General features: G+C 39.8%; 1 non-coding gene and 1 pseudogene across 1 annotated transcript; one reads left to right on the forward strand and one right to left on the reverse strand.

Annotated features, from left to right (window-relative positions):
• Positions 1-40,853: 40,853 nt before the first annotated feature.
• On the reverse strand, positions 40,854-40,925 carry TRNAY-AUA (transfer RNA tyrosine (anticodon AUA)). Its single transcript has one exon. It is a non-coding gene; the product is annotated as a tRNA-Tyr (tRNA).
• Positions 40,926-71,677: 30,752 nt separating this feature from the next.
• LOC129623844 (40S ribosomal protein S2-like) overlaps positions 71,678-72,089 on the forward strand; it is a 961-nt pseudogene continuing 549 nt past the window's right edge.

Here is a 72,089-nt window from a genome sequence, read left to right on the forward strand (position 1 = left end):
TCTCTGAGGAGAAAGAACAAGAAGAAAAGCGTATGCTTGGATGGTATGTGCTGAAAAGGCATGAAGTTTGGTTAGATTTGGGATCCCACAAATGTGAAATAAGATGGACAGAGGAGAAGACAAGTCAGGCACTCTATATGAGGTTGGACTGTATAACATCTTCATGGGATGGGTTCTAAGACAAGGCTTTAAGGAAGAAGTTGAAATGATCAGATTCGCATAGTGATGATGGTTTAATCACTAAGTCGTGTTTGACTCTTTTGTGACCCCATGGACTGTAGCCTGCCAGGTTCCCCTGTCCATGGGATTTCTCAGGCAATAATACTGGAGTGGATAGCCATTCCCTTCTCAAGGGGATCTTCCCAACCCAGGGGTCAAACCTGGATCTCCTACATTGCAGGCGGATTCTTTACCAACTGAGCCACAAGGGAAGCTATTTCTCTGTGAATGTGAATGACTTGAAAAAGGCTAGCTGGTTCCATGGTGTTCAATGACACTACTGAAACAGTCCAAATAGGAGATGTTGACACTTCAAGGATGTTAGCAAGATGGTGCAGCAGTTAAGTATGTGAGCTCTGCTCTGCCACTGGGTCTTAATTCTGATTCTGCCATTCACAGATGCCAAGAAACACATGACTGCCAATGCCCTGCCTTCCCAGTCAAACATTTAACACTGAAAATGCCTGACACATAGTCAGATTTTTGTCCAGGTGATCAACTCTTTAATATAAAGAAACAAAGAATCAAAAATCTGCACAATAGTTGGCCATCGAATTCCACAGATAAAGAACATGAGGGCTACATATTTATCTATTGCTTGATTAATTCAAAGCACGTGTACTGAAAGCCTACTGTGTCCCAGGGACTGGGTGAGTTGGGCATGTCAGAGAGAAAGAAAGACCAAGTTCTCACGCTCTTGGAGTCCACATAAGTAGCACATAAGGAAGACATGCATGCAAATTATTGTATCAAGTGTACAAGTTATAAAAATATAGAGTAAGTTAAGAGGATAGAGTTTGGTCAGAGTGGCAGATTTTTACAGGATGGAGAGGGAAGTCCACTATAAGAAAAAACAAAAAAATATGATCTTGACTGAAATGAGATAGCCAGGCAAATGTTGGGATAAGAGTGTTCCCAGATGGTGGAGCAGCAGGAATAAAGGGCCTGAAGCAGGAGTGTATATGGTCCTTTAGGGATCAGCAAGGACACTAACATTGCTGGAGCAGAAAGGGTGGGGTAGAGGGTGCCAGGAGATGCATCTGTGAGATAGGAGCCAGATCATGAAGGACCTTATTGATCAGTAGCTTGAAATTTATTTATTTTTTTAGTGTGATGAGAAAAAACTGGGTAAAGATGGTGGTGTTCTGAGAGGGAAGTTTAAAAAGGAGTTTAATTTGGGGCATGATAAATTTGAGATTCCTGGCAGGTACCTGAATGACAGTGATGAGTAGGCAGATAAACATATGAATTTGAAGCTCAGTTGGAGAAGTTAGGAAGACAAATGCAAATTTGGGAGTCATCAGCAAATATCAAGTCTTAGGACTGGAGGTGAGCACAGGAGGAGAAGATCTGAGGATTGAATCCTGTAGTATACCAACAGTTATGATTGAAAAAAAAAAAAAAAGAGAGAGGAAAATCTAGCAAGGGTGACCAAGAAGAAGTAACCAGGAACAGAGGTGGATACAGAGGAGAGAGTTCCAAGAAGGGGGTAGGTTTAAAACATCTTAGTGTGAAAACAGCCTTTCCCTCACCTCTCATAAATCATGCAAAACCAACAAGGAGAATGGAATGAATGCTGTAGACCACATCTTTAAGGGAGCCAGAGGACAGCTGTAACCACAAAGCAAGTAAGAGTTGTCCAAAGCAGTGGAGTATTGAATAGAGTTGTGGGAGAATGCAGAGATGCGGAACCCATGGCTGGGTGTCTCAGAAACAGCAATGGAAATGACCTTCTTGGGGAGGGGGCACGCTGAGGTGCATAGCAGGTCCCTGGGTGTACGTCCAATGCCAGGCTCCTCCCTGGAGGCTGTTCATTCAAGAAGCATGCGGCAGGGCACTGAATGAGAAATCCCACAAGGAGCACAGGGAAGAAGGAGAATTTCCAATTTGAACAATCCTGCAGATGCCTATAGATGCCTGTCTCTAGTGTGTGGAAAGAAATCAAGGCTAAATGAACTCACAGACACAACACTGCAAGATAGGAAAATTCCTACTAATCTTTAGTTCTTCTCTGTTCTTTCACCACAAGCACATCATCCAAACACCTGGTCCAGGAAAAAGATAAGATAAATAATCAAAAAGGAACCAGAATAAGCATTATATAGATCCCAGAAGAATCAAACAACAAGAAAAGAATGAAAGAAATGGAAAGTTGTTGTTCAGTATTAGAGCCAGGTCATCTCTGACTCTTTGCAACCCCATGGACTGTAGTCCGTCAGGTTCCTCTGTCCATGGGATTTCCCAGGCAAGAATACTGAAGTGGGTTGCATTTTCCTCCTCCAGGGAGGAAAATGTCATTTCTCTCCTCCCTTCCTGACCCAGGGACCAAACTCATGTTTCCTGCATTGAAGGTCAATTCTTTACTGCCAAGCCACCAGGGAAGCCCTGTACTTTCATCAGAAAAATACAGCCAGGGAGAAAATGAAAACTGTGATGAAATATTTCTTTATAATGTAATAGATACTACAGATTGGCTAATTCAATATCCACTCTAACTCTTTTCCAGCATTTTGAGTTTGTCCTCTGCAACCTTACTGAATACACTGATTAGTTCCAGAAGCTTTTGAGTGGATCCTTAGGATTTCCTACATATAAGAAAGTATCATCTGAAAACAGAGACAGTTTTACTGCTTCTTTTCTCATTTGAATGTCTTTTATTTATTTTTCCTGCTTGATTTCTCTGGCTCAAGCTTTCAGTACTATGTTGAATAGGAACGGTGAGACTGGGTATCTTTGCCTAATTCCTCATACTTGAAAAAAAGTTTTAAACTTTCACCACTGAGTAGATGTTAGCTGTGGGCTTATCATATGTGGCCTTTATTGAATTGAGATTTGTTCCTTCTATGCACAGTTTGTTGAGACTTTTTTTATCATGAAAGCATATTATTATTTAGTCAAATGTCCATTTTAAATTATCTTAAGCAATACAAAATTTATTAGTTTGTGTAATCAAGCATCAGTTCAACACTAGAAGCTTTTTTCAAGATCTGGAGACTTAAATACTCTTCACATACATAGGAGTTGTAATAGACAATGTAGGCCTTGGCTTTAGAATATAGAGGAAAGATTAAGTCAGTGTTCATGGAGAGCCTGGTAGCAGTGGAAAATTTACAGTTTTTTAAAGTGATGTTTATTCTTTTTGTCTTCTGATTTGGTACATCAGTAGTTTAACATCTGATCTTTGATTTATAGACCAACAACATATCCTTGGCTTAAGGGCAGTAATCACTGCAGTTGTAAAAATAAAAATCACCGTTTAGACTGCCTGGCAGGGTCTATATTGTAAAACAAGCCCCAGTTTTGTTTATATTGAGTTTGGATTGATGGACAATTTGGTGTTCCTCTACCAGGGTCATTCCAGGTTACCTCAGCAAGAGACCATATAATTTCTCAAAAAACCATGCATTTAGCTGGTAGCTGTTTGATAGTCAGGATTGAATACCAGAAAGTAAGGAGTGTTTAATTAGAAGCTTACAATTCTGCAGGCACAATGACAAAGGAAAAGGCGTGGGCTGTGGAATCATCAGACCTGGGACAAAATTTTAATTCACTCACTTATCACTATGCATCCCTGAACATATAACCCAACTCCAAATCTCAATTTCCTCATCTGTAAGATTGATATAATTATATCTAGCTCATAATGTTGCCATGAGTTTGAAATAAGGTAACTTGTAGAGGACCTAGTACACAGAGGAAGCCAGATAAATGGCAGTTATTTTTCAGACTCAATAATCCAAAATTTGTGTGGCCTATGTTAACATATCTTTATTAGATTGTGTATAGTTCAACACAACCAGTGTCCTTAAAGAGCAGTGGTATTCATGTTGATGACTCAGAGACTAGCTTTTTAAAACCCTAACAGGATTCTTAATCCACAAATAATAAATGGTGATCCAAAGGGCTTTAGTGCTAATTTAATTCATTAGTTTTTATTAGAGTAACGTTGATAAATTCAATGGGAACTTTTTCATCACGTTTTACTTGCTTGCTCTGCAGCTTTTGAGACTGTCTGGAACTCTTCCTTGAATGTTGCTGGTTCTTGAGTTCCATAACTCTTTCCCCTAACCTCCCTGACTGGTCTCTCTGCATTTCCTTTTCTAACCACGTAAATGTTGAATTTCCTTGGTCATTATTTAGCCCACACCTTCTCATTATAACTACTCTTTTTAGTCAATCCCTTTCATTCCCAAGGTTTCACTTGTTATTTAACCCATGGCCTAAGGTAAGCGTGTGCAGGTTGCACACTGCACTAATGTGCTAAGGTGACAAAGACAGTGAAGGCAGAAATCTAGTCTTTGCTCTGCTTGCCAGGCTGTGCACCCCAGGGATAGTGTTTACATGGGGGAGCACTTTCTTTATATCTGAAACCTAGATGAATCTCAAGAAAGAAGCTAAATAATTGCAGACTATAAGCCATGTTGACCATGATGGCTACTCTATTTCTTCTAAGGGATTCCTGCCCGCAGTAGTAGATATAATGGTCATCTGAGTTAAATTCACCCATTCCAGTCCCCTTTAATTTGCTGATTCCTAGAATGTCAACATTCACTCTTGCCATGTCCTATTTGACCACTTCCAATTTGCCTTGATTCATGGACCTGACATCCCAGGTTCCTATGCAATATTGCTCTTTACAGCATCAGATCTTGCTTCTATCACCAGTCACATCCACAACTGGGTATTGTTTTTGCTTTGGCTCCATCCCTTCATTCTTTCTGGAGTTATTTCTCCACTGATCTCCAGTAGCATATTGGGTACCTACTGACCTGGGGAGTTCCTCTTTCAGTATCCTATCATTTTGCCTTTTCATACTTTTCATGGGGTTCTCAAGGAAAGAATACTGAAGTGTTTTGCCATTCCCTTCTCCAGTGGACCACATTCAGTCAGACCTCTCCAGCATGACCTGCCCGTCTTGGGTGGCCCCACAGGGCATGGCTTATTTTCACTGAGTTAGACCAGGCTGTGGTCCGTGTCATTAGATTGACTAGTTCAATATCACAGTAATCCAAGTCTATGCCCCAACCAGTAATGCTGAAGAAGCTGAAGTTGAACAGTTCTATGAAGACCTACAAGACCTTTTAGAACTAACACCCAAAAAAGATGTCCTTTTCATTATAGGGGGCTGGAATGCAAAAGTAGGAAGTCAAGAAACACCTGGAGTAACAGGCAAATTTGGCCTTGGAGTACAGAATGAAGCAGGGCAAAGGCTAATAGAGTTTTGCCAAGAAAACGCACTGGTCATAGCAAATACCCTCTTCCAACAACACAAGAGAAGACTCTATACATGGACATCACCAGATGGTCAACACTGAAATCAGATTGATTATATTCTTTGCAGCCAAAGATGGAGAAGCTCTATACAGTCAGCAAAAACAAGACTAGGAGCTGACTGTGGCTCAGATCATGAACTCCTTATTGCCAAATTCAGACTTAAATTGAAGAAAGTAGGGAAAACCACTAGACCATTCAGGGATGACCTAAATCAAATCCCTTATGATTATACAGTGGAAGTGAGAAATAGATTTAAGGGACTAGATCTGATAGATAGAGTGCCTGATGAACTATGGACAGAGGTTCGTGACATTGTACAGGAGACAGGGATCAAGACCATCCCCATGGAAAAGAAATGCAAAAAAGCAAAATGGCTGTCTGGGGAGGCCTTACAAATAGCTGTGAAAAGAAGAGAAGCAAAAAGCAAAGGAGAAAAGGAAAGATATAAACATCTGAATGCAGAGTTCCAAAGAATAGCAAGAAGAGAGAAGAAAGCCTTTCTCAGCAATCAATGCAAAGAAATAGAGGAAAACAACAGAATGGGAAAGACTACAGATCTCTTCAAGAAAATTAGAGATACCAAGGCAATATTTCATGCAAAGATGGGCTAAATAAAGGACAGAAATGGTAGGTACTTAACAGAAGCAGAAGATATTAAGAAGAGGTGGCAAGAATACACAGAAGAACTGTACAAAAAAGATCTTCACGACCAAGATAATCACGAAGGTGTGATCACTCACCTAGAGCCAGACATCCTGGAATGTGAAGTCAAGAGGGCCTTAGAAAGCATCACTACGAACACAGCTAGTGGAGGTGATGGAATTCCAGTTGAGCTCTTTCAAATCCTGAAAGATGATGCTGTGAAAGTGCTGCACTCAATATGCCAGCAAATTTGGAAAACTCAGCAGTGACCACAGGACTGGAAAAGGTCAGTTTTCATTCCAATCCCAAAGAAAGGCAATCCCAAAGAATGATCAAACTACTGCACAATTGCACTCATCCCACACCTAGTAAAGTAATGCTGAAAATTCTCCAAGCCAGGTTTCAGCAATACGTGAACCGTGAACTTCCTGATGTTCAAGCTGGTTTTAGAAAAGGCAGAGGAACCAGAGATCAAATTGCCAACATCCATTGGATCATCGAAAAAGCAAGAGAATTCCAGAAAAACATCTATTTCTGCTTTATTGACTATGCCAAAGCCTTTGACTGTGTGGATCACAATAAACTGTGGAAAACTCTGAAAGAGATGGGAATACCAGACCACCTGACCAGCCTCTTGAGAAACCTATATGCAGGTCAGGAAGCAACAGTTAGAACTGGACATGGAACAACAGACTGGTTCCAAATAGGAAAAGGAGTATGGCAAGGCTGTATATTGTCACCCTGCTTATTTAACTTCTATGCAGAGTACATCATGGGAAATGCTGGGCTGGAGGAAGCACAAGCTGGAATCAAGATTGCCAGGAGAAATAATAACCTCAGATATGCAGATGACACCACCCTTATGGCAGAAAATGAAGAGGAACTAAAGAGCCTCTTGATGAAAGTGAAAGAGGAGAGTGAAAAAGTTGGCTTAAAGCTCAACATTCAGAAAAGTAAGATCATGGCATCTGGTCCCATCACTTCATGGAAAATGGAGAAACAGTGGAAACAGTGTCAGAGTTAATTTTGGGGGGCTCCAAAATCACTGCAGATGGTGATTGCAGCCATGAAATTAAAAGACGCTTACTCCTTGGATGGAAAGTTATGATCAACCTAGATAGCATATTCAAAAGCAGAGACATTATTTAGCCAACAAAGGTCCGTCTAGTCAAGGCTATGGCTCTTCCATTAGTCATGTATGGATGTGAGAGTTGGACTGTGAAGAAGGCTGAGTGCCGAAGAATTGATGCTTTTGAACGGTGGTGTTGGAGAAGACTCTTGAGAGTCCCTTGGACTGCAAGGAGATCCAACCAGTCCATTCTGAAGGAGATCAGTCCTGGGTGTTCTTTGGAAGGAATGATGCTAAAGCTGAAACTCCAGTACTTTGGCCACCTCATGCCAAGAGTTGACTCATTGGAAAAGACTCTGATGCTGGGAGGGATTGGGGGCAGGAGGAAAAGGGGATGATAGAGGATGAAATGGCTGGATGGCATCACCGACTTGATGGACGTGAGTTTGAGTGAACTCTGGGAGTTGGTGATGGACAGGGAGGCCTGGCGTGCTGCAATTCTTGGGGTCGCAAAGAGTCGGACACGACTGAGCAACTGAACTGAACTGAACTGATAAGACATGTGGTCCATTTATTCATACTACTAAAATAAGTTGAATTATTCAAAGAAGCGAGCATAATTTTCTATAGTCATAATTGACTATGAACTTTTTGGTGCTTAAAAAGAAGAATCATATGTGTCAATGAAATCTCAGAAAACCGAATCCCTTCAACAATATGATAGACCCAGGATCATGGAAGGGGCTATGTAACAGTAGAATATTGAGGAATCTCTCATGGTCCAATGGTTAGGACTCTGAACCTTCACTGCCAAGGTTCCATCCTTGGTTGGAGAACTAAGATCCCACAAGCCACATGGTGAAAGTGAAAGTCGCTCAGTCCTGACTCTTTACGATCCCATCTACTGTATAGTCCCTGGAATTCTCCAGGCCAGAATACTGGAGTGGGTAGCCTTTCCTTTCTTCAGGGGATCCTCCCAACCCAGGAATCAAACTGGGGTCTCCCACATTGCAGGCGGATTCTTTACCAACTGAACTATTTGGGAATCCCCACAAGCCATGTAGCATGGCCCAAAAAAACCATCAAGAGCATTGAGTCAAGTTTTCCTTCAAAACAGAATCCAAAGTTTTAGTTAATTAGTCAGACTCAAATTTAAAACAATTCTTTTTAATGGAAGAAAACGGATATATACAAACTCTGCTTCAGTAATTGTAACCAGAATGAATTACCATAAAAACATAGGAAAAGCTTTGTTCTCATTTTGACTGAAACTTATGTCTATATCAATATATCAGTAAAATTCTATAAGAGGTTTAAACTTAAAACATCTACCAACTTTTTAAAAGAATTTTATCACTACTTTCAGAAAACTAAATTAAACTGCTACTGTAGACCATGCTCATTTTCCTCCATAATACCACTTTTTTCAAAACTACAATAAAGATGCAGTCCTGAGGCTTTTTCATTACTTTGTGGGTTGTATAGAAAGCCTGCATTTTTATTTTATGCTTTAGATAATTCAATATGAGTCATGCAAAAAATAGTCTTTTTCTCTATAATACAGCTATGAGAGCTTTATTTGTAAATATTTATATTGCTTCTGTCTCTAATAAAATCTGTAAACACTTTGGCAAGCTATTAAAGAGATCTCTCAGTTTCTTTCCACACATTGTCTAAGGATGCAGAGAAATGCCAGAGGAACTTGCAGAGCTTTTCTCTTAAAGGAAAATAAAGTTTTAAAGTTCCTATTACAAAAATAATACATGCTTATTACAAAAAAAAAAAAAAATCAAATAGAGAATGGTGTGGAATTAATACAGTTTTTTCGTCCTGTTCCTACTTTGAGATAATTCGTGTAAAGAGTATAGGAAAAGTGCCTGGCACATACCTAGAATTTAATACATTATTGCTACTATCAATGTAATTAGCATATAAGTGAAAGGGGATCCTCAAAGGACTTTGGATAAGGGATGATATGATCAAAGATGGGCATGGCCAGCACAATCAGTATGCATTCTAGATAAGGTGTGACAAAGCTTCTATTTAAAAGCAGATTCCTTGTGTTCTGTAACTCAGGGGGCGGGAGTGCTATTTGCACAGAATACAAAGTGAATGTTGCTTCTTGCGGTTGAGCAATGCAGCAGCCTTGACAGGAGACTCCAGCTGTAGTTCAAATTAGAATATGAAAATAAATGGACAAACAGAACGTGTTACGTGGGCTTCCCAAGTGGTACTAGTGATAAAGAATCTGCCTGCCAACGCGGGAGACTCAAGAGATATGAGTTTGATCTCTGGATTGGGAAAATCCCCTGAAGTAGGAAACGACACCCCAGTTAAGTATTCTTCTCTGGAAAATTCCATCAGCAGAAGAGCCTGGTGGGCTGCAGTCTATGGCACTTCAAAGAGTCGGACACTACTGAGCAAATTACATGCATACAATTCAATCATAAAAAGGAATGAATCTCTGACACATGATACAACGTGGTCGAAACTTGAAAACATCATGCTAAGTGAAAGAAGTCAGGCACAACAGGTCACACATTGTATGAATCCATTTACATGAAACATTCAGAATAAAGAAATCCACAGAAACAGATGGCAGATTAATAGTTACCTGGAGCTGAGGGGAGAAAGGACTGGGGACTGACTGCTTAACGGGATATGAGGTTTATACCCAGGACCATGCCCTGATGCTTTAGTTATTTAAACAAATAAATTAATTCTTTGCCCCCTCTTAGTTTTGCTAAGTTTTATTTTTATCTCAAGAACTGAAGCTCTGGCTAGGTCTTTGAGGCAGGGACTCAGCAAAGGCTAAAGAAGAGACAGCTTCTCTTCCTGGACCGAAGTCTACAACTAAGCAAATGCTTTTCACCTATTCCTACTCTTCCTACTATTTCTCATTTCTAATACTCTAACTATTACTGCCCAAGCACTATTGTTATCCCTACAGCCATTACAACTGAGTTTACACAACTGCTGTTACTATACTATATACACTATATTATACTACTACCATAACTACTCCTTGATTAAAAAGGTAAAACATTGTTCTATTCACTTTGCCGACAAAGGTCCACATAGTCAAAGCTATGGTTTTTCTAGTAGTCATGTACAGATTTGAGAGTTGGACCATAAAAAAGGGTTGAGCGCCAAATGCTTTTGAATTGTGATACTGGAGAAGACTCTTGAGAGTCCCTTGGACAGCAAGGAGATCAAACCAGTCAATCCTAAAGGAAATCTACCCTGAATATTCACTGGAAGGACTAATGCTGAAGCTGGAGCTCCAATACTTTGGCCGTCTGATGCGAAGGGCTGATTCATTAGAAAAGACCCTGATGCTGGGAAAGATTGAGGACAAGAGGAGAAGGTGGTGACATAGGATGAGATAGTTGGATGGCATCTCCAATTCAATGGATATGGGTCTAAAAAAACTCCAGGAGATAATGAAGGACAGGGGAGCCTGGCTAGTCCATGGGGTCGCAAAGAGTCAGACACAACTTAGTGACTGAACAATAACAAGTCACTTAAATGTGTAATCCTTAAAGGAGCCATGAACTATTATGACTACCCTACCTACAGATGAGGAAATACTTAAGAGGCCAGATTCACAACAATAAAGATGTCAAGCCTGCGTCGAATGGCTCATTGTGCTTCATGTTGCTGACAGCGTACTGGTCCTTCTATGAGAACTGGTCACCCACAATCCTGACAATGGAGAGAGAGGAACTGAATCACCACGGAGAGTACTAGTACTGTAGACCTTTTTCTACCACCCAACCATGACTGACTGAATAAAGGACAGGCACCTAACTCAAGAATGATAATTCACCAACTAAGAAACTTGGGCCCTGATGCAAAAAGTATAAGTGAGATCATTATCAGAAATGTATACAATGAAATTGTTGAAGAGTAACTAGTAGTGAAATCAGAAGCAGAAAGGATGCCAAGAGGAAAGAAAAAGGCAAGCCATTTTCAGGGAGAAGTTATAAGGAAGCAAAAAATATGAGTAAATGGAGGCCACCAATGAGTAAGAAGAAGAGAACTAACAGATTCAAAAAGAGAAGCAGAGATGCTGTTAGGAAGAGAAAGCTGTGTGGTGAGGAGGTGAGGAGGGTATCAGGACTCTGAAGTTGCCATGGATTCTGATGAGGACTGTTTTTGGATAACTCAGTTTTATTTTACATAATTCACACTTGTTTTTTACAATTTAGGGTGTTTGGATGAGATCATTGTTCTTTCCAACCAAGCAAACTTGATTACATCTCTGGGCTACAAGATGGAACATGGCACATAGGGAAACAAAACTACAGTGAAACTAATACAGATTTTGCCTGTAAGTTGACTGGAAAAACCTTTCCCTGCCCCCAACCCCTAGCTAGAATACCTATCACAGAGAATAGTGTTGATAGCAGAATCTGCTCTAGGCCAAGTATATAGATATAAACAGTGGGGCTTCGCTTTAGAAGCAGACAGGAAAGTGCCAAACAAGTAATTTGTGAATTGCAGCAACCTTCCAAACACTGCCTTCAGTGGTCCTGTGTGATGAGAATGAATGTCCATAGCAATGTTCTAGTACACTGTAATTTGAGAAATGTATACCAGATTCTATAAATTTTTTTTTCAATAAACAGGGCTTGGAAGGTATTATTCCATCAGTAAATCAGAAACACCCAACATCCTGAATGTCCACACACCCCCAAACCCTGCTTTTCACTGGAGTTGTACTTGACACACATTAAGTGTGAAGCTGTGCTAGAAGAACAAGCTGAAATCACTCCGAGGGTGATACTGTGGAAGGGTGGGAACAGACTGATCCCAAAGTGACTCCAGTTCGGAAAGATATCAGAGCCTCAGGTTACTTCGGCTGAATCAACTATATAGCACAATCCCTATTCTAAGTTCGATATGTCTTTTACTTCTTTCTCCTTTCCATTTACAGATACTCACTCCAGGGAAGAGTTAGTTGAAAATGTCCTTACTCTCCAGGTGTACGCTAGTGAAAGAGGTGGGAGAGTGTTTGCTGAGTGTTCTGCTGTAATAGAGACTGCCTGGGTGAAACATGGATTGGTTTTCCTGAGACGAGGCCAGTCCCTAAACAGAATTTCACTGTATTAAAAGAGCAATGCATTCTCCTGTGAGAGTCTGGGCTAGAGAATGACACTCTGTTGCCATGGTATCAAAAAACTACTGCAAGAAAGGAATAAACACTTTGTGATGGATAGAACCTACATGGCAAATAAATTTCCCCAAATCCTTAGTGTAACTTGAGCACCAAGTTATTATAAACTGAGGAAAAGTAATAGAAGAAAAAGTATTCTCTTTCTGTAATTTCCATATTTTTTTTATTTCTCTGTGTATATTTTACCAACAAAATGATCTGTTTGCAGGTCTGTTTTTATCTCTCTCCTATTGAGGTTCATCTCATTTAAATAGTTTCTTCAAAAGGCTTGAATATGTAGATTTTAAAATAAAACAAGGTCACAAAATTCCCTTGCCACATTCTCTAGTAGAGTTGAGATAAATTTTAATTAGGACTTTCCTGATGGCTCAGTGGTAAAGAATCCGCCCGCCAATGCAGGAGACGCAGGTTCCATCCCTGAGTTGGGAAGATCCCTTGGAGTAGGAAACGGCAACCCACTGGAGTATTCTTGCCTGGGAAATTCCATGGACAGAAGAGCCTCACAGGCTGTAGTCCATGGTGTCCCAAAATAGGTGGACACAACAGATCAACTAAACAACAATAACAAAGTTTAATGAAAGTGAGTTACAAGAATGCTGATACTAAATATGTTGCTTTTCAAGGCAAAGTTCTTTAGGTACATACTTACATTTCAAATATATGAAGATAAGACAATCCAGTAAGCTTAGACTCCAGGGACCATCTCCTGGTCAGAAGATAATAATTTCAGTCTCATTTTGCATGCATGTACGGTTTGAGTACAATGAGGGAGTGGCAATTACCCTTCTGTTTTAATAGAAACTTCATTCACTAGAAAACATCCTCCTTGTCAAAAAATAATGTAGGAAGGCCCAAATATTTCAGCAATTCAAATCAGAAAGGAAAAACTTCCTTTGGGAGGAAGCAAACAGAGGGCTGTTAATTTCTAAATTTATTTAAAGCTGAGACAGCACTGGGGCTTAAAGTACTTGGGAGTAGAGCAAATCTGAGCACATCATTACTGTAGATAATGCTCAGTGATTACCCTCATTTTATGCTTAATTTCTGCTCTGCCATTAAGATCTTTAAGAAGGGGTCAAACTTTCAATATGTAGTTAGCACACTGCTGCTGCTAAGTCGCTTCAGTCGTGTCCAACTCTGTGCGACTCCATAGACGGCAGCCCACCAGGCTCCCCCGTCCCTGGGATTCTCCAGGCAAGAACACTGGAGTGGGTTGCTATTTCCTTCTCCAATGCATGAAAGTGAAAAGTCAAAGTGAAGTCGCTCAGTCGTGTCCGACTCTTAGCGACCTCATGGACTGCAGCCTACCAGGCTCCTCTGTCCATGGGATTTTCCAGGCAAGAGTACTGGAGTGGGGTGCCATTGCCTTCTCAGGTTAGCACACTAATAATTGCAATAATAATAATAACAACAGTATTTATTCACTGAACTGCCAGGCACTGGGCTCACTGTTAAACATTTCAGGCCCTTCAAAACCTCAGAAAAATTCTACAGTCTGGGAGAGATTATACCCATTTTAACGTGTTTTTAGTTTCATTATGACCCCACTAAAAGTCTGAGGAATATATAAAATTGTTAATCTCAAAGAACATACCGTATAATAAGGAAAATTTTATGTCTTCATATAGGGCGAAGGCCTTCTCTGGTGGCCAAGTGGTAAAGAATCTTGCAATACAGGATATGCAGGTTCAATCCCTGGGTCAAGAAGATCACCTGGAAAAGGACATGGCAACTCACCCCAGTATTCTTGCCCGGGAAATCCCATGGACAGAAGAGCCTGGCGGGCTATAGTCCATGGTGTCTCAAAAGAGTCAGATGCAACTTAGCTACTAAACAACAATAACAACCTATCGGGACATTATGGAGCACAATTAAAGATAAAATCTTGGAGCACAAAGCATAATTGGAGGACAATAATTATGAAAATATGATAGATTAATTCTTGACTCACCAAAACCCCAGTTCAGAACTGTCTGTCGGCAAGCACGGTCTGTACTGTGTTCAGCGGTGTGACCAAGGAACTCATTCTCTCCACATCATTAGAGAGGGTTAATGAATCTGAACACCCCTCTTCAGCATTTTGGATCATTGCTTTCAGCAACATATATTATCCATATTCCACTATCCATCCATCAGATGGTAGGTTTTTATATTAATGTAGTTGATGACCTCAAATTCACTCTTGAAAAGTCATCATATTTCCCTTGCTATTGAATAAATTAATCAAAGGAAAGAGAATTGCTTTTATGAATTATAAGAACCTTACAAATTTTCTAGCCCCTAATTTTTCTTTTATACATTTAAAATTGATGTCAGCTTCATAAAATCCTGGGTTATAAACCTAGATCGCTTAAATTACTGCTTTATCCTCAACTAAATGTAACTGATATTTGCTCAGTACTCCCCATAGGCTGGGTATTGTGCTAAGGACTGAGAATATAGTGGCAGACAAAACACAGTGCTATGGGAAATGGGAAATTTTGGACAGTATTTGAATATTAAGTTCAGTCGCTCAGTAGTGCCCAACTCTTTGTGACCCCATGAACCACAGCATGCCAGGCCTCCCTGTCCATCACGAACTCCCGGAGTCCACACAAACCCATGTCCATTGAGCCGGTGATGCCATCCAACCATTTCATCCTCTGTCATCCCCTTTTCCTCCTGCCCTCAATCTTTCCCAACATCAGGATCTTTTCAAATGAGTCAGCTCTTTGCATCAGGTGGCCAAAGTATTGGAGTTGCAGCTTCAACATCAGTCCTTCCAATGAACACTCAGGATTGATCTCCTTTAGGATGGATTGGTTGGATCTCCTTGCAGTCCAAGGGACTCTCAAGAGTCTTCTCCAACACCACAGTTCAAAACCATCAATTCTTTGGTGCTCAGCTTTCTTTATAGTCCAACTTTCAAATCCATACATGACTACTAGAAAAACCATAGCCTTGCCTAGACAGACCTTTGTTGACAAAGTAATGTCTCTGCTTTTTAATATGCTGTCTAGGTTGGTCATAATCTTTCTTCCAAGGAGTAAGCGTCTTTTAATTTCATGGCTGCAATCACCATCTGCAGTGATTTGGGAGCCCCAGAAAATTAAATCTGCCACTGTTTCCACTGTTTCCCCATCTATTTGCCATGAAGTGATGGGACCAGATGCCATGATCTTCGTTTTCTGAATGTTGAGCTTTAAGCCAACTTTTTCACTCTGCTCTTTCACTTTCATCAAGAGGCTCTTTAGTTCTTCTTCACTTTCTGCCATAAGGGTGGTGTCATCTGCATACCTGGGGTTATTGATATTTCTACTGGTAATCTTAATTCCAGCTTGTGCTTCCTCCAGCCCAGCATTTCTCATGATGTACTCTGCATATAAGTTAAATAAGCAGAGTGACAATATAGCCTTGACATACTTCTTTTCCTATTTGGAAACAGTCTGTTGCTCCATGTCCAGTTCTAACTGTTGTTTCCTAACCTGCATACAGATTTCTCAAGAGGCAGGTCAGGTGGTCTGGTATTCCAATCTCCTTCAGAATTTTCCACAGTTTATTGTGATCCACATAGTCAAAGGCTTTGGCATAGCCAATAAAGCAGAAATAGATGTCTTTCTGAAACTCTCTTGCTTTTTCCATGATCCAGCAGATGTTGGCAATTTGTTGGCAATTTATCTCTCATTGAATCCATTCCAGTACTCTTGCCTGGAAAATCCCATGGGTGGAGGAATCTGGTAGGCTGCAGTCCATGGGGTCGCTAAGAGTCGAACACGACTGAGCGACTTCACTTTGACTTTTCACTTTCATGCATTGGAGAAGGAAATGGCAACCCATTCCAGTGTTCTTGCCTGGAGAATCCCAGGGACGGGGGAGCCTGGTGGGCTGCTATCTATGGGGTCACACAGAGTTGGACACGACTGAAGAGACTTAGCAGCAGCAGCAGCAGCTATTCTTTGGAACTCTGCATTGAAATGGGTATATCTTTCCTTTTCTCCTTTGCTTTTTGCTTCTCTTCTTTCCACAGCTATTTGTAAGTCCTCCCCAGACAGCCATTTTGCTTTTTTGCTTTCTTTTCCTTGGGGATTGTCTTGATTCCTGTCTCCTGTACAATGTCATGAACCTCTGTCCATAGTTCATCAGGCACTCTGTCTATCAGATCTAGTGCCTTAAATCTATTTCTCACTCCCACTGTATAGTCATAAGGGATTTGATTTAGGTCATACCTTAATGGTCTAGCGGTTTTCCCCACTTTCTTCAATTTAAGTCTGAATTTGGCAATAAGGAGCTCATGATCTGAGCCACAGTCAGCTCCTGGTCTTGTTTTTGCTGACTGTATAGAACTTCTCCTAAAAGTAATTTGAGTATTACTTATCTATAAAGGTCACACATGTTTAAGCTACTGTATCAGTAACAGGATGTGAATGGCCTTAATAAGATTTGTCATTTAATGCATGTCTCAATGTGTCAGCTTCTATGACATTACACTTCATGCCTTGACTAATTCTTTTAATAACCATGTGAGATATTTGCCACTGTCTCCATTTTGTATATGAAGAACTTGAGACTTAGATGGATCAAGCACCCTGATTATGGTCAAACGGCTAAAGATTGGATTGGATGCATATCTACTCTCAAGTCTTAACTCTTGGCCCTGCATTATGCTTCTGAGATCTCTTTCTTAATGCTATGTTTCCAACCTTTTCATAGATATCAATAAATTTAAAAAATATGACCTGGATATACAGTAAAATCAGTTACTCCAATGCTTTTTCTTAAAAAGCATACAACAAGTAAAGATTTTATTTTGAGATATTTTGGTCACTTAGCCAGTTTTCAAAAGTGCAAATCATTATATCGTTAGATCAGAGGAGCAAACATGCAGAGAATCTCATATTTTCCTCAAAGCAAATAGCATCACTATGTCAGGTAAAGAACATGGGCTTTGAAGTCTCACACACTTGGCTTTAAACCACAGCTTTTTCTTTCTCTCCTTGTATAGTGTTGGCTATGTTTCTCAAAACCTCACAGTGAACCTTAGAGTGAACATTTTTTCATGTATAAAAAAGTAGCTCCAAGAGGATTGTGGTAGGGAATAAATAACATCAAATATGTAATGTACTTAGTGCATTGTACTTAGTACACCTGTCAAGGTGTACTGGTGTTTAATAAATGTTCATTTGGAGAATGGAGTAAAATTACAAAATAAGAATCTATATAAGATGATCTGCACCAGAAGGAATGAGGCCAAAGGTGGTGAAAGAAATGCCTTCTAAGTAACAATTTAGGTCCCTAGAAGAGCAAAGGGAATAAAAGGAACAAGATGTGATGGGGCTAAATTCTCTACTGGCTGGAAACATTTGCATCCCTCTAACCATGAAAGGTTTGACCACTTCCAATTTACCTTGATTCATGGACCTAACATTCCAGGTTCCTATACAATATTGCTCATGTAAGTGAGAAACAGATTTAAGGGATTAGATCTGATAGACAGAGTGCTTGATGAACTATGGACAGAGATTTGTTACATTGCACAGGAGACAGGGATCAGGGTCATCCCCATGGAAAAGAAATGCAAAAAAGCAAAATGGCTGTCTGAGGAAGCCTTACAAATAGCTGTGAAAAGAAGAAAAGCAAAAAGCAAAGGAGAAAAAGAAAGAGATACCCATCTGAATGCAGAGTTCCAAAGAATAGCAAGAAGAGATAAGAAAGCCTTCCTCGGTGATCAGTGCAAAGAAATAGAGGAAAACAATAGAATGGGAAAGACTAGAAATCTCTTCAAGAAAACTAGAGATACTAGGGGAACATTTCATGCAAAGATGGGCTCAATAAAGGACCAAAATGGTATGGACCTAACATAAGCAGAAGATATTAAGAAGAGGTGGCAAGAATACACGGAAGAACTATACAAAAAATATCTTCATGACCCAGATCATCACGATGGTGTGATCACTCATTAGAGCCAGACATCCTGGAATGTGAAGTTAAGTGGGCCTTAGAAAGCATCACTACAACAAAGCTAGTGGAGGTGATAGAATTCCAGTTGAGCTATTTCAAATCCTACAAGATGATGCTGTGAAAGTGCTGCACTCTATATGTCAGCAAATTTGGAAAGCTCAGCAGTGGCCACAGGACTGGAAAAGGTCAGTTTTCATTCCAATCCCAAAGAAAGACAATGCCAAAGAATGCTCAAACTACCGCACAATTGCACTCATCTCACACGCTAGTAAAGTAATGCTCAAAATTCTCCAAGTCAGGCTTCAGCAATATGCGAACCATGAACTTCCAGATGTTCAAGCTGGTTTTAGAAAAGGCAGAGAAACCAGAGATCAAATTGCAAACATCCGTTGGATCATCAAAAAAGCAAGAGAGTTCCAGAAAAACACCTATTTCTGCTTTATTGATTATGCCAAAGCCTTTGACTGTGTGAATCAAAACAAACTGTGGAAAATTCTGAAAGAGATGGGAATACCAGATCACCTGACCTGTCTCTTGAGAAGCCTGTACACAGATCAGGAAGCAACAGTTAGAACTGGATATGGAATTACAGACTGGTTCCAAATAGGAAAAGGAGTACGTCAAGGCTATATATTGTCACCCTGCTTATTTAACTTCTATGCAGAGTACATCATGAGAAATGCTGGGCTGGAAGAAGCACAAGCTGGAATCAAGATTGCCAGTAGAAATATGAATAACCTCAGATATGCAGAAGACACTACCCTTATGGCAGAAAGTGAAGAAGAACTAAAGAAAGGAAAGAGGAGAGTGAAAAAGTTGGCTTAAAACTCAGCATTCAGAAAAGTAAGATCATGGCATCAGGTCCCATCACTTCATGGCAAATAGATGGGGAAACAGTGGCTGACTTTATTTTAGGGGGCTCTAAAATCACTGAAGATGCTGACTGCAGCCATGTAATTAAAAGATGCTTACCCCTTGGAAGGAAAGTTATAACCAACCTAGACAGCATATTAAAAAGCAGAGACATTACTTTGTCAACAAAGGTCTCTAGTCAAGGCTATGGTTTTTCCAGTAGTCATGTGTGGATGTGAGAGTTGGACTATAAAGAAAGCTGAGCACCAAATAATTGATGGTTTTGAACTGTGGTGTTGGAGAAGACTCTTGAGAGTCCCTTGGACTGCAAGGAGATCGAACCAGTCAATCCTAAAGGAGATCAGTCCTGAGTGTTCATTGGAAAGACTGATGCTGAAGCTGAAACTCCAATACTTTGGCCACCTGATGCAAAGAGCTGACTCATTTGAAAAGACCCTGATGCTGGGAAAGATTGAGGGCAGGAGGAGAAGGGGATGATAAAAGATGAGATGATTGGATGGCATCACTGAGTCAATGGAGATGAGTTTGAGTAAACTCCAGGAGTTGGTGATGTTCAGGGATGCCTGGCCTGTTGTGTTCCCTGGGATCTCGAAGAGTTGGACACAACTGAGTGACTGAACTGAACTGAACTGATCTGAACTATGGAAGGTTAAAGGGATGATGAAGCTGAAGCTCCAATACTTTGGCCACCTGATAAGAAGAGTTAACACAAGGAAAAAGACTCTGATGCTGGGAAAGACTGAAGACAGGAGAAGCAGGGAGCAGCAGAGGGTGAGATGGTTGGATGGCATCGTCGACTCAACGAACATAAGTTTGAGCAAACTCCAGGAGATAGTGAAGGACAGGATATCCCTGGCATGCTGCACTCCATGGGGTCGCAAGGAGTCTGACATGACTGAGCGACTGAATGACAACAGTCATGAAAGGAAAGGCACAATTTCCCTTTTGAAAGTAATGGAAGAGAATATAGAGTAGTTTCAATGTGACAATGAAGAACATTTCACAGCACCCTTGAGGTCACCATCTGCCTCTATGTCTCACCTCCACCTCACCCCCAAAAAGAAGGCTGATCAGGCTGTAGAAATGGTACAGGCTGTATCTATTCTATCTGGCGGCCAGAAAGAAGCCATAGCAACATCCATAGCCCAGGATGCATGTTTGCACAGGATCCTCTTTGTTGGAAGCAAACTGGTAGAACAGAGTGTGACTATCTTACTGATCACAGGTAAGTCAGCATCCTTTGCTATCAGAATCCCAATGTATCTGGGTTTTAGGCACTCAGGTGATTACGGAGTTGTTCCCTTAGGTACCAGATAAGCATTTATACTTGAAAACAAGAAAAGGAGATAGATAAAGGATAAATTGAGGTTCCTCTGGCTGTCCACAGGACAGTAAAGCAATAAAGGAAAGTAAAGCAGCTTTTTACTTCAGCGTTCTCATTCTCACAGGAAATTGACATTTTCAAGAGTGACCATTTACCTAGGACTTTTTACAAGCCAGAAACATATTATCTCTGCTCTGCACATCGATCCTGCAAAATAAACATTATTTTAGATGAGGAAATTGAATCAGAAAAAGTAAATTGCTCAAATCACAAAATTAATAACTGAAAGAGATGAATGTGAAAACCAAGTCTGGACAAAGTCCATGCCAAGCCAACTTAGACTCAACAGGATAGAAGTGAAGCTTCTTGATAGATTCCACTGCTAGACCCTCAGGGCCCTACAGATGCATAGTTAATTCTTGCACGTTAATTTAGTCACTTGTTAGAGTGGTGAGTGCCAGACAGTGGAGATAGGTTGAGCAAAAGCAAGCATCATACATAGAAGCCCTGCTGATATTACAGAATCCTAAATATCAAGTCACTTTTGAATCATTATCTACAATAGTGATAACCAGGATCCCTCATGCATATATTAACACAAGACTCCCTTACACCCTTGATGGAATTCAAAAGCAAAACAAGAAGCTAGAAAATCTACTTTCCAGGTTTAAAATGTACTTGTTTTTGAATAGCCTGTTAATAAAAATACCAATTGTCTCAAACTCCCTATGTAGACATACTCAAGATGATAAAAAGAAGTTTAGAGAACAAAGGCAGCAGCTTTAAATATTTAAATGATTCAAATGAAAATTAAAAATAGATTCCCTTTCAATGAAATGTTTTAAATTGAATCCATAAACCATGTTTGATTTCTAAAGCTAGAAGAGATGCATGTTAAGTGTTAAAGATGTCTAACATGACAATGTGTACTCAATAAAAAATATATGATTCATTTTTCTATGCAATTTCCAATTTATTTTGTCAGGTCCAATCTCCCACTGGAAATGTAGGCAAACATCCTTAAGTTTGCAAGATTAAGGACTAATAGTATGTTCTATCAATTTTGGAAGAGAAAGAAACCTGGTTCAATATATTATTTGCCTGGTATAATAGTCTTGAGAATCAGCCAATAAGTAATTCCTATCAGCTGCTCCGAATTTGTTTTCGTGTCAGAATTTGTGACTACTGCAGAAGATGGATGAGAGGCTTTACTTCCTTCAGGAGGCTGTGCTTTAGATGACAAGAGAAGATACAAATAAAGTATGAGCCTTGTGCTAAAGTAAGCATGACTCTACTGCTGCTGCTGCTGCTAAGTCGCTTCAGTCGTGCCCGACCCTGTGCGACCCCACAGACGGCAGCCCACCAAGCTCCGCTGTCCCTGGGATTCTCCAGGCAAGAACACTGGAGTGGGTTGCCATTTCCTTCTCCAATGCATGAAAGTGAAAAGTGAAAGTGAAGTCACTTCAACATGAAATGATCTTTTTGGAGAAGATGCTGTGATATAAGAGGATCTTGGCTAGAGAAGTCACATGGAGATAGGTAAAGACTTCAGAAGGGGCATTTGAGTCCCATGGTCTCCCTGGGCAGGGGCAGCTAACATGGAGATTGATGTTTAATTATCTATAAATCCCAAAAGGCAGAGTGACAGCATCTCCAGAGACATGTGAGTGTCCATCTTACAAATAGGTCTTAGTAGCATGGTATCCCCACTTTGATGTAGTCAGGGTATGACATTACTTCACCTCAGAAAAATGTGCACACACTTCAGCAATCTTGCCTGAGAATCCCATGGACAGAGGAGGCTGATGCGTTACAGCCCATGGGGTTGCTAAGCGTTGGACACCACAGAGGGACTAATACTTCCACTTTCTACTGTGTGAGAATACAAAGGAAGCATGTTTAAAGTTCAGGATAAAATATTGTTTTTCTTTGGAAAATTTAGAAGAAAATTTGGATTTGTTTTATTTCATGACTCACTCACATTGTGTGCACACAGAGAGTCACAAATACACACCCAAAGTGTAAGAATGTCTTCAAATAGTGATTTATAGCACTGTTCCATGAACTGGTGCTAATCAGGCAATATAAATATCACCAGGAAAAATGATTGCAAAAGTGCATCCTTGAAGGTCCACGGTCCAGTAGCTATAGAGCAGTGCTTTGGGAATTTGTACATTTTACTCAATATCCTGAAGTAGTTTCGAAGAGGGAAAGGAAAGATTTACTGTTCTACCTCCTCTGTGCTGGACCGTCATCCTTCCTTGTGTAGATAACTCTATTAGTAGAGAGTTCAGTCTCTCATGAGATAGTTTTGTTGGACTACTTTGAATTCATCCTAGAGGATGAAAAAAGCCAGTCACAGAAGACTACTCCTGCATGACTCCACTTGTTCGAGGTATCTATAATAGCAAACTCATAGAGGCAGAAGCTCAGGTGGTACCTGAGGTGAGATTCAGGAAGTGTAAGCCTGGCTCACACCCTGGTCTTGTCAAAGACTCCACATTTGAACTATTGTTATAAAACCTCTCATTAAATCCTCCAGGGTGGGGCACATAGTTTACTGAGGCAGAAATCCAGGCTGTCTCCCTTTGCTAGCAAAATAATAAAACTATTTTTTCTATTTCACCATCCCCCTCTCTCCCCATCAACACCCCCCACAAAAAAAATCGGACAATGGTGACTTCCAGGGGCCAGGGGATAGAGGAAATGGAAGTTATTGGTTACTAGGTATAAGGCTCCAGTTATGCTAGATAAATTAGTTCTAGAGACCTGGTGTGTGATGTACTGCCAATAGTTAAATGCATAGTACTGTATATTTCAAAATTTGTTGAAAGAATAAATTTGCTAATAGAATAGATAAAAGAAATATTCAGTATTGTTACAGTAAGAACAAAAGCAAAGGAAACAAGGGAACTTTGGGAGATATTATATCTCCTACCTTAATTTTGTGTAAATATCACAAGTAGTTGCATGCACTCAAACTCACCAAATTGTTTACATAAATATGTGTAGCTCTTTGTGTATCAATTATACCTCAACAAAGCTGTTAAAATGTGTTTCCAAATATAGGACCAAATTTTGCAATTTTTTTCTCAGAAGCCTAATTTCAGATCCTCCATGAAGAAAGCCTCTATTCTGTGAAAGCATTCAGTTGTTTTTATAATTATTTAGATATTTTTATAATCGTCCTGATTCTTATTTTCTTAAATGGAACAACCCCACTCCACTTATTCTAAAATCTCCTTGTGTCAAACAGTTTCCAGGGCACTCATCATCCTTGACACTCGACTGTCAACCTCCCAGGCTTGTCAGCATCTTTCTCCACTCCCTCTTCTCTCTTTCAATGCGTGACTTCCTGCTTACTCATCACTTGCACTTCAATGACTCTCCAATAGTGGTCTCCACCCCCAGGTCTCTCAAACCCTAAATGCCTACCAGATACCACCTCATATATCATCTCTCAAAATTCAGCATGTCTAAAAGTGAACTCATTCTTTTCCCCCAAACTCCTGCCTCCTCCTCCTCTCCCTTCATTTCCTCTGCGTCTTGCCCTCCCCCTTCTCTTTTTCTGTATTTCCCATTTAGAAACTAGGACCATCATCCACCCTGCTGCTTATCAGGTCCCTGAAGGCTTCCCTGTCTTTTTCCTCTCGCTCACTCTCTTTACAAAATAGATAATCAAGTCCCAATGATTCTATCAGCTAAATACCTTTGAATGATTATACTTCCTTTATCTCCATTGTTCTGCTTATGTTCAGGACCCAAAACTATAATAATTATATCCACAATATTCTTCCTACCACAATATTCTATAATCAATTCCCCACTGTGATACCAGGAAACTCAAAAATGTAAAACTCAAAAATACCATGATCATGGTATTTCTCTGTTCACCATTAACTGGAGGATCTCCATTACCTTCTAGACAAAACTCAAACTCCATAACCTAGAAAACAAGGTGCTCGTGCTTTGACTTCTTCCTTCCGCACATGGCACATGGTCTTCCCTGGTGTATCAATTATACCTGGAAGGTAAAGAACAGCTCAGTTGGGAAAGACTCCGCCTGCAGTGCAGGAGACCCACGTTCAGTCCCTGAGTAAGGAAGATCCTCTGCAGAAGGAAATAGCAACTCACTCGAACATTCCTGCCTAGGAAATCCCATGGACAGAGGAGCCTGCTGGACTTGAGTCCATGGGATCACAAGAGTTAGATATGACTTAGTGACTAAACTACCATCACCACACAGCATATACTCTGGGCTTCAGAAATGTTGAACAGCTTTTCTGACTTTTCTGTTATCATTCTATTTTTCTCTGTCTCTTTTAGACTCTGCCTCCTCATCCTTGGTTTGTCAAGGAAACTCGTCCTCACTACCCACTTGCTCCCCATCCACTGTGAGGTAGGCATTCCACCCCAGGCTCCCATGGGACCACGGGATCCATCACTGCTTTTGTCTTTATCGCTACTTATACGCCTGTTGTTGTGAACTTCATGAGGTCAAGGGACTACTTCACGTTGAGCTATGTATCTCTATGTACAAAAGTTGACTGGAGCATCTTATGTGTCCGATAAATGTTTATTAAAGTATCTCATTAATCAAAGATGGAAATTAAGGCTTATCTCTTCACTTCCAGTGCTTTTCCCCCCTCTACCGTGTGGTTCCTCCGCCTCCACCAGACTGGAAAGATTTCTGAGATAAACACAGAAATCCATTTGAAAGATTAGCATCTCGACAAAACAGAAACTGGAGGAGTTTTTAAAAGCTTAAACCATGTAAACAACAGGGAGTTTGTATGCAGAGAGGCATACACACTTCAGAAGCCTGAATTTTATTACCCTAAGCCAGAGCTGCACCATGCTGCATTCTGCTCTAGGAGGAGGCCAGTTCTCAGTATAGATGCGGTTCAGACCCAAGAGAGAGCTGTTGGCACAGATAGACTGCTGACAAAGGAAGTACTAGGAGTCAGTCACCAGGCAGCCCTGTTGCCCCTGCCCAGGTATAGCACAGTTACATCTCACCCCACAGAAGGGGATGCCAACTGCAGGAACAAAGGTCCCCGAACAGAACATGATCATTTTCAAGTTGGCAGATGGTTCAACAGAAGCAGCACAAAAAGCTTACTCCAGGGTCTTAAATATAACAAAATTAATTAAAATACACTTTTGGCGAGTTCCAAATCAAGAAGCTTGACAATCCATTTAATTTTTTAATTCACCTATCTGGAATAACAGATGGTGATTTTTTAAAAAAACAAATTCATTTTTTGAAAAACTTTCACAAAATCTACAGATCAAAGACTCCTGTATTTTGTTTTTTCTTTACTCTGTATTCTTCTTCTGGATAAGCGGAAGGAAATCTCACAAAGTAAAAACAAGTGTATCATGGGAATCAGTTGGCAGACTTTCCACAGAGCCTCAATTTATTCTGTTATATGAAATAAATCACTTCCCTTTTCTATGCCTCGATTTCCTTATCTATGAAATGGGAGACCTAAGCTACAGGGCTCTCACACCCACACAATTTAAGATTATATTTATGTAATAGCTAGCATTTGTTGAGAGCATCCTATGTTCCAGAAACTAAGTATTTAAACGCATTATCTCAGTTAATTCATAGAACAGCTATTATCATCATCATTTCAAAGATAAGTAAACTGAGGCTGAGGGAAAACTCACTTATCTGTATTTTCCTGACTGGTGAGTGACTGAACTTTGATCCCAGGGTGTTTAACTGGCAAGTGTGTACGCTTAGCCAACTCTTTCTCTCCACTTAATAGCTGATAACTTTAAAGACCAGAACAAGCTGGGCATGTGGTTAGCTATTACTGACCACTTTGCTGCTCGACGTGTCTGCTGGCATATTGGTTTACGTAAGAACTGTAACACAAAACACAGTGGTTTGGTCTGTTTTGAGGGGATTTTGTTGGCCTCTTCTTCCACAACTTGTGTTCACCCTGTGAAACTGATGGGGCAAGTAGCTCGCTGATCTCACTGGCTGTGTAGCTCAGATGTCGGGAGAAAAATTATTACTTTTTAATGATGACATTTTAGAGCCTAACATCTATTTCCTTTAAGAGGTTATTGGTTTCTTAGGAGCATTACTAATTTATAAATTCTAACCAAACTAGCCAGAATTGAGAAAAAATGAAATTATTTTATGGTTTCTGGGAGAATCCATGAAATACTTCCAGACATTAGAATGCAAATTCAAATTTAATCACTTGACTCTTGACAAGTTCATACCTTTAAGGGAAACATTATAAATGTGAGAAAATTAACATTTCCTGATGAGTCAAAACAAATATGTTTTCTTCATCTTTGTTGCCAAAAAGGCAGTTTCTATGTTTTTAAACAAATTAACCAAGAAAGTTCTGAATATCAATTGTGCTTGACAATGGGAGAGACACAAAAGTGGTGTTTCTACCCTTCATTGGGCCAGAGGTGCAGATGGCCCTGTGTGATAGTTTGTAGATTAAGGCAAAAGCATACTACTGCTTCTACTGTCGCTTCAGTCGTGTCCGACTCTGTGCAACCCCATGGACTGCAGGCAAAAGCATATTATGATGGAAAGGACAGAGACTAGGAGTTTTAAGACTAAGAGTCTAGACTATTTCTATAGAGACCCTTATAAACATGCAGACATTGCAGCTTTGATTTACATTAGCTTGCTAATCCTGGGGGCAGGTTTGCAATGTAGCTCACTCATCTTCTTATTTTTCATTGAACAATTATGTTAGCCTCAGCCTTCATCCAACTATCAAGATCATAATGTCAAATGTGGCTTTATGGAAGGCCAAGCAGAAAACTTGAAAACTTCAAAGACATTAAGGGCAAGAATAAGTCACTGTTTCTAAAATGCTATAGTCCTTTGGCCAACAATAAGTTTTATTCTGTTCTTTGCACTGTAAGACTTTGGAAATTATATACACATATACATATCTGCCTGAGGTTTTACATGAAACAGTAAAACATGATCACATACAGGTATCACGTGAAGGAGAATAAGTCAAACATTGGGGTCTTCATGTACATAGTTATCAGTGCCCACCTGATGAAGTCTGTTTGATTCTCATATAAGACACATGGGACACTTGAGAACCAGTGAGAATGTAATGAGGAGAGGGAGAGTCTAGCCTGGCTCAGTCTCTGACTGGGCACCATGCGATGTCATTGGAGTCTGTCTCTTCATTTGTGAAAGGGGATAACGACCACTGCCTGACTGCTCCGTGCCTTGTAGGCAGTCCCCTACAGAGAGCCTCTGCGTGGTCCTCCTTGAGTGTGGACTCTTCTGATCCAGCTCATGCCGCCAGAAACAACATTCCAAAAAACATCTGATGACTTTCCCTGAGACTTTTTTCTACCTCTTTTGTCTAGTTAATTTCTACTTATTCTTGGGTCCAACTGAAATATATTTAATACTTCTTTTCTTTTTGTAACTTTTTACTTTATACTGGAGTATAGTTGATGAACAGTGTTCTGATAGTTTCAGGTACAAAGTGATTCAGTTATACATACACATGTATCTATTCTTTTTCAAATTCTTCTCCATTAGGCTGTTACATAACATTGAGCAGAAGTCCCTGTGCTACATAGTAGGACCTCGTTGGTTATCCGTTTTAAAAATGGCAGTCTGTATCTGTCAATCCCAAACTCTCTAACTATCCCTCTCCTGCTCCTTTTCCCCCTGGTAACCATAAATTCATTCTCTAAGTCTCTGAGTCTGTTTCTGTTTTGTAAATAAGTTTATTTATATTATTTCTTTTTAGATTCTGCATATAAGTGATGTACTTCTTTTCAACAGCCTCTTCTGGTCACCCCATCTAAACTAGAAGCCTCTCCTGAGTGTTTCTTTTTCATGGGTCTCCAATCATGGCACGTGAATCTTGGTATCAGTCATGTCTGTTCTCCCAGCAGTGTCTCCCTTTTCCATGGACTGTTGGCTCATGGAGGGCAGGAATGGTGTCTATCCCTGTGCTTGCACTGGACTCTTATCAGACACACGATGATAGCTAACAGCGAATGTTTGCTACAAGTCTGGAAGTGCTCTAAATATTTTACATTTACTACCTTAAATTAATCTGTGCAATAATCCTGTCAAATGGATGCAGTTATTATTCCCAATTTATTAATGAGGAAAGTTGGCAATGAAAAACTGCCAGAGCATATGCGAATAACAGAAATAGACTTTGAATTCAAGCAGTTTGAATTCAGAGTCCCTGCTATTAACTTCTGCTCAATGTCTGTTCTACACAGTAGGTGCTCAAAAAGTATTGCTGAAGTGAAGGAATGAAGGAAGGAATAAATAAATGAATTAAAACCTTTCAATAACATCCTATCATATTAAGAAGAAAACTCAAACTCCTCATCATGACTAATGTGATTCTGTGAAACCTAGACTTGCTTGTCTCAAGCATCAGCTCTAGGCACTCAGCAACATAAACCTCGAGCCTCAGACACACACCTTGCTTCCATGAGTTTTTCAGTGTTATTTTTCTTCCTGGAATGTCCCTGTGACAGCCTACCCAACTCCCAAAGAGGTCTTGCTTCTTTGGGGCCGGGGAAGAATGAACTAGAATGTCATCTTCTGAACGTTCATTGACATGCTATGAAAGACTTTATCCTAACACTTACTACTGTGTATTGGAAATGTCCCTCTACTCATCTGCCTCCTGAAAAAGACTATGAGCTTCTCAGGGGCAGGACCATATCTGACTTGCTTCTCTATCCCAGTTCCTAGCTTAGTGCCTGGTGCTAAAATATTCCCAAGAAGTGCTTATTGTATGAATGAAGATAAGGTTTTTGCATGAAAAAGTGAAAGCGTTAGTGGCTCAATCGTGTCTGTCTCTTTTGCGATCCCATGGACTGTATCCCGCCAGGCTCCCTGTCCATGGAGTTCTCCAGGCAAGGACACTGGAGTGGGTAGCCGTTCCCTTCTCCAGGGGATCTTCCTAACCCAGGGATGGAACCCAGGTCTCCTGCATTGCAGGCAGATTCTTTACTGGTTCCCTTCAAATCACCCATTACTCCAGAAACCACACCATCTTTATATCACATGGTTGAGATGAAATTTTTAAAAGGAATTTTTCTAGGTTTGCCCATGTTCCACCTATACTCACTAGAGGGGCTTCCCATCAGAAGAGTGTTTGTCTTTCTGTCTGACTTCTTTCACTAAGTATAATACTCTATAGATCCATCCACATTGTTTCAAATAGTAGAATTCCATTTTTTAAGACTGAGTAACATTCTAGTGTGTGTGTGTGTTTTTATCCACATCTTCTTTATCCACATAATCTTTACTCATTTGTTGATGGATGTTCAGGTTGCTTTCATATCTGGGCTTTTCTAAATAATGCCGCTCTGAACATTGAGATACATGCATATTTTTGAATTAGTGCTTTAATTTTCTTTATATATATACCCAGGAGTGCAACTGCTAGATCATATAGTAGTTCTTTTTTAGCTTTTTGTGGGTCTTCCTTACTGGTTTCCATCATAAGGAAATCTGCTGTACTGATTTACATTTCCACTGATGGTTACAAGTGTTCTTTCCTTCCACATCCCCACTTATATGTGGAATCTAAAACAGAAACAAGCAAATGTATATAACAAAACAGAAAAGAGACTCACAGGTACAGAGAACAAACTAGTTGCTATGAGTGGAGAAAGGGAAGGAGGGAGAGGCAAGACAAGGGTACAGAATTAAGAGATACAAACTATTAGTACAAAATATATAAACCATAAGGATATATTGTACAGTAGAGGGGAAAATAGCATTAATTTGTAATAACTTTAAATAAAATATGGTCTATAAAAAAACATTGAATCACTATGCTGTACCCCTGAAACTAATATCATAAATCAACTGTACTTACATTTTTAAAAAAAGAAAAAGAACCAGGCAAAAAGCAATAATCTTGCTACTGAGAGGAAGTAGAGGTGAAGAATAGAAGTAGAAATAGCTTATAGTCCAGTATTATTCTTAGGCTATGCAGGAGATGAGCCCCATTTATTTCACCAAGGGGTACTAGGTCTGGGAAAAGCCAAGTGCTTCCTTGAGTATCTAGGTATTTCAGGAGCAAGAGGAAGGGACACCTGATTTAAAGCAACTGTATGATCATGAAAATTGTCCTTACTGAGACTAAAACATTCCTTACAAAGATGAAAAGTAGAGCTGAATATATAACGTGAGAAGCAACTGAATTTCTTACAAAGTCACAGTAAATAGCAATATTTGCTGGAAGAATTGCCATCCACAGACCAATCAGTAATATCACAATACTATGCCAAGCAACTCACCAAATTAATCTTATTAAGTAACACCCTATTCCTCAAGATAGACGGCATGACCCCATTTTAACAGGCAAGGGAATGAGGCTGGGAGAGATTCGGCTCCCTGCTTAAGTCCCACTGCAAGTGCAGTTCACTCACCTCCAAAGCCCTTTCTGTTCTTTCCACTGAATCCCACTGCAAGATGCTCTGAAGAGGCTTCTATGAGGAGTTTTGAGACAAGAGGGAAAAAAGAACACAAAGCCACTGCCCCATGGGAAGCAGTAGGTGATGCAGCGGGGTACTGGCAGTGGTGGGAAAAGACCCAGACCCAGGAGCTGGGATTTTGAAACAAAAATATATTGAGTTCATAGTGTCACTTCCAAAGTGCTCTACATCAAGGCTCTCCTGGTTCCCAGTGATCCTTTAAGAGCCTGGGCTAATGAAGCATCTCAAGTCAGGGCACAAGGAACTTGTCTCCTGCTCCATCACAAGGTGACCAGATTGATAGGAACGGTCAGCAGAAGCAGGGAAGCTGCTCTTAAGTGTCTTCCTAGGTTTGATGATCCCTTCCAGTTGAAGTGTCTTAGGTTCCTGGTCCAGGGAAAGTCTTCAAGGAGCCAGGTCGCAGAGCAAAACAGTCCTAACACACATACTACCCAGGTAGGACCACACTGCAGGGCATGACACTATTGTGACTACAGATGACTAGTATCAGTTCAGTTCAGTTGCTCAGTCATGTCTGACTCTTGACGACCCTATGAACTGTAGCAGGCCAGGCCTCCCTGTCCATCTCCAACTCCCAGAGTCCACCCAAACCCATGAACATTGAGTTGATGATGCCATCCAACCATCTCATCCTCTGTCGTCCCTTTTTCCTCCTGCCGTCAATCTTTCCCAGCATCACGGTCTTTTCCAATGAGTAGGCTCTTTGCATCAGGTGGCCAAATTGGATTGGAGCTTCAGTTTCAAAATCAGTCCTTCCAATGAACACTCAGGACTGATCTCCTTTAGGATGGACTGGTTGGATCTCCTTGCAGTCCAAGGGACTCTCAAGAGACTTCTCCAACACCACAGTTCAAAACCATCAATTCTTCAGCACTGAGCTTTCTTCATACTCCAACTCTCACATCTATACATGACCACTGGAAAAACCATAGCCTTCACTAGATGGACCCTTGTTGACAAAGTAATGTCTCTGCTTTTTAATATGCTGACTAGATTGGTCATAACTTTTATTCCAAGGAGTAGGCATCTTTTAATTTCATGGCTGCAATCACCATCTGCAGTGATTTTGGAGCCCAAAAAATTAAATCTGCCACCGTTTCCACTGTTTCCCCATCTATTTGCCATGAAGTGATTGGACCAGATGCCATGATCTTATTTTTCTGAATGTTGAGCTTTAAGCCAACTTTTTCACTCTCCACTTTCACTTTCATCAAGAGGCTTTTTAGTTCCTCTTCACTTTCTGCCATAAGGGTGGTGTCATCTGCATATCTGAGGTTATTGATATTTCTCCCGGCAATCTTGATTCCAGCTTGTGCTTCCTCCAGCCCAGCGTTTCTCATGATGTACTCTGCATATAAGTCAAATAAGCAGGGTGACAATATACAGCCTTGCCATACTCCTTTTCCTATTTGGAACCAGTCTGTTGTTCCATGTCCAGTTCTAACTGTTGCTTCCTGACCTGCATACAGGTTTCTCAACAGGCAGGTCAGGTGGTCTCGTATTCCCATCTCTTTCAGAATTTTCCACAGTTTATTGTGATCCACACGGTGAAAGACTTTGGCTTAGTCAATAAAGCAGAAATAGATATTTTCCTGGAACTCTCTTGCTTTTTCGATGATCCAGCGGATGTTGACAATTTGATCTCTGGTTCCTCTGCCTTTTCTAAAACCAGCTTGAACATCTGAAAGTTAACGGTTCACGTATTGCTGAAGCCTGGCTTGGTGAATTTTGAGCATTACTTTACTAGCATGTGAGATGAGTGCAATTGTGTAGTAGTTTGATCATTCTTTGGCATTGCCTTTCTTTGGGATTGGCATGAAAACTGACCTTTTCCAGTCCTGTGGCCACTGCTGAGTTTTCCAAATTTGCTGGCATATTGAGTGCAGCACTTTCACAGCATCATCTTTCAAGATTTGAAATAGCTCAGCTGGAATTCCATCACCTCTAACTAGCTTTGTTCATAGTGATGCTTCCTAAGGCCCACTTGACTTCACATTCCAGGATGTCTGGCTCTAGGTCAGTGATCACACCATCGTGATTATCTGGGTCATGAAGATCTTTTTTTGTGTAGTTCTGTGTATTCCTGCCACCTCTTCTTAATATCTTCTGCTTCTATTAGGTACCTACCATTTCTGTCCTTCAGTTAGCCCATCTTTGCATGAAATGTTCCCTTGGTATCTCTGATTTTCTTGAAGAGATCTCTAGTCTTTCCCATTCTATTGTTTTCCTCTATTTCATTGATCGCTGAGGAAGGCTTTCTTATTTCTTGCTATTATTTGGAACTCTGCATTCAAATGGGTATATCTTTCCTTTTCTCCTTTGCTTTTTGCTTCCCATTTTTTCACAGCTATTTGTAAGGCCTCCTCAGACAGCCATTGTGCTTTTTTGCGTTTCTTTTTCTTGGGGATGGTCTTGATTCCTGTCTCTTGTACAATGTCAAGAACCTCTATCTGTAGTTCATCGGGCACTCTGTCTATCAGATCTACTCCCTTAACTCTATTTCTCCCTTCCACTGTATAGTCATAAGGGATTTGATTTAGGTCATACCTGAATGGTCTAGTGGTTTTCTCCACTTTGTTCAATTTCAGTCTGAATTTGGCAATAAGGAGTTCATGATCTGAGCCACAGTCAGCTCCCGGTCTTGTTTTTGCTGACTGTATAGAGCTTCTCCATCTTTGGCCTCAAAGAATATAATCAATCTGATTTCAGTGTTGATCATCTGGTGATGTCCATGTGTAGTCTCCTTTGTGTTGTTGGAAGAGGGTATTTGCTATGACCAGTGTGTTCTCTTGGCAGAACTCTATTAGCCTTTGCCCTGCTTCATTCTGTACTCCAAGGCCAAATTTGCCTGTTACTCCAGGTGTTTCTTGACTTCCTACTTTTGCATTCCAATCCCCTATAATGAAAAGGACATCTTTTTTGGGTGTTAGTTCTAGAAGGTCTTGTAGGTCTTCATAAAACTGTTCAACTTCAGCTTCTTCAGCATTACTGGTCGAGGCATAGACTTGAATTATTGTAATATTGAATGGTTTGCCTTGGAAATGAACAGAAATCATTCTGTTGTTTTTGAGATTGCATCCAGTTACTGCATTTTGGACTCTTTTGTTGACGATGATGGCTACTCCATTTCTTCTAAGGGATTCCTGCCCACAATAGTAGATATAATGGTTATCTGAGTTAAATTCACCCATTCCAGTCCATCTTAGTTCACTGATTCCTAAAATGTTGATGTTCACTCTTGTCATCTCCTGTTTGACCACTTCCAATTTGCCTTGATTCATGGACCTGACATTCCAGGTTCCTATGCAATATTGCTCTTTACAGCATCAAATCTTGCTTCTATCACCAGTCCCATCCACAACTGGGTGTTGTTTTTGCTTTGGCTCCATCCCTTCATTCTTTCTGGAGTTATTTCTCCACTGATCTCCAGCAGTATATTAGGCAACTACCAACCTGGGGAGTTCATCTTTCAGTGTCTTATCTTTTTGCCTTTTCATACTGTTCATGGGGTTCTCAAGGCAAGAATACTGAAGTGTTTTGCCATTCCTTTCTCCAGTGGACCACATTCTGTCAGACCTCTCTACCATGACCTGTCCGTCCTGGGTGGCCCCATACGGCATGGCTTAGTTTCACTGAGTTAGACAAGGCTGTGGCCCATGTGATCAGATTAGCTAGTTGTCCGTGACTGTAATTTCAGTCTGTCTGCCCCCTGATCTCCTCTCTCAGTGCCTACCATCTTACCTGGGTTTCTCTTACCTTGGACGCAGGGTCTCTCTTCATGTTTGCTCTAGCAAAGTGCAGCCACTGCTCCTTACCTCGGATGTGGGGTAGCTCCTCTTGGCCACCACCCCTGACCTTGGGCATGGGGTAGCTCCTCTCAGCCGCCAAGATGGAGCTGAGGTGGAGATAAACATATGACTAGTTTACCAATATGGAAAAGAAAGGGCACAACTGAAGCCAAGGAATAGACACACGTCTGTGCAGTTCATCAGTCATGTTGGAGCCCTGAAGCCACACCTTGCTCCCTGGGCTAGATATAGCAGAATTCCCAGAGCACATTTCAAGCCACGCAGCAAAGAAGAAAAGAACTTGGCCTTCGGAGTCAGGCATCAAGGTCATACCAAGGTTTTTCTACTAGCATTGTGGTCTGAGGAAAGTCATCTCCCCTGTCCGTGCCTCAGTCACTCAGTTGTAAAAGGGTTGGTTGCAGAATTGCAAAGACAAACATATTGTGGGTGTACAAAATGTTTCAGACATTTTGTATTATTCTCTAACCCAGGAAGATCCCTGTAAACAGAAGTGCTTACTCATATATATGATAACGCCAGGAAGCAAGAGCTGACGAAATGAAGTAAACACTGGTGTCTCCAGTGTCAGGCCTACAAAATTACATTTTAGTTAATTGCATATAAGCCTAATTCACCCCCTAAACTGGGAATTTTTTAAAGTTATAAGCTGGGCATATCTGTGTCCTAGGACCTAGCAGTGAGGCCCACATTCAATAAATGTTGATATGTGAATGCAGAAAGGAATGAAAGAATCAGAGATGTAATCTGATCCACAGCAGGTCTGTGTCAGACTTGAGTCTAGAGGTGAACACGCCCATCTTTGCCCTTCTGAAGGATAAACTGAGCTAGCACTGATTGGCTCAATAAACAAATATTTCTCCAGTGAAGCACATGTTTTTTCTCTCTCATTTCACCCTGTGTTTACTTATTCATAGCCCATAAAAAGCTGTTAGCTGGAAATGTTCATTTTTTCTCATTACATTTTCCAAAGTGGGAGGTTGTTTTCCCCTCATGTAGCACTTTTTTTCCCCCAATGCATGAAAATCTCTGGCTTCAACAAACAGTGAGAGCTTATAACCAAAGTTGAAATCATCTAACCAGGGCAGAAAGTTCTAGTAGCCCCCAGGTGCTCAGAGAGCAATGTGAGCTCAGAGAATCTCTCTGGGAAATCTGTGATTTGAATATTGAAGCCAGAAAGGTCTGAGAGATAATCTAGATCAGCTTCTCCTTCCCACAGATGGAAGAGAGAAGATCAGGAACCCCTCACAGCCTTCTTATCAATGACAAAAATGTATAGTTTATTTGCAACTCATTTTTTTTTCATCTTTTTCTCCAAACTTGCAACTTTTCCCTATTTTCCACTCACATTCCACTCAGACTCACACTCCTGCTGTTCCAGTGAAAGACCAGGAGGTTGTAGAACCTTTGTTTTTCTTCTTCTCCCTCACATCCTCTCCATCATCAGCTCTAACCAAGTTACCCTTCACTGTCTCCCGTTTCCCATAACTGCAACCTGCTGTCATTCTACTACATCCAGGAAGTAATGGGAAGATCTGTTGATTCAACCTCACAAACATCCCATCTGTTTTCCTTTGTCATTCCCTCTGTGTTTGCTCTCTCATGGGACTACTGAAACAGGCTTCAAACAGGTTCCCCTTGCCTTGAGTCTTGCCTTCTGTAACCTATTCTCATATTTCCCCCAAGATCACCCTCCTAAAACATAAATGTCATCAGACATTACTTTACTTAGAAGCCCCAAATGACCTCGCAGGTCCTGTAGCTAACAGGGTACCTAGCATTCTTTCAAACCTGGTAATAACCTAATTTTTTATTTACTTCCTACCATTTCCTTCTACAGCACTTGCCAGCACTCTCATGCTTTATCTCTTTGCACGTTCTGTTCCTTCTCCAACTGAACTCAGCTTATTCTTCCAAATCAAGGACCAACAGCACCTCTTCCTTGACTGAATTCAGCTTATTCTTCTAAGTCCAGGACAAACATCACCTCTTGTTTCATGTCACTTTTAATTTTCACGCAGTTTGCAAGTTGAGAAGCCACTACTCAGCCAAGGTTATTGAATTTCAAATCCTGTATTTTTGGTACGATTCCACAGTGATTTCTATGCAATGGCTTTGATAGTAAAAAGTGTATCTCAGTAAACAAATTCATTTCAGTAAAGAAATACATCTTTTTCTAGAGACGTATTTATGTTTTAAACTGTTGATCAGAGTGGTGGATGCCATACTTAGAATTCAACTCTTGTGCTTGGAAGGAATCATTTATTACTATTAGCAAAAGGTATAATCAACAAAATGAAGTAAGAGGATCTGGCTATTCTACTTGCAGGTGGTCATGAATAGGAAGAATACGCTGAGATGGATTTTCCTTGCATTGTGGCTTTTCAACTCAAATTGGATTGTCTGTTTTCATCTGAGGAGCTGCCTCCATAGATGCTTTGGGAGGGAAGGCTCAATGGATTAGCCAACTTCTTCTCTGGGCAGTGACTTTCTGACAAAATCACCCCTTACTCTTAGTCCTAGAGGATGTGGCTTTATGAGTCCAGCAGGATGTACAAAAAGTATCTGAATGCTGTCCCAGCCCCACGGGCTTTCCCACAACACCATTCCCTGCTGCATCTTCCACTGATCCTTGTGAGCAGTGGAGTCATGGGTGAAATTTGTCCCTTACCTCCAAACAGAGCATGCTCAGGTTTGTTTGGAAAGTTTGGCAGCTCCAGTAGTGGAATTCATCACAATATGTCAAATATTGTTAAGGAAGGAAGGGAAGGAGATAAAAAAGCCAGAACCCACAGAGAACATTTCAGATATTTAACATTACAAATCATGTGTAACACCGAAAAGCCATACGGATGGTTATTCTTTTTAGAAACTTGTGTATAGTTTTATTTATATCCAGTTTGAAATTAAGTTTTTATTACTCTGATTCTTGGTCTGAACATATGCCATGGATCATAAAATATTTACTTTATGAACATATAGCAACCTTGTGAAAGTGAGTAAACATTCAAATCAGAATCCACCTAAGGTAGGCGATCCTCACCAGATGGTTGTTTTATTTGTTTGCCTTCATCTACTACTAGCTTTTGGCATCTCCCATCTAAGGTGCAGCTCCAGGTGTATAATCTAGGAGAGCCCTTCAACAGACATTTTGACTTCTGATTGGGGATTTAAAAAAGACGTCTAGCTTTGGATTCAGTTCACAGAACTGAATATAAAATCATTTGCAGAGTATCCCCTAATCGATGTTGTCTGCTAAATACTGACAAATATCCAAAGGAAAGTTCTTTCTGAGCACCTGAATTCTTTAAGATGTTTCTTCTTTATGGTGCTTTCTTAGTGACCAATGAGTATGTGCGTGCTCAGTCTGACTCTGCAGCCCCACAGACTGAAGCCTGCCAGGCTTCTCTGTCTGTGGAATTTTCCAGGCAAGAATACTGAAGTGGGTTGTCACTTCCTACTCCAGAGGATATTCCAAACCCAGGGATCAAACCCTCATCTCTTGTGTCTCACTCTTAGTGACCAATAATTTCTGCTAGATCTTCATTAAAAAGAAGTAGCAATTGTAATAACAATAATAATATATAATATCATTGTTGTTATTATTATTAACATTAACAACTAGACTAACCTTATCATGGTGAGTAGAGCTTAATTTTTCTCCCATTCTGGGGGCAGGACTGAGTGACTTGCAGCTAATGAATAGAGTGTAAGAAGGGAAAACTAACAGATTTACATTCACAGTAGCTGCAGTTACTGTGAAACCTGACATGTACCATCTTGACCCAAAAATCAGTTACCATCACCAGCAATAAGCTATGATAATATCATGTACTTCCTGATATGATATTATATGATGAGAAGGGGACCACTGTGGTATTCTTCCCTAAAATCACAACCCCAATAAAATCAGGAGTAAATATCAGACAAATCCAATTGAAAGACATTTCTTTCAAATACCTGACCAGTATGCTCCAAAAATGCCAAGATCATGAAAACGAGGCTAAGCAACTATTGTATTGGTGGAGACTGTGGAGACGTGGTGATCCAACATGGAATCCTTGGATCCTGGAAGAGGAAAAGGCATCTGATGAAGTATATAGTTTAGCTAACATCACTGTGCCAATATTAATTTCTTACTTTTTATGAATGTATCTTGCTTATATACGATGATAACATTAAGTGAAGCTAGCTAAAGGGTATATAAGATCTCCTTGCACTAACTTTTCTCTAAATCTAAAATTTCTTTTAAAATTGAAAGTTTAACAATCCTGGGATAGGTAATTAATATTTTACTCATTTTATCAGATATAGGAAAATGCCTTGTTAAAGAATATAAGAGGATAATACACAGACTGGAAGGAAATATTTAAAAGACATATCTGATAAAGGGCTAGTATATCAAATAGTAAAATAACTCATAAAACACAACAATGAGAAAATGAACTATCCAATTAAAACAATGGGCAAAAGATCTGATCAGAAACCTCACCAAAGAAAATATACATGTGGCAAATAAGCATATGAGAAGACGCTGAACATCAAACATCATCAAAGAAATGCGGGTTAAAACAATGAGATACCACTACAGACATACTAGAATGGCCAAAATTCAAAACTCTGAGAGCACCAAATTCTGACAAAGATGTGGAGCAAAAGGAACCTTCATTCACTGCTGTTGAGAATACTAAATATTATAACCACTTTAGAAGATGGTCTGGCCATTTTGTAAATTACAAGATTCCAAAAACACTCCTACCACATAATCCAGACATCATATCTGTTATATGTATCCAACTGAGTTGAAAGCTTATGTTCACATAAAAATCTGTATTCAGTTCAGTTCAGTCGCTCAGTCATGTCCAACTCTTTGCGACCCCATGAATCACAGCACACCAGGCCTCCCTGTCCATCACCAACTCCCGGAGTTCACTAAGACTCATGTCTATTGAGTCAGTGATGCCAACCAGCCATCTCATCCTCTGTCGTCCCCTTCTCCTCTTGCCCCCAATCCCTCCCAGCATCAGAGTCTTTTCCAATGAGTCAACTCTTCGCATGAGGTGGCCAAAGTATTGGAGTTTCAGCTTTATCATCAGTCCTTCCAATGAACACCCAGGACTGATCTCCTTTAGAATGGACTTGTTGGATCTCCTTGCAGTCCAAGGGACTCTCAAGAGTCTTCTCCAACACCACAGTTCAAAAATATCAATTCTTCGGTGCTCAGCTTTCTTCACAGTCCAACTCTCCCATCCATACATGACCAGTGGAAAAACCATAGCCTTGACTATGGACCTTTGTTGGCAAAGTAATGTCTCTGCTTTTTAATATGCTATCTAGGTTGGTCATAACTTTCCTTCCAAGGAGTAAGCGTCTTTTAATTTCATGGCTGCAATCACCATCTGCAGTGATTTGGGAGCCCCCAAAAATAAAGTCTGACACTGTTTCCACTGTTTCCCCATCTATTTGCCATAAAGTGATGGGACCAGATGCCATGATCTTCGTTTTCTGAATGTTGAGCTTTAAGCCAATTTTTTCACTCTCCACTTTCACTTTCATCAAGAGGCTTTTTAGTTCCTCTTCACTTTCTGCCATAAGGGTGGTGTCATCTGCATATCTGAGGTTATTGATATTTTTCCTGGCAATCTTTATTGCAGCTTGTGCTTCTTCCAGCCCAGTGTTTCTCATGATGTACTCTGCATAGAAGTTAAATAAGCAGGGTGACAATATACAGCCTTGCCATACTCCTTTTCCTATTTGGAACCAGTCTGTGGTTCCATGTCCAGTTCTAACTGTTGCTTCCTGATCTGTATACAGGTTTCTCAAGAGGCAGGTCAGGTGGTCTGGTATTCCCATCTCTTTCAGAATTGTCCACAGTTTATTGTGATCCACACAGTCATTTAAAAAGTGAAGTGAAGTCGCTCAGTTGTGTCCCACTCTTTGCGACTCCATGGACTATAGCCTACCAGGATCCTCCAACCATGGGATTTTCCAGGCAAGAATACTGGAGTGGGTTTCCATTTCCTTCTCCAAGAGATCTTCCCTACCCAGGGATTGAACCTGGGTCTCCCACATTATAGGCAGACGCCTTACCATCTGAGCCACCAGGGAAGTCCATTGGCAGGTTGGTATAAACCCCTGACAGGGTTTCTGCCATAGGCTGTATGAGGTCACCATGGAACCTCAGAGTAAGGCTTCTCACTTACTTCACACAGGGCGTGCCATTCATTGACACAAGCACACTGTAGATTTAGTAAAGTACAGCAGAAAACATGTTCACTAGAACAAAGAACTAGAGCTCCAAGCATCCTTACCTTGTCCTGAAGAACCCCGGATGAGCCCCCAAGATGAAAGGTTGCTTCTGAACCACAAAAGACACTGGGATTCTTGGCCTCCAAAGAAGAACTCAATCCAGGGCCAGTGACAAGGCTTGATTGCTCAGAGCTTTTGTGTAGTCAAGAGTTATTTAAGTATGAAAGAGATAGAGAAAGCTTCTGACACAGACATCAAAAGGGGGCAGAAAGAGTGCCAGATGTTTACAGCAGCTTTATTCATAATTGCTAATATTTGATAGGGACCAACATGTTATGTAGCCATGAAATTAAAAGAAGAAGCCTCCATTGACACATGAAATTAATGTGTCGATGGAGGCTCTTCAATCATAACGCATGTACCATTCTAGTGGGGAATGTTGATACTGGGAGGCTGTACATGTGTGGGGATGGGGGATATATGGGAACTCTCTGTAATTTCAGTTCAGTATCTCTGCCTGAATGGCATAAGAAATTCAACTGCAGTATGTCCCAAACTAAAGGTATCATGTAAAACACCACCCCTCATCAGTCTTGTTCCTTCTACTTTTCTGGGTTTTATTAATGACCAAATAATCTATCTAAAATCCAAAATTAGTTTTCTACCTCTCTTTCATGGCTCAAATCTATTTGTTACAATATTCTATTGAACTTTATTTTGTATACCTCTTTCAAATAAGCCCCCTTATTTCCATTTTCCTGGCAATATACAAAAAAAAATCTTTCCTCTAGTCCTTTTATTCTCCAGTCTGTCCACCACTTTGCCTTCAGGGAGGCCTTCCAAAACACAGTTTTATTAAGCTTTTCTCCACATATAAGCCCCAGGCATATTCCACTGCTTATAGAATGGGGGCCAGGGTAGGAACATGACTCCCACCAACCCTTTGCTCTAGACTCATGGAACTTACTACTAATCCTTGTAAGTGCCGGACTTATTCCAACCTAATGCCTCAGAGTCTGCTGGTCTCTCAGTCCTGACTGAGTGCCTTGCCCTCCTACAGACATGGCCCTCTCTCTGTGTCAAGCCAAAGCTCAGATTTCCCTTCCTCTGGAATCCTCTCATACTAACCTGTCATACCTGCAGAGTGAGGTGATGTCTTCCTTAGCTGGATAAAGCATTTTGCTGGCACTTACAAGAATGTTGTATTGAAACTATTATGCTCAGTTGTATGCCTATTACATTAGATTCTAAGCTCCTTAAAAGCAAGATCTTGTCTTACTCAACTTTACGTAGACCAATGCCTGGCATTTTTCATCATTGTGAATCTGAATGCCTTCATGCAGAACACTTCCTTACGTGTAGACAGTAGACTGTTGTCTATGTGGTATGAATGCACGAGTAGCATGACACACCCAGATCTGCACACATCTTTTTCTTGTAGTTTACTCATGTCAGTGCTGGTATATACCATTCTCCCCTTACTTATTCTGATTCATTAATTCATCCATTTTTTGTTCACATTTGCATAATTCAAAGGATGGTGGTCTTTGAATAAATTGTACATATTTTTCAGAAACTACAGGTTAAGTAAATATATATCTCTCTCTCTAGGTTCCTTCTTGTATGCAGTGATTGCAAACTTTTTGCTTGTAAAAGCAATGAGAGTATCAGGTTTGAATTACACCTGGTTCTTGGTCAGTTTTGCCAACTGTATCTTAAAGTTCTTCTCCATAAAGAATGAATCAGTGTTTATGGTAGATAACTGTGTTAGCCACGAGGACTCTGTATAATGCAAGTATTGTATAATCATGCTATTTGTATTCCTTGACATCAGAATTTACAATGCCTCGTTTAATGAGAAATTGAATGGAAGATGTGGTTGAAAAATTAATTCATTTTAATAATATATGGCACTGATATTGGCTATCTCTGGCAGGCTTTATACCTATAAACTAAGAGACCATGAATACCAATGACAGCAAAAAAAAAAAAAAAAATAAGATATGTATTATTTCCCTAAGAAAATTACTTTTAAAAATACGCATTCTGACATCCTCAAGATTAATTACACAATTATGCAGTTCCAAAGTGTAATCAGTCAAATTCTAAGCAGTGGTAAGGAAAAGGGAGCATTCATATTTACTAAAAATTCAAAAATTCCACTTCTGATGAAATTTGCTTTACAAAGTCATTGAAGTATAGAGAATATAGCTTTTCAATAAAAATATTTTTCAGTCTTATATCTAGCAAAGTCTTGGGATTTGGGGTAATTTAAAAGTAGGAAAGAAATAACAATTCAAACATTATAAAATGTACTGAGTCAAAACAAAGCTGAATATTGAAATGCCAGAAGAAACAAGGTTGTTCACCAGAGACAGGACAAATAAATTTAAGAAGAAAGCTCATTCCAGAAATGTTTTTACATTGCTTAATAAAAGTACTATTTTCAAAAGAAAGGCTTTAAGGTAAATAAAGTGGAATATAAATAATAGGCGTGAAATTAGCTGTGAGGTTCAATAGTTTACCGTGTATGCCCTGTGTATCTGACAATACAAGCCAAAAAGCTGTAGAACACACAGCCAGGAATGCCCTGGGGCTCCCCTGACACCCATGTGAGCCTCACATTGTCCCAATGAATGACTATCCCTTTTCTAACTATCCCTGAACCACATCACATTCAGCCAATTCCAAAGTCATCAACTCTGAATATCAGAAAGTTCTTTATTACATGAAACAAAATTTTTCAGCTCTTTTTAATCACTGGCCCCAGTTCACACCCTTTGTGCCCCCTGAGAAAAACCCTTTTGCTCAAGACTGCTCTGCCATTATCTAAAGACAGCTACCACAATCCCCATCCCTCATCCCAACTTCTAGACTTCTATTATCCAGTCTAGATAACTCAGTTTCTTATTTCAGCACATATTTTTTCCCCCATGTATACCCCACAGCATCACTGATTCAATGGACAGGAGTTTGAGCAAATTCTGAGATAGTGAAGGATGGGAAACCAGGTGTGCTGCAGTTCGTGGGATCGCAGAGAGTTGGACATGACTTAGCTACTGAACAACAATACCCCACAATGCTAAAATTCCTAGAGAGCTAAGACCTTGTGCTATTCACCCAGCTATCACCAAATCAGTTTCTGATGTGTAGTAATCTTTCAATACCATTTGTTCAGATGAATTCCCCTATATCCTCCAGTAACCAAATCCCTCTCTTCTGATCCTGCCCATACATAAAATAAAGTTTGTAGACATCTTTCTACCTACACTTCAATTTCACGTTGGGATAAAGGGTCAAGGAGGCATAAGGGGTTCACATAGGCTTCTCAGAGGTAGGATGGAAGAGGCACAGGCGTCTGGGAGGAGAGGAGTGAATCTCACACTGAGAATCAAAGAAAATATTGTCTTCTCAGAAGTCAGGTCCAAGACAGAGACCAACAGAATTTGGTAAGACCTTGGTGAGGACTTGGTAACACTCTTATCTGTGTTTATAATTCTTTACCACATGTTGTCCCATAAGAGTAAAACCTTTGAGCAAAGCTCCTACAGATTTATCAAGTTTGATAGCAAGAAAGGGCTGAGGCAGAGGCTTATGTTTCACTCTGTTTGCTCACAGCAAATAGATAAAAACCCTCCAGTCGGGAATAGAATAGGTTTAGCAGCCTTCCTTGGAGAAGGAAATGACAACGCACTCCAGTATTCTTGCCTGGAAAATCCCATGGACAGAGGAACCTGGTAGGCTACAGTCCATGGGGTTGCAGAGTCAGACATGACTGAGTGACTTCACTTTCTTTCTAAGCAGCCAATGGAAAGAAAGGAGAGGGGCTGCTCGGGGCTTCAGATGAATAGAAAACAAGACTGTGGAGATATAGAAAGCACTCTTTGGCTTAACAAAGAAAACACTCACGTGAAGATTTTTAGGAAGGAACCATATGATGTGAATGCTACTCATTATATCACATTATTAGTTACATATTTTATGGGCATGTCATCAGGAACATAGACCTTGTCTTGTATCAGTTTAATATCAATTGCCATGGCCTTCCAGGAGGCTCAAGGAAGTCTGATGTCCAAGAAGTCCAGGAGAGAGTTTTGGTTTCCCTGTTAGCTGACCCGCCTCACACATGAGGCTGCCCTCCCTCAACCTTCCTTCTATGTTCAGTTCAGTTCACTTCAGTTCAGTTGCTCAGTCGTGTCAGGCTCTATGCGACCCCATGGACTGCAGCACACCAGGCCTCCCTGTCCATCACCAATTCCCAGAGTTTACCCAAACTCATGCCCATTGAGTCGGTGATGCCATCCAACCATCTCATCCTCTGTCAGCCCTTTCTCCTTGCACCTTCAATCTTTTCCAGCATCAGGGTCTTTTTCAATGAGTCAGCTCTTTGCATCAGGTGGCCAAAGTATTGGTGTTTCAGTTTCACATCAGTCCTTCCAATGAATATTCAGGACTGATTTCCTTTAGGATGAACTGGTTGGATCTCCTTGTAGTCCAAGGGACTCTCAAGAGTCTTCTCCCTCTATGTTGGCTGATATTAAAGAGGCTTCCCTGTGCTGGGAGTAAGACCTTGGAGACTTGGAAGCTGAAAGTCCACTTGCATTGTGCTCTGCCTGGCAGGAGGCTTCAAATGCCAAAGGGCATTGATTTATTTTTTGTCTAATGGCGAAGGGAATGGCTACCCACTCCAGGATTCTTGCCTGGAGAATTCTGTGGGCAGAGGAGCCTGGCGGGCTACAGTCTACAGGGTTGAAAGAGTTGAACATGACTGAGTGACTAACTATATAAATGATAAGTACCTCTAAAGTAAGCACAGAATCTTATTCTACTTGTGCCATTCCTGGAATATAGAATACCAATGAGCACTCAGCTTCTAACACATAATTCTTTAAGATTTTGTAATTAAAGTAAAATGGCAGTAACTGAATCACATAACACATTATAAACATTGGGCATAATTACATCTGCATATTGAATTATTTATAAAATTAAATATATTCTATACTATTGATCCCTGCTTATGAAGAACCTAGAATATCCATTTACATATATTTGGCATTACATATTTATTTATTAAAAAACATTATGAAGCATTAGAATCCCTTTTGTGCATATGACACTATAGAGAAAGGAGGAGTAAGAAAAACCATAACCATAACTCAATAAATGTATCACATTGATTCTCACAAAAAGGAAGAAATCTTAACTGCTACAAAGCAGATGGCCTTTGTTTCATACATTCTGAGGGTTTGTATTTCTGAAAAGGTCTATTAAAAATAGCTATTTTAAAAAATACTGGTAAACCAGTGATATGCAAGATACCATTTACTGTGTCTAGATCACACATTAGCCAATACTTGGAACTGTTACTCTTACTTAGTCACTAAGTTGTATCTGACTCTTTGTGACCCTGTGGGCTGTAGCCCACCAGGCTTCTCTGTCCATGGGATTATCCCAGGCAAGAATACTGGAGTGGGTAGCTATTTCCTTCTCCAGGGAATCTTCCCTACCCAGTGACTGAACCCCCGTCTTCTACATTGTAAGTGGATTCTTTACTGCTGAGCCACTGATGAAGCATACCTATAATGAATGCATGCAAATAAACTATTTTGTGTATTGCAATGATTTCATGGAATAGTTTCTATTCACGCCATGGTCATATGCAAGAACTAGAGGTTAGAAGACAGAGAATGGCTTGATAAATGCCACTTGCCCCTTAGTCTAGATCAGAGTTGTGAACATCTGGGTAAAGCTATACTTAGCCTGAAAAATGAGTCACAGAATGTAAGAGTATTTAAAAATATTTATTTATTTACCATCTGCTATTTTCCGGAGAAGGATGGGGAAGGAATTTTACTGCTAACACTAGCATAATCATTTTAAGACTTTATGGAAAGAAGAAAAGATGTCAAAATGGAGACTATGCAGGCTAGAGACCTCAGCAAGAAAATATTTTCAAAATAGCTTTTTTAAGTATCCTAACCCATTCCATAGAAAACAGGCCTAAATTTCTCAAAGCTGCAGAATACCAAACATCCCTGCAAAGGATGGCCCTGAGAATAAAGATCATTGGAAGTTTTCAGAGTGACAACCATACTCCGGTGACCTTGCTGAACAATGAATTAACTTCATGCTAAACAGTTGCCCTTGAGCCTGAAGGAGCATATTCCCTTATTGGCTGATTATCTATGTTAAGTGCTTTTATGGAAATAAACCAAGACACTGAACAGAGTCTCAGGAGACAGAGAAAATGCTTCAACATCTTTAGCTTCAAGTCAATGATGTGAAGTTAAGCATGGATACGAGAGATGGGCTCTGAGTGATCTTGAGAGTCTATGACTTTAGCCAGAACTTTCAGTATCCTCTTATGTCCATGGCGCTATGGTTGGAAGGAATCATGATGGGAGCTAAGAATGACACCACCTGAATTTTTATCTTGGCTGATACCAAGAAGCACTTTGATGCTGGCATGTCAATTCATCCTGTTGGGTCTCAGTCTTCAAAAAAAAGTGAGATGTGTTCCTGCTTGAATCACTAAGCTTTTGTGAAGCTAAAGAATGATGTGGATGAAAGTATTGAGCCTCTGTGTTACATCATTGCATAACTTTGAAAGATAACAGTCTTGATTATAAAAGAGTGTCATCTATTCTCCATATTTACAAATCAATTGTAGTTACCTACAGATAAATGTGGGCTTCCCAAGTGGCTCAGTGGTAAAGAATCTGCCTGAAATACAGGAGATGCAGAAGACATGGGTTTGATCCCTGGGTTGGGAAAATCCCCGGGAGGAGGACACAGCAACCCACTCCAATATTCTTGCTTGGAGAATCCCATGGACATACAAGCCTGGCAGGTTACAGGTCCTGGGGTCCCAAAGAGTCGCACATGACTGAAGCAACTTAGCATGCACACAAAGATGAATCAGTTCAGTTTAGTCACTCAGTCGTGTCCAACTCTTTGCAACCCCATGAATCGCAACACACCAGGCCTCCCTGTCCATCACCAACTCCCGGAGTTCACTCAAACTCACGTCCATCCAGTCGGTGATGGCATCCAGCCATCTCATCCTCTGTCGTCCCCTTCTCCTCCTGCCCCCAATCCCTCCCAGCATCAGAGTCTTTTCCAATGAGTCAACTCTTTGCATGAGGTGGCCAAAGTACTGGAGTTTCAGCTTTACCATCATTCCTTCCAAAGAAATCCAAGGGCTGATCTCCTTTAGAATGGACTGGTTGGATGTCCTTGCAGTCCAAGGGACTCTCAAGAGTCTTCTCCAACACCACACTTCAAAAGCATCAATTCTTTGGTGCTCAGCTTTCTTCACAGTCCAACTCTCACATCCATACATGACCACAGGAAAAACCATAGCCTTGACTAGACAGACCTTTGTTGGCAAAGTAATGTCTCTGCTTTTGAATATGCTTTTGAATAGGTTGGTCATAACTTGCCTTCCAAGGAGTAAGCGTCCTTTAATTTCATGGCTGTAGTCACCATCTGCAGTGATTTTGGAGCCCAAAAAAATAAAATCTGACACTGTTTCCATTGTTTCCCTATCTATTTCCCATGAAGTGATGGGACCGGATGCCATGATCTTCGTTTTCTGAATGTTGAGCTTTAAGCCAACTTTTTCACTCTCCTCTTTCACTTTCATCAAGAGGCTCTTTAGTTCCTCTTCACTTTCTGCCATAAGGGTGGTGTCATCTGCATATCTGAGGTTATTGATATTTCTCCCGGCAATCTTGATTCCAGCTTGTGCTTCTTCCAGCCCAGCGTTTCTCATAATGTACTCTGCATAGAAGTTAAATAAGCAGGGTGACAATATACAGCTTTGATGTACTCCTTTTCCTATTTGGAACCAGTCTGTTGTTCCATGTCCAGTTCTAACTGTTGCTTCCTGACCTGCATATAGGTTTCTCAAGAGGCAGATCAGGTGGTCTTGTATTCCAATCTCTTTCAGAGTTTTCCACAGTTTATTGTGATCCACACAGTCAAAGGCTTTGGCTTAGTCAATAAAGCAGAAATAGAATTTTTCTGGAACTCTCTTGCTTTTTTCCATGATCCAGCAGATGTTGGCAATTTGATCTCTGGTTCCTCTGCCTTTTCTAAAACCAGCTTGAACATCAGGAAGTTCACTGTTCACATATTGCTGAAGCCTGGCTTGGAGAATTTTGAGCATTACTTTACTAGCGTGTGAGATGAGTGCAATTGTGTGGTAGTCTTACCATTCTTTGGCATTGTCTTTCTTTGGGATTGGAATGAAAACTGACCTTTTCCAGTCCTGTGGCCACTGCTGAGTTTTCCAAATTTGCTGGCATATTGAGTGCAGCACTTTCACAGCATCATCTTTCAGGATTTGAAGGAGCTCAACTGGAATTCCATCACCTCCACTAGCTTTGTTCATAGTGATGCTTTCTAAGGCCCACTTGAATTCACATGCCAGGATGTCTGGCTCTAGGTCAGTGATCCCACCATCGTGATTATCTGGGTCGTGAAGATCTTTTTTGTACAGTTCTTCTGTGTATTCTTGCCATCCCTTCTTAATATCTTCTGCTTCTGTTAGGTCCATACCATTTCTGTCCTTTATCAAGCCCATCTTTGCATGAAATGTTGCCTTGGTATCTCTAATTTTCTTGAAGAGATCTCTAGTCTTTCCCATTCTGTTGTTTTCCTCTATTTCTTTACATTGATCACTGAGGAAGGCTTTCTTATCTCTTCTTGCTATTCTTTGGAACGCTGCATTCAGATGCTTATATATTTCCTTTTCTCCTTTGCTTTTTGCTTCTCTTCTTTTCACAGCTATTTGTAAGACCTCCCCAGACAGCCATTTTGCTTTCTTGCATTTCTTTTCCATGGGGATGGTCTTGTCCTGTCTCCTGTACAATGTCATGAACCTCATTCCATAGTTCATCAGGCACTCTATGTATTAGATCTAGTCCTTAGATGAATATAGAGAAATAAATAAGAACTTCATTCTTTGATATTGCTTCAAGAAAATTGTTTCATGTGAGGTCTCAGCATTCACTTTCTGGAATAGTTATTCTGGTTTTGTTATTCAACTTATGATGAATTTATTTTCCCTCTGTTTCTTGAAGTCACATGTAGGCCATGTAAGTCATATCTGTTTCTCTGAAGATAAAACAATCTAAAACTCTATTTGCATAATGCTTTATGGGAGGTTTCCCCTAAAAAAATGCTTCACGTGAAATGATTCACCACATAACAAAGTGTGCAGTGTGTAGAGAAAGGATTATTTGTGCTCCACACATGAGGAAAAATTAACCTCAATTCATTTAAATCAAATAACACTTAAAAAATTAGTGCCTTCTAGGTATAATGGTGGTTGTTACTGGATGTAAACAAGCACAAAGATGCCTGCAATCACAGTTTAGTTGGAAAGACATGTAGCTAAGTGCACTGTATAGAAGCTAATTAATTAAATTTCTATTTTGGGACTCAGAAAGGTAACCTGCTTAACCACAAGTTTCAGTGTCAGAAATGAGTCACAAGAAGGACCAGTATCTCCTTATGGCTAGGCTAGTGACCTTTCCACTGCTCCACAGAGTTAGTGTTCAGTCTATCTTTTCAAGATGGCTATTTTCTTTTTACACTGAAGAGATCTGTTGTGACTTATCAGTTCAGTTCAGTCACTCAGTTGTGTCCAATGCTTTGCAACCCCATGGACTGAAGCATGCCAGGCTTCCCTGTCCATCACCAATTCCCAGAGCTTACTCAAACTTATGCTCATCGAGTCGGTGATGTCATCCAACCATCTCATCCTCTGTCGTCCCCTTCTCTTCCCACCTTCAACCTTTCCCAGAATCAGCATCTTTTCAAATGAGTCAGTTCTTTGCATCATGTGGCCAAAGTATTGGAGTTTCAGCTTCAGCATCAGTCCTTCCAATGAATATTCAGGACTGATTTCCTTTAGGATTAGGATCTCCCTGCAGTCCAAGGGACTCTCAAGAGTCTTCTCCAACACCACAGTTCAAAGGCATCAATTCTTCGGTGCTCAGCTTTCTTTATAGTCCAACTCTCACATCCATACATGAGTACTGGAAAAGCCATAGCTTTGACTAGACAGACCTTTGTTGGCAAAGTTATGTCTCTGCTTTTTAATATGCTGTCTAGGTTAGTCATAACTTTTCTTCCAAGTAGCAAGTGTCTTTTAATTTCATGACTGCAGTCACCACCTGCAGTGATTTCAGAGCCCAAAACAATAAGGCCCAAAACAACACTGTTTCCATTGTTTCCCCATCTATTTCCCATGAAGTGATGGGACCAGATGCCATGATCTTACTTTTCTGAATGTTGAGCTTTAAGCCAACTTTTTCAGTCTCCTCTTTCACTTTCATCTAGAGGCTTTTTAGTTCCTCTTCACTTTCTGCCATAAGGGTGGTGTCATTTGCATATCTGAGGTTATTGATATTTCTCCTGGCAATCTTGATTCCAGCTTGTGCTTCATCCAACCCAGAGTTTCTCATGATGTACTCTGCATATAAGTTAAATAAGCAGGGTGACAGTATATAGCCTTGATGCAATCCTTTCCCAATATGAAACGTCTGTCATTCCATGTCCATTTCTAACTATTACTTCTTGACCTGCATACAGATTTCTCAGGAGGCAGGTCAGGTGGTCTGATATTCCCATCTCTTGAAGAATTTTCCACGGTTTGTTGTGATCCACACAGAAAAAGGCTTTATCATAGTCAATAAAGCAGAAGTCGATATTTTCCTGGAACTCTCTTGCTTTTTCGATGATTCAACAGATGTTGGCAATTTGATCTCTGGTTCATCTGCCTTTCATAAATCCAGCTTGATCATCTGGAATTTCATGGTTCACATACTGTTGAAGCCTGGCTTGGAGAATTTTGAGCATTACTTTACTAGCGTGTGAGATGAGTGCAATTGTGTGGTAGTCTTACCATTCTTTGGCATTGTCTTTCTTTGGGATTGGAATGAAAACTGACCTTTTCCAGTCCTGTGGCCACTGCTGAGTTTTCCAAATTTGCTGGCATATTGAGTGCAGCACTTTCACAGCATCATCTTTCAGGATTTGAAGGAGCTCAACTGGAATTCCATCACCTCCACTAGCTTTGTTCATAGTGAGGTTTCCTAAGGTCCACTTGACTTCACATTCCAGGATGTCTGGCTCTAGGTGAGTGATCACACCATTGTGGTTACCTGGGTCATGTAGATCTTTGTTGTGTAGCTCTTCTTTGTATTCTTGCCACCTCTTCTTGATATCTTCTGCTTCTGTTAGGTCCATACTATTTCTGTCCTTTATCGTGCTCATCTTTGCATGAAATGTTCCCTTGGTATCTCTAATTTTCTTGAAGAGATCTCTAGCCTTTCCCATTCTATTGTTTTCCTCTAATTCTTTGCACTGATCACTGAAGAAGATTTTCTTATCTCTCACTGCTACTTTTGGAACTCTGCATTCAAATGAATATATCTTTCCTTTTCTCCTTTGCCTTTAGCTTCTTTTCTTTTCTCAACTGTCTGTAAGCTATTTGTGACTTATAAAATTTGATAATCCAAAAGCTGTCTTCATCAGTTGTCCTAGAATTTTATAAAATTTTCATTTTAATTTTAAAAAAATTTTAATATAAATTTATTTAATTGGAGGTTAATTACTTTACAATATTGTATTGATTTTGCCATACATCAACATGAATCCACCACAGGTATACACATGTTCCCCATCCTGAACCCCCCTCCCTCCTCCCTCCCCATACCATCCCTCTGGGTCATCCCAGTGCACCAGCCCCAAGCAACCATCATGCATGGAACCTGGACTGGTGATTTATTCCATATATGATATTATACATGTTTCAATGCCATTCTCCCAAATCATCCCACCTCTCCCTCTCCCACAGAGTCCAAAAGACTGTTCTATACATCTGTATCTCTTTTGCTGTCTTGCATACAGGGTTATCATTACCATCTTTCTAAATTCCATATATATGTGTTACTGTATTGGTGTTTTTCTTTCTGACTTACTTCACTCTGTATAATAGGCTCCAGTTTCATCCACCTCATTAGAACTGATTCAAATATATTCTTTTTAATGGCTGAGTAATACTCCATTGTGTATATGTACCACAGCTTGCTTATCCATTCATCTGCTGATGGACATCTAGGTTGCTTCCATGTCCTGGCTATTATAAACAGTGCTGTGATGAACATTGGGGTACACGTGTCTCTTTCAATTCTGGTTTCCTTGGTGTGTATGACCAGTAGTGGGATTGCTGGGTCATAAGGCACTTCTATTTCCAGTTTTTTAATGAAACTCCACACTGTTCTTCATAGTGGCTGTACTAGTTTGCATTCCCACCAGCAGTGTAAGAGGGTTCCCTTTTCTCCACACCTTCTCCAGCATTTTTTTGCTTGTAGATTTTTGGATCGCAGCCATTCTGACTGGCATGAAATGGTACCTTATAGTGGTTTTGATTTGCATTTCTCTGATAATGAGTGATGTTGAGCATCTTTTCATGTGTTTGTTAGCCATCTGTATGTCTTCTGTGGAGAAATGTCTATTTAGTTCTTTGGCCCATTTTTTGATTGGGTCGTTTATTTTTGTGGAATTGAGCTGCAGGAGTTGCTTGTATATTTTTGAGATTAGTCCTTTGTCAGTTGCTTCATTTGCTATTATTTTCTCCTATTCTGAAGGCTGTCTTTTCACTTTGCTTATAGTTTCCTTTGTTGTGCAGAAGCTTTTAATTTTAATTAGGTCCCATTTGTTTATTTTTGCTTTTATTTCCAATATTCTGGGAGATGGGTCATAGAGGATCCTGCCATGATGTATGTCAGAGAGTGTTTTGCCTATGTTCTCCTCTAGGACTTTTATAGTTTCTGGCCTTATGTTTAAATCTTTAATCCATTTTGAGTTTATTTTGGTGTATGGTGTTAGAAAGTGTTCTAGTTTCATTCTTTTACAAGTGGTTGACCAGTTTTCCCAGCACCACTTGTTAAAGAGATTGTCTTTTCTCCATTGTGTATTCTTGCCTCCTTTGTCAAAGATAAGGTGTCCATAGGTGTGTGAATATATCTCTGGGCTTTCTATTTTGTTCCATTGATCTATATTTCTGTCTTTGTGCCAGTACTGTACTGTCTTGATGACTGTGGCTTTGTAGTAGAGCCTGAAGTCAAGCAGGTTGATTCCTCCAGTTCCAGTCTTCTTTCTCAAGATTTTTTGGCTATTCGAGATTTTTTGTGTTTCCATACAAATTTTGAAATTATTTGTTCTAGCTCTGTTTTTAGTTTTTATATTTAAATCAGTAATAATCCTCAACTGCCAACCACAAAGCTTTGTCAGAGACCTTGAAGCAAGAGTGGAATTTTTCAGAGGCAAAAAAAATCTGGGGAAGGGTATATTGAAGAAGTGTGTCCTAAACTGGATCAGGGTTATTTAGAAAATAAAGCTTACTAGACATACAAATATATTTGTGATAAAACTCAGTATTTTAAATGCCCACATATAGCTGGTAATAAGCTGCTTTTCTCAGTAAAGTCTCTCCTCCACTCCCCATTAAAAGTGCACTTTCCTTCTCTGTGAATTTGGTCAAATTGCATGATTATTTTTAGCTATGCAGATATCACCTTTCCTTTTTTTGTATTTCCTCTTCTCTGGGTGGAAAGGCAAGGAGGTTTGAAATCATAAATGGGACTGAATCTCTTACTAATAAAGTAACCTTAAGAAAGTTGCTTTAATCCTTCAACTTCCTCATTCATAAACATATCTTGACAGCTTATAAACATACATATATAAGCATATGTAAACATACATATACATGCAAACATCATAGATAATCATGGATAGCAATATTTACCACACATATTTATTAGGAGGATTAAAAGAGATAATATGGTGGCTTGCACAATAACTATTAATTTTCCCCCTTTTCAAATCTGAAACTTCCACTCATTGATCAAGTGGATATATTATATAATATCTTTGCAGATTATATAATATTTTTTGCTAATATGGTCTTTGTTGCTGTTATTGTTACTGCTGCTGCTGCTAAGTCACTTCAGTCGTGTCCGACTCTGTGAGACCCCATGGACGGAAGCCCACCAGGCTCCCCCGTCCCTGGGATTCTCCAGGCAAGAACACTGGAGTGGGTGGCCATTTCCTTTTCCAATGCATGAAAGTGAAAAGTGAAAGTGAAGTCGCTCAGTCATGTCCGACTCCTAGCGACCCCATGGACTGCAGCCCACCAGGGTCCCCCATCCATGGGATTCTCCAGGCAAGAGTACTGGAGTGGGGTGCCATTGCCTTCTTAGTATCAAACCAACATCCTTCTTATCCTGGATTCAAGTTGCTGTCCTTGGTCCTGAATTTTCAACCTTGTCATCAATAACATGAATCATAAAATTGTATAGAAAGAGAGAACAAAAGATTAAGATCATTAAATGCATGTTTTTAAAGGTTTTCTTATAAACACAACTCACAATTCTGTAGCTTTGTCAATAGAAGATTCTGCATCAATAGAAATATACAATTACTTACATTCTAAGAATGTAGAACTTAATACTCAAGACAGCAGGCCATTCCAGTGATGAATATCTGGTTATTAGAAGATATTTCTTTTTGCTAAACCCTATAATCTTATCCAGAAATCATTATTATGTCCTTTGGAGGCATACTTACTCAATTCATGGGTAATCCCTTGGGTCATCTGCCGGGAGCAGGAGCTCCGCCCCTGGCAAAGGTCATGAGGAAGGAGGCTTGGCATATGCAAAGGCGGGATCGAGCCTCAGGAGTCCCCCTGGAAATTCTCGAGCATCTACTCCCAAAACCAGAGTCTGTCTACTTTCTGCTTTGTGCTCTCACCTACACCTCTGACTTTATGGGGGGCTGTCCCCCACTACCTCTCTCTGAAAAAAAGAGTTAACTTACAGCTCCAGTTAATAAAGTTCCTGCGTGTAATAGTGTTTCAACCTACAAACTCCTTTGGAAGTCCTCTAGCCTGCCTGAATAGGTTTTTCCGGCCACATGTGATTGCTCAGAGCCTCCCAACTGTGAGAGGCATGAGATGTTCTAAACTGTCTAAATACAGATTCCTTTGAGCAGTTAAAAGATTGATTAGAAATTGTATTGGTGAAGGGTTTTTCACTTGTTGGGCCAATGTTTGCTGCTAAGTCTCCATATCCCTTACCTGCTGTGTCCCTGGCAGTGTATTGATTAATATAATTGATATAAGTAGTAGCTTTAATGTTTGTAACCTTGGACCCTTGAGTTAATTCTTTTTCTTGTTATAGCCCACCAGACCTTTGCCCTGTAGGAATGCAACTTTATCTAATGCTTTTGGAGGGTGTTTATGCTTTTGGAGGGTGGCGCCTGACTAATCACCTTTAGAGAAAAATAAGTTTTCTGAAGAAAGGGTCATGTTAACAGGCCTCCGGGCCAGAAGATGATGCAAATCACCTAAACTTTTGCATATGATAAGTTTGCAGGAAGAAAGCCTGGCTTACTTCATGACTCTACCCCTTCCCCCATTATCCTCTATGCATAACTTAAGGTATAAAAACTACTTTGGAAAATAAAGTGCGGGCCTTGTTCACCGAAACTTGGTCTCCCCATGTCTTTCTTTCTCTCACCTTCTGGCTGAATTATTCAGCCTCTTTTCTCCACTGAATTTCCTCACTGAGCTATCCTTATTTCACCACTCTTTATATCCTTAATTAACATTTAATTAAGCAATTGTTTCCTGATCCTCGCTGACGCCATCCCCGCTACGAATTCCCTGGATCCACCGGGGCTGGACCCCGGCAGTCATCTGAACAGTTTTTTTGGCAAAATTCATTACTAGGTTTATTGATAAGAACATGAGAAAGGCAGATGCAGAGAGACATGAAATTGTGACTGTGAAGATTGTAAAAGGGCTACATAATTTTACTATATGCATGCCAGAGAGACTGAGACAGAGAGAATAGAGAATCTAATAGAAATTTTTAGTGAATCAAAACCATTTCACATGTTAACTCTTTAGTCCAGTGTCTATCACTTGCTCTTCTGATTTCCTTCAGAATTTTAAAGATGTTCCCACCATGCATTTATTGCTTGGTATGCTACTAAGCTATTCATATTTCTCTCTCCTTCACTAGACTGTAATCATCTCTAGGACAGAGGCAGTGTCTTACTTTTTCCTTCGAATGTATTCCAGTGTGTAAACATTCCTGGCTTATAGTAGGTACTCAGTGTTAGTTGAATGAATGAACTAAATTTCCAGAGAAAGAATTGTCAGAATAGACAAGGGGAAGCCTATCCATCATCACACATATACCACAGGACAGGAATGCCAGAATTCCCATGTAAAGAGGGAGATTGGATGCATGTCCTCTCTGGGCCTTTTGATTCTAACATGTGTAGGATTGGACACTAATATCATCATCAAATATTTCTATCCAAGTTCCTCAATAAAAGTCTTTAGTCTAAAACATGCCATTAACAGAAACTGCTACAACAAATACAATATTATAATGATTTCACTTTAAAAATGGAAAAATGCATAATTAAACAACAAATTCTATTGCAGAAAACCAGGACCTGCATATTTTTTCTCTTCCCTGTATTTGACTACATTTGTTCATATAACATGATTTTGTTTCTTTTAGATGTTTCAGTGTTGTCAAATTTTCCCATGTGTCTCCCCTGTGCCTTTCCAGATATTCAATGTCAGGGCTGAATGAGTTTCTAGTTATTAACTGGGCTGAATATGTTTTTTTCTTTCTTGCATATTTGTCACAGAATCTCTCTATATTGGCCAAGAAGGCTTTTTACTTTTAGCACACTGAAGGATAGAAAGATAAATATATTAACAGACAGGTAGATCAGCTCCAATAAGTACATGGGTATACATATATATATATGCATAGGCATTTGCATACATGCATATATATCCAAATTTCAAAGAGTAAATAGAATGGAAAAGAAAATATTTTAATATATTAACATATTTCAAATGTCTTACTATTTTATTCATGAAAAGACAAATAGAGCTGATGAAGAATTATAATGAGTCACTAAAGAAAAGAGAAGCAATAATAGAAACAAAGGGCAAATTATAATAATTCCATTTTAATGGAAAATGTTACATTTGAGCAATAAATTATATCTTAGAAAGACCAGGACCCTAATACTAATTTTTTTTTTTCTTCTTTCTCTTCCCAGAATGACACTCTGCTCAGATTTATGAGTTGATTACATCTAATTGCAAAATTTCCATGTGTGTCTCATAGACACCTATTCTTATTTCCAATACAACAGCTTTAAAAGACTGTGTATCTATCAGAGGACAGTCATTCTGATAAGGCAGATAAGACACCAAAGCAATATTACATGCATTCTTAATTTTGTATTCCATGTGTGAATAATTTATTAAATTATACACAGAAATTATGTTCCTATATGTCATTCCCAATCTATACACAATGACTTTTAAAGCTATGATAAATCAAGATAGCATATAACAAAGCAGAGACATCATTTTGCCAGCAAATGTCCATCTAGTCATAGCTATGGTTTTTCCAGTAGTCATGTACAGATGGGAGAGTTGGACCATAAAGAAAGCTGAGCACCAAAGAATTGATGGTTTCAAACTGTGGTGCCAGAGGAGACTCTTGAGAGTCCCTTGGACTCCAAGAAGATCAAACCAGTCAATTCTAAAGGAAATCAACTCTGAGTATTCATTGGAAAGACTGATGCTGAAGCTGAAGTTCCAATACTTTGGCCACATGATGTAACAGCCAACTCATTGGAAAAGACTCTGATTCTGGGAATGATTGAAAGCAAAAAGAGAAGCGGGAAGCAGAAGATGGGATGGTTAGATAGTATCATTGACTCAGTGGACATGTATTTGGGCAAACTCCAGGAGATAGTGAAGAACAGAGTTGCCTATAGTGTGCAGTCCATGGGGTTGCAAAGAGTCAGACACTGACTTAATGACTGAAGAACAAAAAAATTGAAGAAAAACTTAAAGAAGATTGATATGGAAGACATAATATTTTGCAGAAAGTACAGTGTTGAATACATCTGAACATTTTTAAATGTTTTGGGTATTTCAAATTCTATTTTCTATAGACTTATCAGGTCGTCTTCATGTGTGCCACAGAAGCACACTTTTCAAAGGCAGTATCAATTAGCCTTAAACTACAGTGGGTAGGTGCGAAGGAGCAAAATCAACTTAAATAAATGAGATCTTTATCATGAGCACAAGAAGTCCATGGAGGAGCCTTTGGTGGTCCTCTAGAAGTTGACAATGTGTATGTGTTGAGAGAAGTGTTAGTATAGTACCCCCAGTTCATAAACAATTGTAGGTCAGGATGGAAATCAACTTATTATTCACTATATACTAAGTAGAGCAGTTGCTTTATGCTGGAAGATTCTGTTAAAGCAAAGGAAATAAAAGCATGAGACAGTGCAAAAGATAATTTGTTTTAAAGTCTTGGTACCTCTGGAAAGTTCCTAAAAGCCTGTGTAATGTGACCATAGGCAGGTCACTTTCTCTCTTTGGGTCTCTTTCTCCCAACCTAAGACAAACAAACAAGCAAACAAAAGTAATTTGCCTAGATGTTGCTCAAGTGGCATAAGAATTCTAATGATATGTTAGTTAGAAATCATGCCCAGTATACATTATGCTATGCGCTGCCCAGGTGGCACTAGTGGTAAAGAACCTGCCTGCCAAACCAGGAGACTTTTAAGACACATGAGTTCAATTCCTAGGTCAGGAAGATCCCCTGGAGACAGGAATGGCAACCCACTCCAGTATTCTTGCCTGGAAAATCCATGGAGAGAGGTGCTGGCTGGCGACAGTCCATGAGGTCGCAAAGAGTCGGACATGCCTGAAGTGACTTAGCAAGCATGCACTCATTATGCTGACAGCAAGTTTGCCTTTATGTCCAGTCCACTTCTATCATTGCTTATTGGGATGAATTGCTAAGAAATGTCTATTTAGACAACTTTATGCAAAATAATTGGTTATCATAGAAATATGAACTTCTCCTTTAAATATGTAATGGGATCAATTTCCCTAAAATTAAAAAGTAAATGGAGACAGGGGCCCAAGAGGGAAGAGTGTAGGTGATATTGGTTCTTAAGAAACAAAGCTCAAATAAAAGTTAAGAAAACATAAAGGAAAACCATCATTTCTTAACAGCTGCCAATAGCCATTCTCTTAAAAAAAAAAAGACACCTTACTTTACCCTCAAGATGGTGGCCTGTTAGTGGATCTCTGTAGGATCAAGCAATGTTTAGTATTTTAACAACATTCTGTTGTTAAGGACTTTGTCAAAAGCTTGACACATTAACAAGACTGCTGTTCTAGCCTGAAATTAATTCTGACTCTGCTTGGAACCAACTCTACGGCCTGAGCAATGTATCATCTCTGAGCCTTCATTGACTATCTGCATATCTGCTAACTGCATAGTGGAAATTTCCTGCAGAGATTTGGTGAGAAATGAAGTATGTGTGAAGTCCCAGGAAAAATTCTCAACATTTCAAAGACAGTGGTTAAGAGCCCTTATTTTTATTTGCTACCAGCAGCCAACCTCAGAGTCAGCAAAATATCTGCCTTGAATAATTCTTATCTGCTGTTGCTAGTCTTAAAGTGGAATGGTTAATAAAAATACAAATAACAGGTAGGGCCCATTGACAAATGGATATTTTGACACCAACAGTGGCCTCATTATTGGCTTAGCCTTTGGTCAATAATCTAATTCAAATTTAAAATAAATTCACCTCATATTTGAGTAGCAGTTCACAGATTCTAAGAATATTACCTCACATGAAAAACCAAGGCAATAGAATAGGAATTGATATCTCTAAGTTATGGACAAGTAATAAGGGCTCAGAGAGGGTGATTTCCTCAGAGTCATACAGGTATCAAAAGGCCAGGATGGTGTTAAAACCTAGATTTCCTTACTCCAGTATAGGACTTATTTATTTGCACTATGAGGTCTAATTTTTTGGCCCAAAATTCACCTTTCTTAGTCTTGTCTGTATGTGGAAAAACAAAGATTAGTGTAATAGCCTCTTTTCAATGTGAAAATAAAATGACTCGAGACGCCACAGTTTAATTCCCATCAATAAATCACCACACACACACATTTTACTTTAATGTGGGAATATAATAAAATACATTGGTTCATTTGATCTCAGTTTTTATTTGATGATTTTTGTTGAAATATAAATGTGATTTCTTACGTGATACCTTACTCTAACATCAAATGACAGGGAGTTTATTGGTGACATTTTAGAAGACATGCATTCACTTGCATTGGAAGCTGCTACAGCCCAAGCAAAATTGGGAATAGCATACATCTTCTATAAAAAGAAAGGTCACAACTGGCTATTCACCAGAGCGATTTAAATCTTTAACAGCACAACACAGCCAAGGTGACAGGTGTGAGCAAAAAAATTCATTTTACCATGCAGAATTTAGAAAGAAAGTGAGCAAATAGCTCTGTGGCATATTGAGGGACTTATCGTTCCCCTTCAGCAAGTAAAATAAAATTATTATCCAGGCTGAATTATATAGTTCTCCAAATCCAACACACAGAACTCTTGCTGATAACAAACTCAAAAGAGAGACTAAAGGTAATTGATTACCACCATACAAATCATTTTGGAACATGGATGAATTATCTACCCTACTTTGATTTTTAAGTTACTGGTTTCAGTTCAGGGCATTATGATAAGTTTACAAAGTTTATTTCTTTGATGTTCCATCTAGGTGATACTGTAGTCAGAGAGATGAACTCATTTTTTGTTTTCTTTTTTTCCCCTTGAGAGAATAGTTGTGGAAACTTTTTTTTTCTGTCTTGTTCATTTGGTTTGTCTTTGTATTATACTACATACTGCAATGGCTCAGTGGTAAGGATCCACCTGCCACTGCAGGAGATGTGGGTGTGATCCCTGGATTGGGAAGATATCCTGGAGAAGGAAATGGCAACCCACTTCAGTATCCTTGCCTGGAAAAATCTCATGGACAGAGGAGCCTGGCAGGCTATATTCCATGGGGTCATAGAGAGTCGGACATGACTGAACGACTGAACAATAACAGTGTATTATAAACACATGGTCAAAAGCATTATGGAGAGACTGATAGCAAAGACATTTATGTGCTAATGAGGTAAATCAGCTGGTGCCTGAGAGCTCCTCTGTTTAGTCCCTAAGCAGATCCAGATGCACTAACTTGGACTGTATTCAAAGACTGTCCTGTAATGATTCAGTTCAGTTCAGTTTAGTTCAGTTGCTCAGTCGTGTCTGACTCTTTGCAACCCCATGGACTGCAGCACACCAGGCTTCCCTGTCCATCCCAACTCCCGGAGTTTACCCAAACTCATGTCCACTGAGTTGGTGATGCCATCCAACCATCTCATCCTTTGTCATCCCCTTCTCCTCTCGCTTTCAATCATTCCCCTCATCAGGGTCTTTTCAAATGAGTCAGTCCTTCACATCAGGTGGCCAAAGTATTGGAGTTTCAGCTTCAGCATCAGTCCTTCCAATGAATATTCAGGACTGATTTCCTTTAGGATGGACTGGTTGGATCTCCTTGCTGTCCAAGGGACTCTCAAGAGTCTTCTCCAACAGTACAGTTCAAAAGCATCGGTTCCAAAAAGAGGATAGCAAAGTCAGGTAAATGAATCCACTTTTATCCACAGAGAAGTTGCTTAAAAAGGGCTGGTTATGGTTAGAAATTCTTAGCTATCTTAGAAGTTCAAAGGCATTGTGCTCTAAGGTTTGCCCTTGTAATTAAAGTCTGCAAAGATTATTATTCCTTATTCCTTATCTAGAGGAAAAACACACAGAAAGTAAAGATAATGTGAATTTATAAACACAAACATATACACACACCCTAATGAAAACATCTAATGTGACAAGAAGAGTAAAGTTTTAGTGACTATGATTTATAGCTATATTTTGTGTATGAGCTTATGGTAACAGATGGTGAGAGGAAGCAGCAAATTACTGTGCACATTCATTTTTTTTTTAAGGCGAAATGGCATTAAATCAAGAAAGTCAGAATAAGTGACCCATTTTAAGTGTACTCATCTAGGTTTCTATGAGGGTATGTTAATTATAATAATATATCTTTCCTAAAATTAAAAAAAAAAAAGCATGACTTAAATGAGATCCTCAGTGGCAAGATTATTTACAGTTAACTGGAAGAAATATGAACTCCAGGAGCCGAACTGAAAAATCCGCCTGCATCTCTCCAGCCTATTTCCTCTAGTTCCCTTTATGGTAATGGACTCTTGTATAAGTGCTTACTTTTCTATAACTGGTGATTACTGTCCTTCCATCATTGGCAAGGCTGTGACAGGAATGATGTCCTACTAAGAATGATGTACAGCTTCACAGTGGTAAGATCCTAACTCCCTGATTAGAATCAGTACCCATGAAAGCACCACGTGTTCCATAGGACTGCAAGTCAAATGAATGCTTTGCAAAGCCCATCTGCTGCCTGTTTTACAAGCAATTGCATATTTCTATTTATTTGTTAAACTCATATTTGTTCTCGCAAATCTACCGGTTCCAAGTGAAAAAAAAAAAAATCCAGGAAGGTATGGCACCTGAGCTATTTCTTCTCTCCCATGACACTTGTGATTCCTTATAAGTCATACAAAGGATTTGAGAATGTAAATAATGTAATCTATAAAAGGAGAAAATGTTGAATATACAGTCAGTAAGTACTGACAAGAGTTATTCAGTATGTGTCCAGCTGCAAAATTAAATACACCCGTAAAGTCAGTTGGTTAAAAGGGAATCAAGTTGGGCAAGAACTGTGAGTTGAGAGGAAAGGGGCCAGATGGGGAGAGGCCAGTGAGAAAGGGTCCTAGGAACACAGTCTAACAAGGTAAAGGATCAAGATAGGAAGGGTCAGTGTACACATTAAAAGAGTCTCTCCCTCCTCTTTCTCCCTCTCTTTCTCTCTCTCAATTATGAAAACACATAAATAACATATTTTCTTCCCCCAGATCCAAGAGGAACCAAGATGAGGGATTCCTGGCCATCAGCAGCACCATGTGATGATTCTCATCACCCTCGTAAAAAAGATTCAACTTTCATTAGGGGAACCAGTGAGGAAAAACCTGAGACCCAATATGTTATACTTCATAAACTACAGGAATATTATAGACCATATCTGCTTTTGGTCTTGCCTTTCTAGAACTCCCTGATAGCTCAGTTGGTAAAGAATCTGCCTGAAATGCAGGAAACCTGGGTTTGATTCCTGGGTTGGGAAGATCCCCTGGAGAAGAGAAAGGCTGCCCACTCCAGTATTCCGGCCTGGAGAATTTCATGGACTGTATAGTCCATAGGGTCGCAAAAAGTCGGATATGACTGAATGACTTTCACGTCACTCACTTCTAGAACTTCCTAGGGCATACCCGCCTTCATGGGGTTTCTGAACAGGAGGAAGGGATTATATGCAGCCAGTTAGTCAGTGAACTTGACAGAGAGCTTCAACTTAAACCTGGCATGTTTTTGTGTCTGCTGGGAAACACAGTCTGCTGGAAACTGTGTCTGCTGGTGTTTTCTGGGAAACCCCAACCATGAGCGACTCAGCACACCCCATGAGCACCAACATGCTTCTTCCCCACACTATCACTGATAACCTATTATTTACATATATACAAGTTCTTACCTTGTCACTTCCATATATTCTTGCTCTTTGGAATATCCTAGGACTGGCATATCCTTTCTGCTATATGACATCCCTTCAAATAAATGGAAGAGCTTCTTTAAAAAAACTGACATGTCGGGACAAGACCAGCCCACAGAGACTTGACATCTCAGCTTCCAAGACCACTGCCTGATTATCTGAAACACCCCCTTTAACTCAGAGTTTCTGACTGCAATATTCTTGGCATGGCCCTAACAGAGTTTCTTTTTGCCCACATTTAAATCAGACTTCCCTGAATCATCTTCCCAACTAGACTTCAACTTTTTTATTTCCATGACCTTCTTTGTATTACTCAATATTAGCAAGAATCCTGTCAAACTGATTTAACCAGAATCCCCACTCAGTATCTGATAACCCTGTTCTACCTTCAGCAAGAATCCTATTGTTAATTGAGCCAGATTTATACCCTTACCCATGATGTTTCTTGTTGTAGTTTTCTATCCATGGGTTCCCATCTTACTCCTTGGTTATAAATTTCCATTTTTCCTTGCTCTCTTCAGAGTTGAGCCTAATCTCTCCCAGACTGCACAACCCCATCACAGTAGTCCCTATTTCTGTTGCAATAGTCTTGAATAAAGCCTGCTTTACTGTTTTAACTAGTGTCATAAATAATTTTATAATTTAAGAGCTTCAAGCTATAGCTTTGAGGCTGACCATCCCTATGGGAATAGTCAAAGATGGCTGCCGCCCCACCAACATCCTCTCTAGAGTTTTATGAGCAAGTCCTCCTGAGAAAGCCTCAGTTTTTGAGTCCAGCAACAGAAGAATGAAGACCCTTTAAGACAAAGTATTTGGATCTCCATGAAGGTAGATATTTGGCATTGTTTGTTGTTCAATTAGAAGTCCTTAGACAGATCATTTATCCCAACACAGACTACACGTTTTAAGAGAATCAAAGAGAATGTTAGGATATTGAAATAGGAAATACAATATAACTGTATGTAAATCTCTGCACTCAATGGAATGTGGTAAAAATTAATAAGTGATCCTTCTGAACACCTGTCTTTGGTAAATATGTTTATAGTAATTGTTAAATAGATCCAAGGACTTCCATCTTCCAAAAGGTATATTAAAGCAACATTTTCTCCCTAAGGAGATCAGTTACCCTCCTGCAAAAAAAAAAGCTGCTTGACAAAATTATTTATCTATGGGAAAAAAACTTTAGCAAAGCTCTCTCAGAAAGTGTAACTGCTCTGTACAATAGTCATTTTAGAGGAACAGCAAGCAAAGAAGAGGAAAATGTGTCCCTAGTCTCCTAAAATGCTTCCACTTTCTAGGTCCTTTCTTTAATGGGCTTTTGCAACTATCCTATTTCTTATCCTGTAGTTGATCTAATCATGCCTTACTCCTAGTATCATCGTTGAACATCTCTCTGACAGAAGGGCCAAAGGGAGTGAAGGGGCCTGAGTGATAAGACGTTCTAATCCAGATAGGAGATGAGTGGTTTCCCAAATCCATTCTCTGATTCTTGATCCAGATTCCAGGGAACTTCAGTAACATTGACACCTAATTAGCAGTTTGGGGACCTACACCAAGCCACACCTCAGTCAGCCTATTGCCATTCTGTTCCACGAAGCAGCCTGCTTCCACAGAAAAGATGACAATGGAAGTCAGAAGTCCTGTGTTTGGTTCCCAGCTCTGATACACACCCCAGTGAGACCTTGGTCACATCACTTTCTGACTCTGGGACTCATTTTCCCTGCTCTATAATATGAACAGTGAATTAAACCACCCTTAAGGATCTTTCTCTCTATCAGCTCCCTCAGTCTTCACCAAGCAAAAGTAATGTTCATTGACTGACCACCTTGGCTGTGACATGATTCAATTAATCTCATGGGCTCAAGTGATATTGTTATAGCAATATCTATGTCTCATAAGACTGGAGTAAGAGCTAAATTAGATAGTTAAATAAGGTGACTGCCTAGAACATAGCAACTGTTCAATAAAATGGCAGGTTTTAGCATTTACACTTATTTGTTGATGAGAAAGGGCTTCCCACGTGACTCAGTGGTGGAGAATCCACCTGCCAATGCAGAAGATTTGGGAGATGCAGGTTCAGTCCCTGGGACAGAAAGATCCCCTGGAGGAGAAAATGGCAACCCATTCCAGTATTCTTGTCTGGAAAATTTCATGGACAGAGCAGCCTGATGGGCTACAGTTCATGGGATCACAGAGTCTGATATGACTCAGCGACTGAACATACACACACATTGATGATAAAGAGCATTAAAAATTTGCTTTAAAAAGTTGTGGCAGAGGCTTCTTGAGTGATTTTGAAAGAAGAGATACTTTAAATTGCCATGAACTCTGAAACTGAAGACATAAAATTTTGATTACAAAAGCAGCACCAGCCCTATTATGGATGCATGTGCATGAGGCAGGTGGTTCCATGTTGCTCAGATTCAAGCAGAATGTCAAAGATTCCTGAGCTATGATTCATAGAAACACTGGAAGTGGAGGGGGAGAAGTGCATAAGAGCAACTTCCTTAAGGGTCAAATTTTTAGATTTCCCAGAGAGAATATTTTTGTGTTGTCTATCAGTTGACAGTGTATTAAAAAGCAGAGACATCACTTTGCCAACAATGGTCCATATAGTCAAAGCTATGGTTTTTCCAGTAGTCATGTACAGATGTGAGAGTTGGACCATAAAGAAGGCTGAGTGCCAAAAAATTGATGCTTTCATTTGTGCTGGAGAAGACTCTTGAGAGTCTCTTGGACTGCAAGGAGATCAAACCAGTCAGTCCTAAAGGAAATCAACCCTGAATATTCACTGGAAGGACTGACACTGGAGCTGAAGCTCCAATATTTTGGCCACCTGATGCAAAGAGCCAACTCATTGGAAAAGACCCTGATTCTGGGAAAGATTGAGGGCAAGAGAAGAGGGCAGCAGAGGATGAGATGATTAGATAGTATCACCAACTCAATGGACATGAGTTTGAGCAAACTCCGGGAGATAATGAAGGACAGGGAAGCCTGGTGTGCTGCAGTTCATGGGGTGGCAAAGAGTCAGACATGACTTAGCAACTGAACAACAATGAATCATCTGTATCTCTTTTTTCTTTCAGTAGGTGTGTAAGTGTATATACACATAACATATTCTATTCACTCATAAATAGTATATAATATCATATATATATATATAATTTCCCCCTCTCTATCTTCAAAAGTCCAATATTTCTGTCTTCTATATTTCCAAATCCTGTCTCTTCCAGCTCTGATCTGGCAATTTCTTTGGCTTCAATCAATGAGTACACATGAAATAAATGAGCACAACTATGTAAAAATAATTTTACAAGAGAGCAACACTTTTCCCTCAAAGCTCTCTCTACTGCCCCATCTTCTGCTAAAATTAAAAGCAACACAAGCACATACAAAACTTCATGCCTCATTTGGGTGAAAATAAAAATAGGCTTCATGATAATTATGCATAGTAAAATGTCTTGGGTTTGTGATTTATTTATTGTGCTAGAAATGTTCTTTCAGTAGTTAAATAATAGAATCTTTGCAATACCTTCTTTCTTGACTCCACAAAAAAAAGGACTAATTAAGTGTGAATTATAAAACAGAAACCAACTTTTATTTGAGAGCCTAACACAAGAAATAAAAGCCACTTGAGATACTCTCATGTCTCAAACTAAGATTCTTTGATTATTATTGTACATTGGATTTTATATGTTCAGATTAGAAAAAAAAATCTTATAAACAGATATCAAGGAATTTCAGTCTCCTTGAATGCTTGATGAGTTGCTCTCTGGTATCTGCCTTCTTAATGTGAAAGCAAAAGGAAAGTAAATATTTCTTTTGCATATACTATGATATAATCTCAAACCAAGAACATACAGTTTTCCTTTTCACATTTTCAGCATCAGAAAACATCTTTACAACCAACTTATTCAATTAAAGTCCTTTTTTTGTTTCCCTCATCTCCTTGCTAATCAATAAATTGATTGTCTACATAATCTGATACCTTAGGACATAGAAAATGTGCATTACAACAAAAATGATATTACAATATATGCTATTTTTATCTAACCCTGTGAAACAAGTGTATATATATATATATATATATATATATATATATATATATATTCACTTTATAGAAAGAAAAATCAAAATATATTATGCTTTATTCTCATGGTAACCTACCCAAGGTCATACAGCCCACATGGGGACATACCTGATTGAAACCCACTTTTGCCTGATAAGTGTTGCAGATCTCCTGCATTATAATGTGGAGAGAGACACAGAACAGATTACTTCCAGAAAGACTGCAACTGTGAGGTCTATCCTCTGGAAATAAGAGTTCCTGTTCTCCACCCTTTTTCTTTGTTTTTCTATGTATAATATAAATCAGAGTCCTCCAGAGAAATAGGAAATAGATAGAAGATAAATTATAGAAATTGACTCACAAATTTATGAAGGCTGAGAAGTCCTATGGTCTGTCATCCACAGAGAGTGGATGACAAACTGGAGACTCAGGAGAGTTCATAGTATAATTCTGGCCAAATTCAAAGGCCTAAGATTCAGAAGTGCTGATGGGTGAGGGCAGAAGATAGATGTTCCAAGCAAAGAGAACAAATGTGTTCTTCCTTCACTTTTTTGTTCTTTTCAGGTCCTCAATAAAGTAGACAACAATGCCCACCTGTATTGGTGAAGGTCTTCTGCTTTATTCAGTCTATTGATTCAACAGCTAATCTCTTCCAGAAATAGCCTCAAAGACACATCCAGAAAAAAATGTTTACCAGACACCTGGGTATCCCTTAGCTCAGACAGATTATACATAAAACTAATCATCACATCTCAATACCACAATTAACTGAAATAACTACAAGATGTATTTAAAGGGATTTCAAGTTATTCTCTAATTTCCAAGTCAGTTTTTTTAAATTACTGGTTATGTTGTAGTTTGTTTTTTAACTGATTATTGAGATAGCTGAGACGCCAATGACTGTAAGCCTTGTAGAGAATAAACACTGCCCTGCTGATGTAGAATGCTGTGACAGGCCTCTGACAGTTTCCATTGACTATATTTAAGGCTTTCCTGGTAGGAAACTAACTGATAACATTGCCCCATGATCCAGGCACTAAGAAGACAGAACAGCATCTGTTCAATCTTATGGTTCATCCCTATTTGGGTGCAAACTGTTTCCCACCAACAGCTGCTCTGATCAGTCAACTCTTTTTCCTCAAATCAACTAAATCCATAAACATCCCAAAAGGCTCATTTAGTTCCTGCTGATGCGACTACAAAGCACAATGTGCACTAATTGGCTTCATTAATTGAGTAATCGTGGGAATAGAATGTCAGTACTTCACACACAAGTTTTGCAGCATAAAATTATTATTTAATGCTAGAGATCTCAGTTTTGTCTTCCTCACTGCAGAACCACACAAAGCACTTTTGCAGTCTGTGAATCCAGTTTTGCAAGCAGTCCCAGGAGAACTCAAGTTTGAAAAAAAAAAAAAATCTTCTCTCTGCAAGCAGTAGGTTTTATCTAAAAAAAGAAAAGAAGTTGATGATTTGGGGCCAATTAGCTTGATAAATAATTATCTAATAGATGTAAATTTATTCACCCCATGTGTACATCAACAAAATGTCACTTAAGTACTTTGAAAGATCTTGTCCAATTTCAATATTTATAGGGTAATCTAAGGAGGAGAAAAATACTTTACTAAGATCTCCAATGAAATGTTTGTGGGCCCTGAGCACGTATTATCAAGGACATGGGGGTGGAGGTGTGAGCAGAAATTAAGAGCTCTGAGCATCTCAGGACCCCAGGGAACAGATTCATTTCCAATGTTCATTCCCAAATGAGAGCCAAGGTTCAAGGTTGAAAATCCTCCACTGGGAGAGATCATTGTGTTGATTCACCATAAGAAAAAACATTCTTTTGCTAAGGCTGTGACGGAAAACAGAGCACTAAGCACCACTTGGGGTAGGTTGGCAGAAGAGCAGAGAGGTTTGGGGAGGACACATGGCCAAAGGGATCAGCTGGAGCTACAGAGCTGATGCCTGGAAAGTCTGAGCAAAGTCATGTTGTCGGCCACCCCATAGACAGAAACATAGGCACTCTTACTTCCCTCTGTCTTTTCTACTGGGGGTGGTTCTGTAGCAGAGCAGAACAGACAAGGGCAGAATTGAGGTCTGGAGAGTGGCATGAAGAAAGAATCATTCTCTAGCCAAAGAATAGGCTTAACAACACAGCCAGATCACTGGCCATGGTGTGCTCTGCCTTTTGGATAGTTCTGACTGCTAATATGCACAGTCACTATTCACCAGCCAATGAATACCCTAGATGCTGAGCTAACGCTGAGAGTTTCCTGTTCAGTTTCCTAAAACCAGATGCTCTTGCCTATGGAAATTAATCAACACGGCTCTCATCAGACCTACTTATCACAGTTGCTGTTTGGGAGTTTAACACTGGTTAAATAAAAGACGTCATAGATGCATTTTTACCAGAGGGATCACAATTTCTTTCCTATGAGCAGCCTTTAATCCATAAGAAAAGCAAAATTAATCAAGAGCTGGAGATGAATAAAAAGTCTTATTGTCATCCCTATATAAATATATTTAATTCTAGTACTTAACTTAGATATATAAAACACTTTATTAGTTTGTACATAATATCTTAAATTACATATATTAATTTTAATACATTAAATGACTTCTTTCAGTTAGAAAGAGGAAGCTATATCTTTTTTCTAGGATATAGCAAATAAATACGGAATAACTAGTAAATGCTAAATAAACACATATGGGTTAGAGTCCTATTGTGATCTGATACAGAATAGAGATAAAGATTTGGCAAGACAGATAAGAAGCAAAAAAATTTAAATGGGGAAGGTAAGCTTCTTCTCCATAAAAGCACCAAATGGTGGTGCAAGAGTGCCTGAAGGCCCCACAGGCTGAGGGGTGCCCCTGGGATGGATGGCCACAGTGGTTTCCACAGAGACTTTGGCAACATCTGGGGCCAGAGCAGAGGAAAAGGAGTGACTCCCAGCTGGGCAGCCTGGTCAAGGACATGAAGATAAGTCCCTGGAGGAGGTTTATGTCTTCTTTCTGCCCATCAAGGAATCTGTGATCATTGACTTTTTCCTGGTTGCATCTCTCAGAGACAAGGTTTCGAAGATTATCCCTTTATAAAAGCAGACCTGTGCTGGCCAGCAGAACAGGGTCTCGGCATTTGTCACCAATGGGGTCACAACCACGTGTGGGTGTCAAGTGCTCCAGGGAGGCAGCCTCTGCTATCCATGGGGCCATCATTCTTACCAAGCTGTCCATCATTGTGCAATGAGGCTACTGGCGTAATGAACAAGATCAGCAAGCCCGATACTGTTTC

The sequence above is a fragment of the Bubalus kerabau genome, chromosome 11 (assembly GCF_029407905.1).
Source record: "Bubalus kerabau isolate K-KA32 ecotype Philippines breed swamp buffalo chromosome 11, PCC_UOA_SB_1v2, whole genome shotgun sequence".
NCBI lineage: Eukaryota > Metazoa > Chordata > Mammalia > Artiodactyla > Bovidae > Bubalus > Bubalus kerabau.